This window comes from Lutra lutra, chromosome 3 (genome assembly GCF_902655055.1).
Source record: "Lutra lutra chromosome 3, mLutLut1.2, whole genome shotgun sequence".
Classification (NCBI taxonomy): domain Eukaryota; kingdom Metazoa; phylum Chordata; class Mammalia; order Carnivora; family Mustelidae; genus Lutra; species Lutra lutra.
The window spans coordinates 76,591,279-76,663,367 of record NC_062280.1 but is presented as its reverse complement, the minus strand read 5'-3'; the positions used below and the strand labels follow the sequence as shown (position 1 = coordinate 76,663,367).

The 72,089-nt window shown below is 38.0% G+C and overlaps 1 long non-coding RNA gene across 1 annotated transcript; it reads right to left on the bottom strand.

Moving 5' to 3' along the window:
* Positions 1–37,166: 37,166 nt before the first annotated feature.
* LOC125095817 (uncharacterized) lies at positions 37,167–60,929 on the bottom strand. The gene is made up of 4 exons (XR_007125956.1): positions 60,803–60,929; positions 42,599–42,605; positions 39,462–39,471; positions 37,167–37,180 (listed from the first exon to the last, which is right to left on the bottom strand). It is a non-coding gene; the product is annotated as an uncharacterized LOC125095817 (long non-coding RNA).
* Between the last annotated feature and the right edge of the window lie 11,160 nt (positions 60,930–72,089).

The window sequence follows — 72,089 nt, the reverse complement described above, 5'->3', positions numbered from 1 at the left end:
AATATAAAACTTCCTGAAGATAACAAAGAATAAATTCTATACTTCGGCTTTGTGATGAGTTTTTAGATACAATACCAAAAATATATCTGTGAAAGCTAAAAATTAATAAATTAAACTTTATTAAAGTTCAAAACTTCTGCTCCACAAATTACACTGTTAAATGAATCAAAAGATGAGCCAGATTGAGGAAAAAAAATTTTCAAAACATATATCTGATAAAAGGCTTATATCCAAAATATACAAAGTATTCTTGAAACTCAGCAGTAAGAAAAGAAACAAGCTAATTAAAAATGAGCAAAAAATCTGAACAGAAACCTCATGAGGATAAGGTGAAAAAAAAAGTGCATATGTAAGGATACTCATCATTATATGTCATTAATGAATTGCAAAGTAAAGTGAAAATGACATATACAGCTATTGTAATAGCTAAAATTCAAGTCCTGATAATAACAAATGCTGGTGAGGAAACTCTCATTCATTGTTGGTGGGAACACAAAATTCTATAGCCACTTTGGAAGACAGTTTCATTGTCTGTTATATAGCTAAACATAGTCTCATATGATCCAGCAAACGGGCTTCTAGGTATTTAACCAACTGATATGAAAACCTATGTTCACACAAAAACCTGAATGTTTTTAGCAGCTTTATTCACAATAGCCAAATTTGAAAGCAACCAAGAGGTCTTCAAATAGATGAATTAACAGACTGATACATGCATACAATGGAGTATTATTCAGAGATAAAAAGAGTTTTTTTAAATTTCTCTAAAATTTCTAGAATTACTAGAATTTCTCTAAAAGTCATGAAAACACATTGAGGAATCTTAAATGAATATTGCTATATTGAAAATGCCACATACTCTATGATTTCAATTACATCACATCCTGAAAAAGACAAAACAATAGCAATAATAAAAAGATAAGTAGTTGCCAGCGGTCAGGGCTAAATAGTTGGAGCACAGAGGATTTTTTGGCAGGTAGTGAAATTATTCTGCATGATATTGTATTTGGGATACATGACCCAATGTATTTGTGAAAACCCACTGATTTCATAGCATAAAGAGAGAACCTTAATGTATTAAATATTTCAAAAAATCATGTAGACACTTGGCAGCTCCTAAGATGGAATGCAAAGTGTAACAAAACCATCTAATTGTATGATAAATATATGAAGTTATCTCACAGAAGAGGGTAAGGGGAAAGATGCTGACCTAAGTAACTATGGAAACGAATGGAGCCTGTAATACTAAAGGCAAAAGAAACTATACAAAAGAGTTATATTCTAGTTGAGAAACATGTTCCCCATGTGAACACAGGTTAGGAATTCTGATACCACTATGTACATACACTAGAACTGATGGTTTCCAAAGTATAGCTGACAGCAGGAGCCACACTTCCTGCTGTTAGGTTATCAATGAACAAAAAGAGGCTAGAATGATCTACGTGATAATGGGTTTTGAGTTGGAGACATTCATATGACTTTAATATAGATACAGATGGCTTCATATAGAAATTTATAGATATGTGTATATACATAGGTTAGTATGCATTCATATATTTTGCTCTACCAGTTGAAAGAGCCAGAAGCAAATACACTTCAGCAGCAGCCAGCTCACCTAGTACCCAGATCTTGGTTTCTAATACCCTTCTTTAATAAAATGAACCAGCGTTACTACAAGAAATGATTGATTCTAGAAATGGGGCAGGAAATACAGAAATAGAGGCTACAGTATAAAGAAGTGTTTTTAAAAATCCACAATAATGGTAGTATGGCAAAGAAATACAGGAATCAACTGCAAGAGCTCTCAATGTTCGAGGATAGAACTGTTTGAAAAACAAAAGAAATAGAGCAGCATAGGTGATTACCTTGGGTATAAAATTAATATCTGTGTCTCTATAAAGGTATCAATAAATAAGCAGGGGGAGAACAGACAAATCTCCCATGAAGAATTCCAAATAATTTATGTACATACTCCACTTTCAAGTAGGTGGAGCATAGTTCCCCATCCTTAATGTGGGCTATGTGCAGTGGTTCCTTCTATGCAGTATAAAAATAGATGGAAAGAGTAACTTTATAGTAAAGGATCCTAAAAAACACTACCTCATCCAGGTAATCAAGGTCAACATCAACAGTGATAAGTTATGTTGACAGTATGTACCTTTGATGTGATGTGATGAAAATGGCACTTCATCTTTGTGGCCTTCTTCTCAAAATATGTAACTCCCGTCAATCATGACTAGAACATCAGGTAATTCCCAAATGAGGGATATTCTACATAAATATCTGACAAGGACTCCTCAAAACTGTCACGGTCATCAAAAACAAGGAAAATCTTGGGGCGCCTGGGTGGCTCAGTGGGTTAAAGCCTCTGCCTTCAACTCAGGTCATGATACCAGGGTCCTGGGATCGAGCCCCACATTGGGCTCTCTGGGCAGCGGAGAGCCTGCTTCCTCTTCTCTCTCTCTCTGCCTGCCTCTCTGCCTACTTGTGATCTCTGTCAAATAAATAAATAAAATCTTTAAAAAAAAAAAAAAAACAAGGAAAATCTGAAAAACTGTCATCTCCAAGTAGGAGATGACATAAGGAAATAGAGCAACAAAAACTCTGGGCTGAGCCTCCATATCATCGCTGCATAACTGGTTCAAAGGAAACTGCTCACTCAGCGGCAGTCAGGAAGCTGGGAATCAGAAAGACATTGCTCCTCACGTCTGCTTTTTGTATCAGGACGGGGCTGCTGGAAGTGCTGGCTCCTCAGTCTGGTCCTGCACCAAGAAAATGCATGACCCGTCCAGGCCCTCCCTTTCCCCACTTCACTCTGTTGTGCATTCAAATCTTTCATGAATGTGTTTGATTGAATGACCTCAAATTACATCTGGAGCTTCTTCTCCAAAGGAAGTCTGAGAAATGTATTTTTAAGCTTTTCAGTCTCTGCCATACAGAAAGCACATTAAGGAAGGTAGAATAAACACTGAGCCGGTCAATCTAGCTTATCCACCACGTATGACATTAGATGACTGTAATGTGAGAAATGCATTTGAGGGCTATTATTAACTGATCTCTTGCTGGAGGCATATTTTCCTCTAGAATTTAGGAATGATGTATCTGTACAGACCCTGTGCCCAACATAACACTCAGAAACCCAAACGAACCAAAAATATAGTCCCCTCTGAAGTTGTTATAACATCACAGTCATTTTGCATTTGTTCTCCTAAAACATACCACAGTGTCTGCATCCAAAATGCAATTTTTTTCATTCAATTTTTTCCCTGAATTTCATATAATTTCTTTTTGGATTCCTTGACATGTGTACATATTCACATACATACACATGTATCTACACTATCATAAACACACGCAATTCAGCTTTCAGCAATATAAGGAAGGTCCACGTAAATCACAAATATCTATTAATTATGAAGATGACTTTGTCTAAACTCACAACTTTAGTATTTTCCCTTCCACATAAAACATATTCCCCTTGGAACAAAATATTAGTTTAGCACTGGCTATTTATCCCATTACCAAATATCCCCATAGGCTAGCCTCTTACTTGAGCTCTCACTTCCCAGCATAGACTTCTTTATCACCAATATCTTATCTTTTCCATAGAAGAGGACAAATTATTAAATTTCTATTCCATTAAATGACAAATTAAATTTCTCCAAGAAAAATACAAAAGGAATATAAAAATTAGTCTGGCTATACTTTTACAGAGTGGTATCTTATAATCACATTGGAGGAAAAAATATCCTATTAAGATATACAAACAGAAATTATTAGAGGAAAACCAATAGGATTGGTTGCTGAGGCAGGTTAGAAGAGATGACTGCTATAGTCAGAGGAATTATTGTTGAATGAGGTATGAATGAGCTGTTAAACCAGCAACAAAAAAAGTCCTTGTGGAATCCTGTCAGCCATGTCACTTCACTCCTGCCACGTGTGTAAAGACAGATGAAATGCAAGAAACTGCCAGAGGTTTCTGAATGGCTACAGAGCATTTCAAAGAGCCTCTCAATTACAGATGATACCAATGAAAACACACAATTCTGAAATAAAATCTTACTATGTTTTTCATTCATTCTTTAAATTCCTTCTAAATAATACATTCTATAGTAGAAACTCCTCTACCAAGAATTTCTTTAAATGGATTGGAAATAACAATAAAGAAGAGATCTGAGGACAATATTAAAAAAAAAAAAAACTAAAATAACCTTCTCTTCCCAGTCTATAAAATTTCTCAGATAAATTTTTGAAATGAGGTGTTCATCATTCAGAAAGAGTGCCAAGAAATGGTAGTTTAAGAGGACCCTAAATTTAACATTCTTACACTTGAATTGCTACTATATCAAGAAAAGAATGTTCCACATTGAATTTACTAGCACACATCAATTTATTCATGAAACATCTATTCTCCTATAAAACATACTTCATTTTATCTTCACTTTTGTACACCACACTTGAACACAGGAATTCTTCATGAATGACTTCAAGGAAAAAAAAAGGAATAAACAAAAATTTGCACCATCAGATTTTCACAAACATTTAACTGTACACTAAATTTTATGAATAGAATCAGAAAAGGAGAGGATAAGAGATTTTTGTCAAAGAAAGTTACACTTAAGTCAGAAGTTACATTTATTTTCCCTTACACATTAAGTTTAAAAGAATTATCTTATAATAAGATTAACGCAATTTTTTTCCTTTTGCTTTGCCTCCAAGTAGCCAAGGTGGAGCTATATAATATGCATGTACCCTGTTCAAAGCTAGTATCAAAATAGCACAATAGTAACAAGCAAATGATAATATTCATACTTCACTGTTCTACTAAACACTTTTACAACATATTGTGCTAGCAAACTATAACCCTATCTTATTTTTCCATATTTTCATTATCAATTAACTAACAACAATTTTAAAATAGGTAAATAGCAAAAGTTTACCAAAAGTTTTGTAAGGGCCTATTTAGCCAGAGTGGCCCCACCTTGGTTGAACAGCCATTTTGTTGTTTATGCAGTAAAACTTAAACTGACCCTGCCCCCCCACACCCAGGGGAACTTACTTCAAAGCAAGTCCCGGAACAAAGGTAACAAAGTCCAGGTAACAAAGCCCAAATACAAGGGGGGTCAGGTCAGGTGGAGATAACGGCCAGAATGCAGGGTGGAGTCGAGTCAGGTGGAGACATCCAGTCAGTAAAGCGGGAATACTGTCTCCCTAGCTACCAAGCAGTGTGGGCCCCGCCTTTCGGGTGCCTTTTGGGTGCCTTTTGGGCGCCAATTCTGACTAAGGTGATAGGCTAGTTCAAATAGTTACTATGGGGTGAATTGTAATTCAATTGGCCACCCATGTGTGACCTAGCATGACTGCGCAGCTTTCTCTGTGTGTTACAGTCTCATTTGCCACCTGTGTGTGGCCAGGCCGAACCACATGGCCTTTGCTCTATAAAAGTTAGTCGGTGGGGCAGGGAAGGGTCGCTCTCTCTGTAAGGGGCAGCCCTGACCGGTCTGTTTGATGGTGGGTTTGATTCTTGATGCTTGGCACGAAATAAAGCTTTGCTTGACCTTCACTTTGTATCAGTCTCGCCCCTTTGACCATGGACCCATTACTGGGGGACCCAACACTGGGGACCCAACGGTTTAACAGAATTATTTTGGCCACATACAGGTCAAAGAACCCAGCATCAATGAAGTATTTACTGTGTACCTGGCAAAATGATTGGAGCACTCACATTCATTATTTTAATCTTCTCTGCAGCTAGCTCCCCAAAGTACCTATCAATACCTACATTTATACAAAAGGAATCGCAGACACTAGGCATTTCTTTTTGGAAGTCACTTGTTTTTGAGAAGTTTTTCATGTTATAATTTGAATTATTAATTTGGGTCACTAAAATATAGCATAAAAAGTGACATGGAGGGCGCCTGGGTGGCTCAGTGGGTTAAGCCGCTGCCTTCGGCTCAGGTCATGATCTCAGGGTCCTGGGATCGAGTCCTGCATCGGGCTCTCTGCTCAGCAGGGAGCCTGCTTCCCTCTCTCTCTCTCTCTGCCTGCCTCTCCATCTACTTGTGATCTCTCTGTCCAATAAATAAATAAAATCTTAAAAAAAAAAGTGACATGGATATTCATAAACATATAATCTCCCAAATTTCCCCCAAATTAATTCCACATCCATCATATCAAGTTAATTCACATCCACCATTCAAGAAATTTACATCCACCATCTCATCATTTTGATTAAGTATTTTCGTAAGTACTAAACAAGTACCATGGGAAATTCTGCTTAAGCTAGCTAAAAAAGACAAGGTTTAACTGGAAAATGAATCTCAAAGGAAGACTGTCAAGTTGTCCTCACTGACCTTTGTAATGCAAACAAATAAAAGGAAGATGAGGAGGAGCCTATGGATTACTGAGGAATTGAGATATCTCTCCCTTTCTTTGGGGGAGAAACAATTAATGCCAACAATAAATAATATGGACCCATTTTTTTCTGTTTCACTTTAGCCTGGGTGACCCCTTTGAACATTCATAGAAGAAAGGGCAGCTAGCTATCCCTGAAGATGTTTTTAATTATGCTCAAAGCTCTATCCCAGCAGACTCCATCATATCACAACTTATTATTACACATATTGCTACTGCTGATGCCAGTCAGCTTCTCACAAACTGTCAGCTATGTTGCAAGAATCAGGGATAATTCTGGGTGTTCATCCTATACTCCCCAATAATGATGTACTATAAAATATTATTCAGTAATATTCTTGTTACTCCTATTAAGAATATTCAAAGCTATAGGGAAAAAGGATCAGTGGAAGAAGTTAAATGAAAGAATCTACAAGCACTTTACATTTGAGTGGGGCAAGTATGACAATGGCATCTAATACTAGAAAAGTTGCAGTCTAAAGTATATTCCAAACTTGATGTAACATTACCTTTGATAATGGCTACTGATCCTTTTGGCAGGGCTAGTTCATGCAGCCAAATTCTCTGCTTGAAGAACAAGGATATGTATTTAAAAGCCTAGGAGGCTAGAGTACTCTAACATAGAAATCCAAAGAGATCCTAATGTAGTATCAGATATAACAATTCTTTATTTTTCCCCCTAATCCTGGATCTCACTTGGGTAAACATAGGATTAGTAGAATATATTCAGCCAGTTTAGGCTTTAGAAACCTGGAGTCCTAGGATATGAAAAAGTTCAATTTCCTTGTCCATTGAACACACATGGATACAGGAATATTTGGACTTTGAGGGGAAAATAACATATTTTAAAGATTTCTGAGAAATGGAACTGAGATAAATTCAAAACCAACAATGTATGTGGATATCAGTGTCATACAGCAAAGGCAAATGAGCAATTCTTACCAAAATTTTTTTAAATCACAGTAATGCAAATATCTCAGGAGTTGCACTGTAATCAGATAATACTGTAGCTTTAATACTCAAAATAATAGAGTAACTTATTCATGTTTTTTAAGTATCAGGTTCTTTCAGGAGGTGATAATGGCTAGTTACCTGTGTTCATTTATACAACCAAACTTCTCACAGAAATTTTCATAAAAATACTGAAAGTGATATAAAGTCATAATAGTAGAGAAGCAAAATTAGCAATAAAAAATATGGCTAAACACTGGGAGGAAATTTCCCTTATAAAAGTGCATAGTTGAACAGATTGAGAGATGATCAATGCCCAGAGCTATGCTGTGTGAAAAGCTAGCCATTCATCACAAGCAGCCAGAGAGAACTTAAATGTGACTATTCCAAATGGAAACATAAAGGAAGTGTAAAATACACATCAGATGTAAAGTCTTTGAATAAAAATAAGAATGTGAAATATCTCATGTGTAATTTTTATATTGGTTGTACGTTTAAATGATATTTTAAAATATTGGGCTGACTATAATATCTCACTTGCTTTCATTTAGGTTTTTTTTTTTTTTAATGTGGTTACTAGGAAATGTCAAATTACATTATGTGACTGCCACATTTCTAATGTGTTGGTCTACACATTTGAACCAGCAACATGGCTAGAGAGGAATTACATAAGAGAGAGTTTCCACTCTCTTCCCAGGAACCCTAATGACAGAGAAGTAGGGCCAGAATCACTGACCTATTATATAAGATATATTTTCCAGAAGAGTCAGAATTGGTTCCTCCTTATATGTCTTTGACATCTATCAGAATTTTCTTCCTACCTCCATTAATGAAGCCTCATCGTCTAGCAATGCAACATGGCCAAGAGTAAAGGGCACAGGTTGTAATAAAGGACAACCTGGAATATTGTTGATAATAGCTAAGAGCAGAAAGAGGAAAAGTGTGGGAACATTCAGTGTTCATGAAGGACAGGAATGTCCTTCCAGAATATTATTCAGAATAAAGCCACCTATTCATATTAAAAAGAATAGGTAATCAAAGAACAAGAAAACTTTCTGTATGTCAAAGCAATAGTAAATAAAAGACTTTATAAAATAGAAATTTCACTAGCGACTGTGTATCAACTTTTGCTTCAGTATATACTCTAAGAAAAAGAATCTGATATAAAAAGAGATATACAGTAAAGCCAATCAAATTAATATCTTGTCCAGAGGCATATTGGGCTTGGCTAGATCTTTTCCAATTCAAGAAGACTATGGAAAGATTTATAACATGAAGCAAGGAAATCAATCTACTTAAGATTAGAGGAAAAGCATGTCTATGAATGTAGAAGAAAATGTGATTCCATCTGGTTTCACAGACTCTATGAAACAAAAGATAAACTAACATGACAAGAAAGAACATTAGCTAAGACAAAAATAGAGTTGGCAGATATAAGAAAATAATGCAGAGAAATGAAAACAAAATATCAAAATTAAAATATATATTGAAATCAATGGACTACAGAATCAACACTAAAGTAATAGAAACAAAATGTAGAATATAAGCTGTTCACTGCTGATCAAAAAGCTAAGCTAAACCTATCAGAATCACCTGGATTGCTGCTGGTGCTGCTGGTGCTGCTGCTGCTTCTTTCTTTCTTTTTCTTCTTCCTCTTCTTCTTCTTTTTATTTATTTATTTATTTTTTTTTTTGAGAGAGTGACTGCATGGCTGGGGAGTAGGGGGGTGGAGGGGGGAGGAGGGGGGAGGAGGAGGAGTGAGAGAGGGAATCCCAAGCAGGCTCCATGTTCAGCACTGAGCCCAATGTGGGGCTTGATCTCACGACCCTGAGATCATGACTTGAGCCGAAATCAAAAGTTGGAGGTTTAACCAACTGAGCCACCCAGGCGTCCTAAGACTGTTTTTTTGAATATATAGACATGGAATCCTAACCTTCAGAGTCTGACTCAATTGATATAATAGGTCTCGAAAACACTGTATTTTAAAAAGTTCTCCAGGTGATTACAATATACACACTATCGTGGGAATGACTAATGTGGCAAACCAGAGGAGTTAAATGCCAAGGAGAGGCAAAAATAAAGATGAGAAAAATAACAAATATGGAAAACAGAGAATGGAAAGAGAAATTAGCCATTATAAGCTTCTTTAGGGAAGAAAGAAACAAGAGAGTAGAAATATTTTAAGAGCCTTAAAAATAGAAAGTTAAGTATGTATCTGTAGACTGGAATGGATTATAGAAGTCTATGAAAAATGAGTAGAAACAGAAAAACACTCCTGCATATATCTTGATGAAACTATTGATTGTCAAGGATAAAGAAACAAATTTTACAAATTTCAGAAAGAAAAAAAGTTACTTGGGGTTAATTTCAAAGAGTAAGAAATCAGGCCTTTTCAAACTTCTTATCTTTAAGATATAATAATTTTATATTGTATATAAATTAACAATATAAAATAAATTTTATATTGTATTTAAATTAATTAACATTATTTAATGTTGAGATATAAAAATTTTAATAATATTGTACCTATACTTCTGGCCAGCTTAAATTCATTTGCATTACTCGCCATGAAAAGTCTCTTGATTAATATAATAGGAGACAATAAGAAGGAGAGTAGAATGTGATGGGCAGTAATCTTAAAATGTGTATTGTTAAATCCAAATAAACAATATTAGATTCTATGGGAATGTGTAGTGTACGTGATAAAGTTTCTTAAAATAGAAGAAATATACTTTAGTGGAAATCCTAACATTCACCTGGTACTAAAATTTCTAGAATAGGATTTGGGGCTTGGAGGGGGTAGGCCAGAAGTAAAAGTTTTTTTGTTTTTTTTTTCTTTTTTTAAAGATTTTATTTATTTATTTGACACAGAGAATGAGATCACAAGTAGGCAGAGAGGCAAGCATAGAGAGAGTGGGGGATGCAGGCTCCCCACCGAGCAGAGAGCCCGATGCGGGGCTAGATCCCAGGACCCTGAGATCAGGACCTGAGCCAAAGGCAGAGGCTTAACCCACTGAGCCACCAAGGCGCCCCCAGAAGTAAAAGTTTTTAAAAAAGATTTTATCTGGAAACATGAAGTGGATGTTAGGAAAAGTGAGAAATGTATAGTAAAGTTTGTACCTTATGGAGAAAGGAAAATTAGAAGCAGGAGAATATAATATTTGGGAGATAAATAACTGGTAACTTATTTTAATATATGGATATATAATATATAGGTTTGATTATAAGGGATAAAAAAAGAGAAGATAACTATTAATGAAACTGAAAGTCATAGAAAAATTCCTAAATTTATAAAGTTGAAAAAGGAATAATAACTTGATCAATCAATACTAATAAAGAAAGGGAAGATAAAAGTTTAAATAGAACAAAAAAGTAGAACTTTAAAATACGAATGCAGAAAATCTGAAGACAATATTAGCAAATAATAACCAACAGCATATCAAAAGACGTAGCAAATAGAAGGTTCATTCAATACAAGAAAATAAACAATGAATCTTGGAACACTGAAAAAATTAAATTAAATAAAAAAAAAAGAAAATATATCACCATAATTCATTACAGCAAAAAATGTAAAACAGAAAAATCATATTATATTAGTAGATGCTCAGAAGGCATTTGACAATATTCAACAGACACTTCTTTAAAAAAAAATACTCTAAGTAGGAATAGAAACAGTCTATTTAAATATAAATAAATCTACTCATTAAAGTTCGATAGCAAATATCACATTAAAAGATAAAACACTAAAATGATTTTATTTATAGTTTGGAACTCAGCAGAGATGTTCACTGCTGTCATTATTTTTCAGTTTTATTTTGGAGGTTCTGGCATATTCAATTTTAAAAAGAAATATCTTATATAAATATTTTAGAAGAGATAAAACTGCCATTTGCTGACAATGCACTTATATGCTGGAGACACCAAAGAGATTCTAATTTAAAAATTATAAAATTTTATAGAAGAGATTTGTAATGTGGATGGAAAAGAGATAGCTATACAAAACTCAACAGCTTTACACTAGAGTATGCATCTATATCAAAAAATATAAAGGAGAAGAGAGTAAAACTAACAATAGTAATGAATTATGTAGGAAAAATCTTAACCTCCCAGGGCCCCGCAAAGACACATGAAGAACTTCATAATATTTCATTGACACTACACCCCTTTAAGAATGATTAAAAGTACCAAAACAAACAAACATAAAGAAACAAAAACAAAAACACAGTATGTCCTGATCAGGATGTGGAACAAGCAGAATGGATATACCACTGGCTGGGGCACAAAACAATACAACCACTCTGAAAAGTTTGCTGGTGTCTTAGGGAGCTAAACATATCTTATCATATCATACAACCTAGCAATTCCACTCATAGTTATTTACAAAGGGAAATGAAAACATATTTCCATACTAAAATCTGTATGCAAATATTTAAGGTAGGTTTATTCATCATCACCACAGAATGTCTATCACCTAGTAAATGGAAAACCAAACTGACTATCCAATAGAATATTCATTTCATGATTAAAGTACAAACAAACTCCTAATACACACAACAACATATATATTTCAAATGTTCATGCTAAATGAAAGAAAGTTGACACAAAAGGCAATATATTTTATAAGCTCTCATATATATGATATTCTGGAAAAGGCAAAGCTAATTCAGAGATTTGATCAATAGTTGCCAGAGATTGGGGGACTGAGAAGACAACTAAAAAGGGGCATGAGGAAATTTTTTGGAGGTGATGGAAATGTCCTATGTCTTAATTACGTTGTAGATATGTGAGCGTATACCTTCGCAGAATTCATCAAAGAGTACACCTCAGAGTAATTTTACTGAATATGAATTATACCTTAATAAACATAATTTAAAATAATTGAAGCCCTTAAAACAAGGTGTGAATAAATGGAAAACCTGCAATGTTCTTAGATAATGACTTAAAATCAAAATATATTAACTGTGTCAAAATTATCATGTAAATTAATGCAGTTCCAATTAAAATCCCAAAAGTATGGTTCTAGAATTAGATAAAGTGATCTTGAAATTCATCCAAAAGAAACAATGTTCAAGAATACCCAAGAAAATAGGAATGAAAGATAACTTAGGAGACTTGTTATACTATATCAAAATATACTACAAAACTGCTGTAATTGAATTAATACAGTATCAGTTTAGGAACAGACAGACTGGAGTACAATAGAAGATACTAAAATGGATTCTAGTATATAGCTCATTTACTCTATTAAAAGTAAAGGGTTTAATGGGGCACCTGGGTGGCTCAGTGGGTTAAGGCCTCTGCCTTCGGCTCAGGTCATGGTCCCAGGGTCCTGGGATCGAGTCCCGCATCGGGCTCTCTGCTCAGCAGGGAGTCTGCTTCCTCCTCTCTCTCTCCCTGGCTGCTTCTCTGCCTTTTTGTGATCTCTGTCTGTCAAATAAATAAGTTAAAAAAAAAAAGTGAAGGGTTTATTTATTAACTGATGAACATGAACCATTTATCTAACTAAGAGAAAATTATGTTGAACCCCAATCTCACACCGTAAACAACAGTAAATTATGGAGTGGAGGTAGAATATTAAATACTAAAAACATTATATTCATAAAAAAATTAGGAGTAGGGAGTCTTCTTAATCAAGACAGAAAAGCCCTGAAACTACAAATAAGAAAGGAGACATATTTATAATAAATAATTTAATTGATTTATAAAGGAAAATATGCCAAAAATGTTTTAATGTGTATTATATGCAATGAGATAACATACAAGAGCCCTTTAAAACTGAAAATAAAAACAACTCAATAGAAAAATGAGGAAAGGATATAAGTAGCTCACTAATGAGCAAATCTAAATGGCAAAAAAAAGCTTAAATTTACTAAAAGTTTAGAAAATATAAATTAAGGTAACAATGAAATATCACTATATTCATTAGACTGACAAAAATTAAAAGGAATGACACATCTTGCCGGTTAGGATGCTGGGGAAAGTTATGATCATACACTGCTGGCAGAAATGTAAATCACTGTAATCTTCCAGAAAGCAGTAAGACAATATCTTAGCAGTCATGCTACTGGGAATATATTCCATAACATAAAATTGCCAGTTTCTAATGTTCCTTATACTTATGTTCATAATGGCCAAAAAATGGAAATAAAATTAATAGTCATCTATAAAAAGGATGGCAAAATAATATTCACTATTTTACCATGAAATATTAACAATTAAGATGAACTGAGTTGGTTTTATTCCAGTTAATGTGGTAACATTTCCATAGGGTACTATTTGGTAGGGAAAATGATGCAGAAAAGCATTTAATATGATGACTGGGTGGATGGATGGATGGATGGATGGATGGATAAAATCCTTATATATGGTTCTATGAACATAAAGGAAAAGAAAAGATAAAGGTTGTTAGGCATTCAGTAGGGTTGAAAAAAGGTGGGAAAGTAAGGCAGATGAAAGAAAAAAGGAAAGGAGAGACCACTCAAAAAGAAAACAATTAGTTTTAGAAATGATGCATAAGAAACTGTCTTTTTGAGGAGTCAAGATGGTGGAGAAGTAGCAGGCTGAGACTACTTCGGGTAGTGGGAGATCAGCTAAATAGCTTATCTAGATTGCAAACACCTACAAATCCAACGGGAGATTGAAGAGAAGAAGAACAGCAATTCCAGAAACAGAAAATCAACCACTTTCTGCAAGGTAGGACTGGCGGAGAAGTGAATCCAAAGCGACGGGAAAATAGACCGCGGGGGGAGGGGCCGGCTCCCGGCGAGCGGCGGAGCAACGGAGCAAAATCAGGACTTTTAAAAGTGTGTTCCACTGAGGGACATCGCTCCAGAGGCTTAACTGGGGTGAAGCCCAGGCGGGGTCAGCGCGGCCTCAGGTCCCGCAGGGTCGCAGAAGGATCGGGGGTGTGTGAGTGTTGCAGAGCTTACCGGTATTAGAACGGGGAAGCCGGCTGCAGAGACAGAGCCGAGGAGTGACTCTCAGCTCGGGGTTGCCTTGAACCGGTCGCAGGCTCGGTCAGCTCGGAGCGCGGCCCGAGGCCAGGTGGCGGGAGTCATTGGGCGCTGTTCTCTGAGGGCGCACTGAGGAGTGGGGCCCGGGCTCTTGACTCCTCCAGGCTGGAGACCGGGAGGCCACCATCTTTATTCCCGTCCTCCGGAACTCTACGGAAAGCGCTCAGGGAACAAAAGCTCCCGAAAGCAAACCCGAGCGGATTACTCAGCGCGGCCCCGGGTAAGGGCGGTGCAACTCCGCCTGGGGCAAAGACGCTGGAGAATCACTACAACAGGCCCCTCCCCCAGAAGATCAACGGGAAACCCAGCCAGGACCAAGTTCACCTACCAAGGAGAGCGGCGGAATTCCAGAGGAGAAGAAAGCAAAGCACGGAACTCATGGCTTTCTCCCCATGATTTTTTAGCCTTGCAGTTAATTTAATTTTTTTTTCTTTTTCAATTGTTTTTTTCTTTTTCTTTTCTTCTGCTAAATTTTTTTTAACTTTTACCGTTTTCTTTTTTTAACGTTTTTTAAATAGTTTATCTAATATATATATTTTTTTCCTCTTTTTATATTTTTTCTTTATCGGCTTTCTTTTTTTTAATAGTTTCTTTTTTTTTTTCTTTCTTTCTGAACCCCTTTTTATCCCCTTTCTCCCCCCTCACAATTCGGGATCTCTTCTGGTTTGGCTAAAGCATATTTTCCTGGGGTTGTTGCCACCCTTTTAGTATTTTACTTGCTCCTTCATTAACTCTTATCTGGACAAAATGACAAGGTGGAAAAATTCACAACAAAAAAAAGAACAAGAGGCAGTACCAACGGCTAGGGACCTAATCAATACAGACATTAGTAATATGTCAGATATAGAGTTCAAAATGACGATTCTCAAGGTTCTAGCCGGGCTTGAAAAAGGCATGGAAGATATTAAAGCAACCCTCTCGGGAGATATAAAAGCCCTTTCTGGAGAAATAAAAGAACTAAAATCTAACCAAGTGGAAATCAAAAAAGCTATTAATGAGGTGCAATAAAAAATGGAGGCTCTCACTGCTAGGATAAATGAGGCAGAAGAAAGAATTAGCGATATAGAAGACCAAATGACAGAGAATAAAAAAGCTGAGCAAAAGAGGGACAAACAGCTACTGGACCACGAGGGGAGAATTTGAGAGATAAGTGACACCATAAGACGAAACAACATTAGAATAATTGGGATTCCAGAAGAAGAGGAAACAGAGAGGGGAGCAGAAGGTATATTGGAGAGAATTATTGGAGAGAATTTCCCCAATATGGCAAAGGGAACAAGCATCAAAATCCAGGAGGTTCAGAGAACCCCCCTCAAATCAATAAGAATAGGTCCACACCCCGTCACCTAATAGTCAAATTGACAAGTCTTAGTGACAAAGAGAAGATCCTGAAAGCAGCCCGGGAAAAGAAGTCTGTAACGTACAATGGTAAAAATATTAGATTGGCAGCAGACTGATCCACAGAGACCTGGCAGGCCAGAAAGAGCTGGCATGATATATTCAGAGTACTAAACGAGAAAAACATGCAGCCAAGAATACTATATCCAGCTAGGCTATCATTGAAAATAGAAGGAGAGATTAAAAGCTTCCAGGACAAACAAAAACTGAAAGAATTTGCAAATACCAAACCAGCTCTACAGGAAATATTGAAAGGGGTCCTCTAAGCAAAGAGAGACCCTCAAAGTAGTAGATCAGAAAGAAACAGAGACAATATACAATAACAGTCACCTTACAGGCAATACAATGGCACTAAATTCATATCTCTCAATACTTACCCTGAATGTTAATGGGCTAAATGCCCCAATCAAAAGACACAGGGTATCAGAATGGATAAAAAAACAAAACCCATCTATATGTTGCCTACAAGAAACTCATCTTAAACCCGAAGACACCTCCAGGTTTAAAGTGAGGGGGTGGAAAAGAATTTACCATGCTAATGGACATCAGAAGAAAGCAGGAGTGGCAATCCTTATATCAGATCAATTAGATTTTAAGCCAAAGATTATAATAAGAGATGAGGAAGGACACTATATCATACTCAAAGGAACTGTCCAACAAGAAGATCTAACAATTTTAAATATCTATGCCCCTAACGTGGAAGCAGCCAACTATATAAACCAATTAATAACAAAATCAAAGAAACACATCGACAAGAATACAATAATAGTAGGGGATTTTAACACTCCCCTCACTGAAATGGACAGATCATCCAAGCAAAGATCAACAAGGAAATCAAGGCCTTAAATGACACACTGGACCAGATGGACATCACAGATATATTCAGAACATTTCATCCCAAAGCAACAGAATACACATTCTTCTCTAGTGCACATGGAACATTCTCCAGAATAGATCACATTCTTGGTCCTAAATCAAGTCTCAACCGGTATCAAAAGATTGGGATCATTCCCTGCATATTTTCAGACCACAATGCTCTAAAGCTAGAACTCAATCACAAGAGGAAATTTGCAAAGAACCCAAATACATGGAGACTAAACAGCATCCTTCTAAAGAATGAATGGGTCAACCAGGAAATTAAAGAAGAATTGAAAAAATTTATGGAAACAAATGATAATGAAAACACAACGGTTCAGAATCTGTGGGACACAACAAAGGCAGTCCTGAGAGGAAAATATATAGCGGTACAAGCCTTTCTCAAGAAACAAGAAAGGTCTCAGGTACAGAACCTAACCCTACACCTAAAGGAGCTGGAGAAAGAACAAGAAAGAAACCCTAAACCCAGCAGGAGAAGAGAAATCATAAAGATCAGAGCAGAAATCAATGAAATAGAAACCAAAAAAACAATAGAACAAATCAGCGAAACTAGGAGCTGGTTCTTTGAAAGAATTAATAAGATTGATAAACCCCTGGCCAGACTTATCAAAAAGAAAAGAGAAAGGACCCAAATAAATAAAATCATGAATGAAAGAGGAGAGATCACAACGAACACCAAAGAAATACAGACAATTATAAGAACATACTATGAGCATCTCTACGCCAACATTTTGACAATCTGGAAGAAATGGATGCATTCCTAGAGACATATAAACTACCACAACTGAACCAGGAAGAAATAGAAAGCCTCAACAGACCCATAACCAGTAAGGAGATTGAAACAGTCATCAAAAATCTCCAAACAAACAAAAGCCCAGGGCCAGACGGCTTCCCGGGGGAATTCTACCAAACATTTAAAGAAGAACTAATTCCTATTCTCCTGAAACTGTTCCAAAAAATAGCAATAGAAGGAAAACTTCCAAACTCATTTTATGAGGCCAGCATCACCTTGATCCCAAAACCAGACAAGGATCCCAACAAAAAAGAGAATTACAGACCAATATCCTTGATGAACACAGATGCAAAAATTCTCGCCAAAATACTAGCCAATAGGATTCAACAGTACATTAAAAGGATTATTCACCACGACCAGTGGGATTTATTCCAGGGCTGCAAGGCTGGTTCAACATCCGCAAATCAATCAATGTGATACAACACATTAATAAAAGAAAGAACAAGAACCATATGATACTCTCCATAGATGCTGAAAAAGCATTTGACAAAGTACAGCATCCCTTCCTGATCAGAACTCTTCAAAGTGTAGGGATAGAGGGCACATACCTCAATATTATCAAAGCCATCTATGAAAAACCCACCGCAAATATCATTCTCAATGGAGAAAAACTGAAAGCTTTTCCGCTAAGGTCAGGAACACGGCAGGGATGTCCGTTATCACCACTGCTATTCAACATAGTACTAGAAGTCCTAGCCTCAGCAATCAGACAACAAAAGGAAATTAAAGGCATCCAAATCGGCAAAGAAGAAGTCAAACTATCACTCTTCGCAGATGATATGATACTCTATGTGGAAAACCCAAAAGACTCCACTCCAAAACTGCTAGAACTTGTACAGGAATTCAGTAAAGTGTCAGGATATAAAATCAATGCACAGAAATCAGTTGCATTTCTCTACACCAACAACAAGACAGAAGAAAGAGAAATTAAGGAGTCCATCCCATTTACAATTGCACCCAAAACTATAAGATACCTAGGAATAAACCTAACCAAAGAGACTAAGAATCTATACTCAGAAAACTATAAAGTACTCATGAAAGAAATTGAGGAAGACACAAAGAAATGGAAAAATGTTCCATGCTCCTGGATTGGAAGAATAAATATTGTGAAAATGTCTATGCTACCTAAAGCAATCTACACATTTAATGCAATTCCTATCAAAGTACCATCCATTTTTTTCAAAGAAATGGAACAAATAATCCTAAAATTTATATGGAACCAGAAAAGACCTCGAATAGCCAAAGGAATATTGAAAAAGAAAGCCAAAGTTGGTGGCATCACAATTCCGGACTTCAAGCTCTATTACAAAGCTGTCATCCTCAAGACAGCATGGTACTGGCACAAAAACAGACACATAGATCAATGGAACAGAATAGAGAGCCCAGAAATGGACCCTCAACTCTATGGTCAACTCATCTTCGACAAAGCAGGAAAGAATGTCCAATGGAACAAAGACAGCCTCTTCAATAAATGGTGTTGGGGAAATTGGACAGACACATGCAGAAAAATGAAATTGGATCATTTCCTTACATCACACACGAAAATAGACTCAAAATGGATGAAGGATCTCAATGTGAGAAAGGAATCTATCAAAATCCTTGAGGAGAACACAGGCAGCAACCTCTTTGACGTCAGCCGCAGCAACATCTTCCTAGGAACATCACCAAAGGCAAGGGAAGCAAGGGCAAAAATGAACTTTTGGGATTTTATCAAGATCAAAAGCTTTTGCACAGCAAAGGAAACAGTGAATAAAACCAAAAGACAACTGACAGAATGGGAGAAGATATTTGCAAATGACATATCAGATAAAGGGCTAGTGTCCAAAATCTATAAAGAACTTAGCAAACTCAACACCCAAAGAACAAATAATCCAATCAAGAAATGGGCAGAGGACATGAACAGACATTTCTGCAAAGAAGACATCCAGATGGCCAACAGACACATGAAAAAGTGCTCCACATCACTCGGCATCAGGGAAATACAAATCAAAACCACCATGAGATATCACCTCACACCAGTCAGAATGGCTAAAATTAACAAGTCAGGAAATGACAGATGCTGGCGAGGATGCGGAGAAAGGGGAACCCTCCTACACTGTTGGTGGGAATGCAAGCTGGTGCAACCACTCTGGAAAACAGCATGGAGGTTCCTCAAAATGTTGAAAATAGAACTACCCTATGACCCAGCAATTGCACTGCTGGGTATTTACCCTAAAGATACAAACGTAGTGATCCGAAGGGGCACATGCACCTGAATGTTTATAGCAGCAATGTCTACAATAGCCAAACTATGGAAAGAACCTAGATGTCCATCTACAGACGAATGGATAAAGAAGATGTGGTATATATACACAATGGAATACTATGCAGCCATCAAAAGAAATGAAATCTTGCCATTTGCGACGACGTGGATGGAACTAGAGGGTATCATGCTTAGCGAAATAAGTCAATCGGAGAAAGACAACTATCATATGATCTCCCCGATATGAGGGAGAGGAGATGCAACATGGGGGGTTGAGGGGGTAGGAGAAGAGTAAATGAAACAAGATGGGATTGGGAGGGAGACAAACCATAAGTGACTCTTAATCTCACAAAACAAACTGAGGGTTGATGGGGGGAGGGGGTTGGGAGAGGGGGTGGGGTTATGGATATTGGGGAGGGTATGTGCTATGGTGAGTGCTGTGAAGTGTGTAAACCTGGCGATTCGCAGACCTGTACCCCTGGGGATAAAAATATATGTTTATAAAGCTGTAAAAAAAAAAAGAAAAAGAAAAGAAAAAAGAAAGGATGAATACCCAAGTTTTGTAGCAACATGGACGGGACTGGAAGAGATTATGCTGAGTGAAATAAGTCAAGCAGAGAGAGTCAATTATCATATGGTTCCACTTATTTGTGGAGCATAACAAATAGCATGGAGGACAAGGGGAGATGGAAAGGAGAAGGGAGTTGAGGGAAATTGGAAGGGGAGGTGAACCATGAGAGACTATGGACTTTGAAAAACGATCTGAGAATTTTGAAGGGGTGGGGGGTGGGAGGTTGGGGGCACCAGGTGGTGGGTATTGTAGAGGGCACGGATTGCATGGAGCACTGGGTGTGGTGCAAAAATAATGAATACTGTTATGCTGAAAAAATAAAAAAATTAAAAAAAAAAGAAACTGTCTTTTTTATGTACAATGTGTGATTCTAAGGATGTATGAATTAATAAAGCAATTTGTAAAAGCAAAATTAACTCTGCTTACTGATATATGAGAATGTCAAGATAATTTTATGTGGAAAAAAGCAAGTTCTTGAGTGTATGGTGATTTATTTTTGCATATGTTTGAATGAGCAAAGAGAAGGGACAGAATGATAATACCAGTTTGTTAATTTTGACTCCATAGCTTGAGAATGGGTGACATGGGTGTGCACAGAATAAGCAGAGTGTGCCACTGGTTTGTAATAATAAATGTTTCCTCTACACAGCTTTTTAAGTACTGTTAGAGGAAGTATGCATTACTATTGTAATATAAACAACATAAAAGGAAATACACATTGCTATCAAGGAAGAAAATAAAATTACTACTTAAGGTTAATGCTTTCAAAGTAGTTGAGGGAATAAGACAGATGAAGGGAAATGATTTATGGAGTCCCTGGGGGAACGTTTCATTTATAAACATACATTTAAATCCAAAGCAAACATATTAAGCATTTACTTTGGTACAGCCTGAGGACTAACATTGCTGAAAGTGTGGATTTCAAACCACCTCTTATAGAATCACTGTGCAGACCTATAAAAGGGTATTTTCCCCAAACTCACCCCAGATTTTCTGAACTAGAGTCTCAGGGATGAGACCTGAATCTACACTTTTAACAAGTGAATCTTGGAATGAATCTAAGGTGTGAGACAGAGCTTTAGACCAGTGGTGAAGAGCTGACAAATCATAAGAATCACCCATTTAAAAAAATACAATCCTGAAAGTTTGGGAAACACAGCCTCAGGCAGTTTCAGTAGAGTCCTCCTATAAAACAATTTGTAGAGCGGAGAAATAGGACTGCTGCTGCAATGTAGTTATAATTTCACAGCAATATTAACAGTGTTTATGCAACAGAAAAGGGAAAGTGAGATCACAGGTTGTTTTGGTGAGATATTTATGCTAATATTTTCTCACACTTATATGCTCTCTTTCCACACAGGCCACCTTATAATAACTATGATCTTCATCCTAGCACATGGCTGATTCCCTAGCCTATCACTTTGGGGAATTTTTTTTGGTCATTCAGAGACCATCAAATGGCAAACCCAGAAATATAGTTCCTTTAGCAGAAAGTCCTAAGAGAGAACCCCTTAGCATTTGTTAGCAACACAATAAAAATTCCCCAGCTACTATAGGAGTAATTTGAGCAGAATTTGTATCAGGGAGGACTTAATATATTTTTCCTTGTTCAGCTCACAGCCTTGTGAGTGGTTAAGTCCAAAAGCTCAGTTACCAATCTCCAATAGGTAGACAATAGGCTGCAAATCCAGTCTAAATTTCAACTCAAATAAACCATTTGATTGTGGAGAAGTCACTTCACTGTGCCTCAGCGTCTCTGTCATTATATGAAGAGACTGGGCTTAAAGAACTTTACAGATGTATTTAACATCCCTCTGTAACTTTTAAGATATTTAGTGGAAAATAGTTTGTAGCAAATGCAATGCTCTGTAGAAATTTAGGGGACTCCAACAATGTAGAGATAAGCAGATCTTAAATTTGCAAATAGTCTGGTATTCTATGGCTTTTGTGCTGTATTTTATGGGGTTTGCCTTTTTGCAATGCTTTTCAGCTTCTGGGTTCCCTCAAATCCCATGTATTGTCATCAAGCTTTGCTTTTTAGACATAATGAATATGGCCAGCCTGGAAAACCATGTATATCAAGAAGTGTTTTAGCTGGTGTAAGAATTCTTAGAAAGAGAATAACTCTTACTGTTAAGAAAATACAACAATAACCTTGTATGGAATAGAAGGTGAGATATAATGGGACTTGAGTATGGGTAAAACTGTTCTGCCAGAGACAAGACAATGGACTCCTGGCTTCAAAAAAGGAAATTAAAAAAAGAGAGAGAGAAAAGAAAGGAAAGGAAAGGAAATGGAAAGGATAAATTAAAATAAAAGAGAAAGTGGAGGTAAAGTAAGAAGAAAGGCTGTGTAGTGTGACTGGATTTCTGTAGAGAGCTTTCAGGTCTGCATTAAAACCTACCCAATCCACAAATGTGGGTTGATAGATTTAAAAAAAAAGAAAAAAAGAAAAAAAACATAGGAAGCTTGGAACTTTGTACATAAGTAACAAGGGGAGAAATTATGGAAAGCATCCTGGCAATACATTTGAGGCTTAAACAGGGTTTACAGATATCCTCAAGGGGCAGAGGAGCTCATAAAAACACCTAACCAACTGACTTCTGTGTACTTTAAAGATCAAACATTAGTACGTTATTAAGGATCTGAGACTTTACATGTGGATCCAGAACCCAGTACAAATAATAGCATGTCTGGGTCAAATGAAGTCTTCCATACAAATAATGAAATCTGACTATGGAGAATAACATCACTATACTTTAACAATGTGAACAAAATTGGTTCTCTGATTCCTGTACACACACTAGCTCAAATAGATAGCAATATGCTAAGCCTGTAACTAATGTAAAGTGTTTTTGTAATGCAGAGAACATCAACTGGCAGAACCATTTGCACTGTTTAGACAAACACAATTTAAGTGGGAGTAATAAATATAAAAGCTATTTCATAATTGACTTTCAACATGTACATATTTATTTGTTTACCAGGTATTAATTGAGCACGTCCTATATGCATTCCACTGCAGAGTCCCTAAGGGAATTTAAAGATATGTAAAAATTCATTCTTGAAGAAGCTCTGTAACTAAGGAGACAGACTTTTAAGCACAGAAAGTTAAAAAGGAAAGAGTAAATGAAAATTGATTTTTTTAATTGGCTAGGAGAAAATTTCAGAAGCTGAAATGTCCTTGGTTATATTTTAGGAGCTACGTTAATACCTAGTAAGTCACACGGATAACAAAAGCTATAGTATTTTAGGTAACAGGAAGATCACTGAAGCCACCACATAATGGAAAAGTTAGACATAGTTAACATTCCATTCCAGCATAAACAGTGTGGAGGCTAAAATGTTAGGACATGATCAGGTCTGCTCAGCTGAAAGAGCATTTGAAAGGCAAAGAGAGATTTTGTGGAAGAGGAAAGGAGAAAACACCAGGATTTACCGCTCTCTAATTAAGAGACCTGGGACAGGTTGCTTACCATTTTCAAATATCTGCTCTCAGATTATAAAATAAAAATTAATATTTATATTACCTTCTTTATGCTATAAAAAATCAAATTAGTTCACATATGTGGAAGAAATACAAACACTTCTAAGTTTCATACAAATGTAATTTTCTTTTTCTTACTACCAGAGATTCACCTACATTTTTAAGATGGATAACCTATTGGGTTCTCAAAAAAGGGGCTTACTGGCATTCACCTTGGCCATCCTGAAACCTAACACTCATGATGTCTTTAACTCCTATCTGTTCTCTCAATTTCAGTTTAACTTTGCCCCTCCATCTTGGGTTTTTGATATACTTAGGTTTTTGATACTTGGAAGTCCACTTTCAAGGTTCCCTGCCACCTGACCATGATACAGCCTTCAGAAAACAAAACTGTTGCCTACTCATGCTCAGCTGATACTGACTTGATCCATGCTTGGACAAAAACTTGCATATATCAATCACATCTGACATGGAAATTAATACACATGAACCTGGAGTAACACACATCCTTAACACTAGAATGGTTTCTGGATTTATTCAGAGAGTTAAAGGAGCCAAAATGGTCTTAAGTACATGTTGGGAGGATGGCAAATAGATCTATGACTTTATAGGAATATTAATGTAACTGGATTAAGAGTGAATTGAACAGAAAGAGGACTGTGTGTCAGTGTATTCTATTATCGAGTTTACAAATATTATCTCACAAATTTTCAAAACACTCTTAGTAGATATTAATTTATGGCATACCTCATTCCAGAAGGGAATTGAGGCAGTTTATAAAAATGCACACAAAGTGATAAATTTAGGGGTGTTTTTTTTTTTGAAGAGAAAATCATGTGAAATGTAAAATGAAGGTAGGAAAGATGATGATAAACCCAAGAGTGATGTTAATATATAAAACCATGCTTCAAAGTTATTTATCTTCATAGAGAGAAGCCAAAAATTCATCTGTGCATATTTTATAGCATCCTACAGAAAGAATGAAATGCAATCTGTTTCACATATTATAATTATAATTTTTAAAATAACACTTTCTCAATTATTCAACAAATATTTATTGAGTACTATGTGAGAGGCAAAAGTACAGCTCAAGAACTACCAGTACCAGAACAAGATGGACAAAATTTTTCTCAGAGTTTACACACTTGTGAGGGTGACAGATAATACACAAACAAATATGTACTGTAACATTCAGGTAGCAATAAGTGATAGGGGGAAACAAGATACAGAATGCAGAGTGATTAAAGAAGAGGTATAGTTATTTTCAATCAGGTAGCCAGGGAAGACATCTTTGAGGAGAAGACATTTGAGCAGAGACATGATCGAAGTTGATTTCATTCTGAGTTTGATAGGAAGACACTGAAGATTTTAAGCAAGGAATTATATGATCTAATTTATATACTAAAAGGATCCCTCTAGGTTTTGTATGGCGAACAGACTGGGAAGACAAGAGACAGCAAGGCAATGAACAAGGAAGTTCTTCCCATAAGAAAATATAATGGCTTAGATGGGAGGAGCACCAGCAGAGGTGATGAGCAGTTGCAGATGGAATGTATTATGAAGGAGGCTTGCACATGAATTGGACATGGGATGGGAAGAAAACAGCAGCATCTAGGAAGACCCATAAGTTTTTATCTCTAGCAAATGAGTGGTGGGTCTATTTACTGAGAGGAAGATGCCTGGGAAACGTGCCAGCTTAGGAAGCAAAATCAAGAAGGTGCCTGAAAAACACACATTTAAAGAAGGAAGTCAGGACTGAAGACATAAATATGTGTCATAAATGTTTATATAACATTTAGATATTAATATAAATTTTAGGTAGGACTAAACAAGATTCCTAGGGAGAGCACAGATAGAGAAGAGACCATGCCCAAGTGCTGAGTCCTAAAGGCATTTCAACATTCGGGGTGGTAAGTTAATTTCTCTTTGCACACCACCGCCCTAAGGAGGTCAATCATGGCAATTTTCTCAGGACTGAAGGCTTTCCAGGGTTGCAGGATTCTGAGTACAAAAAACAGAGTCCCAGGCACACTTGGATGAGCAGATCACCCTAAATCCCCTGTCTGTCCATTTTCCATTCTTTCTTCCCTGCCCTATACCCAGGAGACTTACCTCAACAGACCACTATCAATCCCAGGCTCCCTTCCTTCTGTCTTCCTAGGGCTCAGCAAACGGGAGTCATCGGCAAATCAGAAGGTGGGAAGAAACAAAGGCATGAATATATCTTTCAGTCTCCCTACCTTTCTGCAAAAATAGCAGTTACCACTTCTGTGCAACTGCCCTTTTTCATGGATCCAAGAAGCTTCTTCCTCCAAGCTCCAATTACAACACTCCCTCCCCTGCATACTCAGGCCAAAAAAGGATGGTTAACAGCTTTCTGCTGATGCTAATCCCCAGGTGCTTCCCAGTCCTTTCTGTTCCCTGTATGAACTGAAACCTGCATGCACTTCTTTTAATAGCCCCTAAGTTAAAGTTGCCATGGTCAAACCTGATAGGGCCAACTAATTCATAGCTTGGGGAGAGCAGGACAATTCAACAAAGGAGAGGTCTGTGAAGTAGAAGAATGGGGTTCAAGAACTAAGAGGCCAGGGGAACTCTGAGTTGTCAACGTCAGTGATTTTCAATTCAGTAATATCGTCTCCTGAGAGGTGTTTTAAAAACCTCTGGAGGTGATTTTTGCTCTCATAATAACTGGGAGGGTACCACTGGCATTTACTGGAGAGGCACTAGGGATGCTAGAAGCACTCCTTTATTCCAGAATTGCCCCATGTCCTGGTAAATTTTGAAATGCCTGTTTGGACATTCACATAAATGGGGACAAAAAGAACACCCCAAAAAGTCTGGTTTAAGCATAGACTCTAACATAATGTATTTTTTTGCACAGTTTTAATATACACTTTATGTTTTCAACAAATGCAAACACCATATAAATCAAAGGAAGGTTGTATGAATATATCTGGAAATTTACCAAAGTAATTTAACATTTCAAAAAAATTTTGTTATGACAGCATGGTATTTAATTCTCCCTCATAACATAGCCATATCAGTCTGTAATTGTCTATTTATTGCAAGCAAATTACCATGTGTTTATGTCTTCTAGTACACTTCTAGTACACTGCTCCTGTTGAGCAATCACATGTTAAAGTACATATTATTATATTGTATACTATTTCCTTCATATCATGGTTAAGTAATTATACTGACTTTTTAATAATTGCGTTCATTGGTAGAAATTCACTTCAAAATAGGAAAGGGAACAAAGAAATGTTATAAAACATATAAATAATTGTTATGGGTGAAATATTGGGTCTGATACAGTTGACAATAACTGATAAACATGGACACAGAAATCAGTGAGAATGATGATAATTTAATGATAGGCAGGTGCTAAAAATCTTCAGTGAGTGACAAGGACAATGGCTTTGCAATGTTGCTTCACCTTTAATCACCTGGGGAGCTTCCTTCAGTCCTAATACGCAGGCTGGCCATGTTAGAATCTCTGAGCCTGGGGCCTGAGCATCAGCATTTTTAAGAACTCTTCAATGAAGCCAAGTTGGAAAAGTCTGAATGAAGAAATCAGAAGAAAATTACAAGGAGGAACTGAAGATGGTCAACTCTGACTTCATGCCATTTAAAGAATCAGTGGTTTTTCAGAAGTGAGGGAAGAAAGACATGGACCAACTGGGAGCTCCAATGGGGAGCACCTCTGGGTCTGAAGAAAAAATAGCCACCATTGAAAAGACTTCCAGGAAACTGGAACCCTCAGGAATGACAGGTTATAATTATAAATTAGAGGAATGCAGGAAAGGGGACATTTAAGAATGAGTTTGGAGGTATAGGTTAAGGTTAACTTGTGCTAAGTTCCAGAGGCACAGTAGAAGGGCATAGAGTAGCTGGGGAAGGAGACAAATTTGAATCATATTAGGAGAGGTACGGAGAATATGCTGATAAGAGTTCCAGGACTGGGGGCGCCTGGGTGGCTCAGTGGTTTAAGCCTCTGCCTCCAGCTCAGGTCATGATCTCGGGGTCCTGGGATCGAGCCCTGCATCGGGCTCTCTGCTCAGCGGGGAGCCTGCTTCTCCCTCTCTCTCTGCCTACTTGTGATCTGTCTCTCTCTGTGTCAAAGAAATAAATAAAATCTTTAAAAAAAAAAAAAAAGAGTTCCAGGACTGACCTGGGAGAGAGAGATGACACACACGATGGAACCATCCTAACGTTTTTAGAGGAAGATGGGCAACCACTCTAATCACAGACCCTGGAGCAGACACCTTCAGTGTTCGGCCTCGGGCCACTGGGATCCCTTCCACCACTTCTGCTGCCCTGCCCCTAGCTTCTTTGCATTTTTGCTTGCAATGGCTGCTGGCTGCAACTCTCTTCAGAGGATTGCCCTTGAGCTAATGGAGCCCTCTGGCCAAGTGGGAAATACCTGGGCACTGGTGCTCCCACCAGGGAAGCCTTAGACAAACTGTGACTGGGAGAGCAACATGAAACCTGGCTTCCTTGCCTTGTCAGAAGAATTCTAGGGTCTAATTTATATTTCAGAGTTTTCCTGTAGGATCAAGCTGAAATGATCTTTCCTAATTTGTCTGACATTGTCCCTTTGCTTTGGCTTCCTTACCTTCCCTGTCCTGCTTTTTCCACTTCCTTACCAGTTTCTCCTGGCAAACACTTCAAATAAATCACTTGCTTTTGAATTCTTGTCTTGGGGTCAGCTTCTGGGAAACTTGGCCAAGACAACGTTCTTCTTACGGTGGACAAGAAGCAGTACATGTTAGCAGGAGCAGGAAGCACATTAGGGTCTCCCAAAACACCGGCTGAAGATAATATCACTGTGTGAAGGGGTGGGGGACAGTTTTAACACTTCCAAGTGGAATTACTGAGATGACTAATTTTGATAGACCATAGAGTAGGTTTTTCAATGAGTCCTTGTAAAGAAAATAAAATCTTTAATAACACCTTCCAGGATCTCTGACACCAATTTACAGAAGCATGTTGTTTTGTTTTGTTTTTTTATTTATTTTTTTAAGATTTTATTTATTTGACAAAGAGAGAGACACCCAGAGAGGGCATAGGAGCAGGGGAATGGGAGAGGGAGAAGCAGGTTTCCCACTGAGCAGGGAGCCCAGTGGACCCTAGGATCCCAGGACCCTGGATCATGACCTGAGCCCAAGGCAGATGCTTAATGACTGAGCCACCCAGGTGCCCCCAGAAGGATGTTTCCTACATCACTATTTATCACTCAATATAATCAAATGTTATTGTTTAGAAACAAGCACCTATGTAGGTTGCCAAAACAACATGATAATATGTGAACCCAGCTGCCTGTAGCCCCTATGTTTACCTAGACATAGACTTCAGATTACCTAGAAAAACAGAGGGACCAATGTCCATCAGGAAATCCCTGATTTAGGAAATCCCTTTGTTTTGAAACAAAACATTGTTTTAAAGTACAGATTTTCCTTAACCTATGATGGGATTATGTCACCAAATATAGGTCGCAAAATAACATAAGTCAAAAATGCATGTAGTACACCTAATCTACTGAACATCATAGATTAACCTAGCCTACATTAAACATGCTCAGAACTCTTTTCCATTAGCCTATAGCTGAGCAAAATCACCTAACACAAGGTCTATTTTATAATACAGTTTTAATACCTTATGCTATTTGTTGGATACTGTATGGAAAGTGAAAAACAGAATTGTTGTGTGGGTACAGATTGGTTGTAAATTTATTTACCCTTGTGATTGCGTGGCTGACTGGGAGCTGTGGCTGCCACTGCCTAGCATCATGAGAACATCATACTGCACGTTGATAGCGCAAGAAAAGATAAAAATTCAAAATTCAAAGTATAGCTTCTACTAAGTGTGTATCACTTTCGCACAAACATTAAAGTCAAAAAAGTTGTAAAGTGAACCACCATAAGTTGGGGACCATCTGTAGTTAAGCTTTTGATAAATATTGAGCATCAGTAAGTTCAAATCCTTATTTTTTAATCTGATTCGCATCCAAAACTAAACTTAAGTTGCTGGATAAATGAAGAGCAACGTATTTTAAGTGTCAGTCAAGGTGATACTATAACTCCCAGACATTATAAGATGGGCAAAAATGATGACACGTAAGTAATAAGAATTAATGCATCTACCTAAGATTTCTGCTTCTTGTCCTTTTCAATATTCAGTATTTTGGATTTAGAATTCAAGTAGTATGTAAAAAAATGGCTCTTTCTACTGAAGCTCAAAGTTTCAAAACTATCACAATAAGAACAGAGACTTTCACAATCACTGCTTCATATTAGGAAATGTATAGGCTTTGCTTTCTCTTTTCAGAAGTCTCCTTTAAGTTCCAAAGGGGAGAACAAAGGAGAAATATTTCCAAACCAAGATTAAGAAATGGGTGAATTCAAGAGATAATGGATACAAACGATTACATAAACACTCTCCTTTTAGGGAATACCTTGAGAAATTGAGTGATGGTTATAATGTGGAATTATTCCTCAATAGATCCGTACAGGCTTAATACCAACATAATACTAACTTTTTATTACCAGCACAGTAATATTAGGCTGTGCTTATGACAATAACAGGTCATTAAATTTTTTTCCTCCCTATTCTAGTAGGAAGGCATATCCAACACACAAAACAGCAAAACTGTGTACCACGTAAGGTTGCCAAACCTTAAGCTCTCTTAAGCTCTTTCTTCAAGAGGCAGCCCACTGAAATGAGAGGACCCCAACAGCAGGGCAATGAAAGATGGATTACTCTCTGTAGATTGAGGGTAGGGAGGAAAACTCCCCATGGGGGAGGGAGAAGGAGGGATGTCTCGTAAGACTACTAACCCAAGGAACTGCACCGTGGGAAGTCCCCTATGAAGCATCCAGAAACTAAAGTTGTTCAAAGAGAAAATCAGTATTTGGCAGCCAGCTGCAGAGCCAGAGTTAGATGAAGGAGCAACAATCTTCAGATGACGAGGACAACAAATTCTCTACCACTTTCCAACAGTAATCAATAGAACTTCTTCCTTGCTCCTCTCCACCTACCTCAACACACACACACACACACACACACACACACACACACGCGCGCGCGCGCGCATGCACGATAAACAGGCAAAGGTGCATGGAATATGGAGGAGAAAAGAGGAAAAAGAGGAATCAGTCTACCTTCCTTTCCACTGCAAATAATTTGTAGCAATCTTGGAACTGAATGCTGAGGTTTTGGAGAATTTTCACTAACAAAATAAATAACGGAATTTGTTCCCCAAAGTGAACAGAAGTGATTAAAAATGCCACGTGCTGCCAGTTTTATATTATCTTCTCAATCCACTGTAATTTCCAGCTATTATCTGTGACAACAGAAAAAAATGCTGTTTTTACTGAGTTGCTGAGTTGTATTTCTGTAAGGGTGTGACCTCCATCATTAACCTGGACTTCATCAGATTGACCTTTAATCCATTCAGGCATGTGTTAAAGAGAAAAAAAAGCTGTGTAGTAGAAAGAACTCTACTGGTCTAAGTGTCAGTCTGGCTCTATCATGTACCAACTTCAGGATTTTAAGAAAGCTTCCCTTGTAACATGCCTAAGCCCTATTTTTCTAAAATTTAAAAGGGGGTCCATAATACTTATCTATATAGCAAGCACTCTGAGAAACAAACTGAGGGTTTTGGAGGGGAGGGGGGTGGAGTGTTGGGTGAGCCTGGTGGCGTATTGGGGAGGGCACGTATTGCATGGAGCACTGTGTGTGGTGCATAAACAATGAATTTTGGAACACTGGAAAAAAAATAATAAAAAAAGAATGTTTGTTTTTATTCCACTCATAGCCTCAACTTCATAGACCACTTTTAAAGACTATATTTTTCAAACAACAGACATTAATTAATTGCATTAATTTCTGTGTTGTTATATTTTAAATCAATGAGCTATTTCCTTCTTAATTATGCTAAAGAAGTGAACAGATAGTTTCCCTCTAGAATTTTTTGTTCTTTTTGTCTTGCATCTTTAAACGATACTTAACACTTGGGCAGCTATTGTCTATAAATCTAGAGTTTGTGTGAATTTAGAGCCCCAATTCACCTTAGCTTGTTAAATCTGTGCCTTAACGGCTTTTGCAGAGCAGGAATACCAACATGACTGAGTTGTGTGCCTTCCCTGTGTGCATATTTGTCTTCCTTCATTGTTGTTTGAGTTAGTCCTTTTAATTTTTTTAAGACAACAGTATGTTTGCATTTGGCCTAGCTCAGCTGTAATAAATTCTTGCTCTATCCCATGACAGGTTTTCTCAGGCTGCCACATAAGTGTCCTGTATCCTATCAAATTTGCTATTTAAATATTTGGATTTTTCTTCTTACTTTTTTACGGCTTATCTTCCTCCTAGTTTTTGGTGATGATTGTACTCTGACCCTCAAAGGCTCTAATTTGCATGCCCCTAGTAACCACTTTATAGTTAGCTGCTGTAATAGTCCATAACAGAGCCTGGAGTCTTTAAAATAGTTCCCTGTAGCAAATCATATCTATAAACATTTTACAGGAAGGGTAAGTCAACATGTTTAAACAGGCTGCCTCAGAAAGGACTTGTATAATTTATGGAGTAGAATGGAAATATTGCTACTCAAAGCATTTTCTCATCCCCCTAAAACTATAGTTTGGCTTCAGTGTTCAGTGACTAACTGTTAAGGGAAGATACAGAGGAGGAGGAAATAAATCTTCAGGTTTTCTTCTGGAATCTATAATCTATTTCTTTTTCCATCTTTACAAGAGCATAAATAGCTCTGGATCACTTCTCTTGAAATTCCCCTTCAATTTCCCTTGGCCCTGAGCAAATTATATCATTAAGTTACTTCTATGCTTCAGTTTCCTCATGTGTAAAATGAGGATGATAACAGCAATCTCTTTCCTAAGGTTGTTGAGAGAAGTACATGAGGCTATATATAAAAGGTGCTTAGAATAACCCTGGCCTTCAGTAGGTACTCAGCAAGTGTTAGTTATAAGTTTTGTTCTCTCCATCACGTGTTCAGTGCCTTCTTCATCTCCTCCAGACTCTACCCACCTAATGAGGCAAAGGAAGATGGAGGACCAAAACCAACAAAAAAATTAAGTCCTGTTCTTGGATTCACACATCTCAGGTTGACTATCACTTCAAGGAAGACTTTGAATCTTTTGTTCCAGTCCAATGTTTTCCATGTAGCTCTTCTTTACTCGTGACCTCTGCTTCCTATAGACTTCCCCATATATCTCTTGAACCTTATTTCAGTGAACAAGACCACAAATGAAATTCATGTTTTACTTTCAATTCAATATCCCTGACACAAGGCACAAGCAACAAATTAGGGGGAATCAGAACTAGAAGAGAGCAAGCTGTGAACATGTAAAGATAGTAACAGTTGGGAAAGTGACTTCTGGTAGTAGACTTTCCTCAGGTTTTCAAGTATCACCGCCCTATATCCTTCCTTCAGTAATAACACTGGGCACAGCTCAGGGATGTATAAGGAAGACAAAAAGATGTTCTAGCTCCACGAGATTATGTTCTGGTCAGTGAGAGAGCAGCATACCATCTCCTGCTGTGATCAACATAAACTGAAAAAATATTTCTCTAGATCTAACCTATTCAATAATATTTATCTGTGGGTGTGCACACTGAGGTATGAAATGATAAAATACAGCTGTTTGTCTTCAAGCAGCTCATGATCTAGTAGGACAAAAAAAGTAACTATACAAATAATAATATAAAGCAGTGAATATTAAGTGTCAAAGGCAAAAAATAAATAAGGATCTCTGAGGAAAAACTGGAAAATAGAGTCATTTCCCACGAATTTACCATGAAATTCATTTTTTGCATCAGAATCTCTACTAAAATAGCTACTTGACATTCAAAAAAATCTACCTGAGTGCCTGGTCTAATCAAGGCTCTGTCCTGGATTCTACGTTAGGTGCAATGGTTATCAGGTAACCTATAATCTTGTTGGGGATGTAAGACATAAAGAAACACAATGACAAAAAAAAAGACTGAAGGTTAAAAGGCACTTGAAAGCACAGAGCAGAAAGCACGGCTCAGCAGACCCACACAGCATCATGGACAGAAACAGCTACCTCCCTAATTCAAGCCTACTCTCAGGTCTCCAGTGGACTTTGGCAATCACTCTGCAGTGATCTTTCTTCTGTGCTTTCCCTTGAAAACCTCCCCTTTCCTCTCACTTTGACCACGATGATTTTAAAATGTAAAAATCAAATCTTGGTTCTTCCTGGTCTACAGCCCTTCAAAGGTCTCTTAACTGCCTTTGGAGTCAAACCCAGACACTCTGTCACAGCCTAATGTCCAAGTCTGGCGGGGAGGGTCTGGGCCTTGCCTACATCTGTATACTCAGCTCACACCACTTGACCACTCCACTGTTATCACTGCTGGCTCCTTGCCAGTCCTTGTCCTTATCAAGCCATGTTCCCTTCTCAGCTTCTTTGTACTTATAGTCCTCTCTTCCTAGGACTCTCTTCCTCTCCACACTTTCATTGCTGGTCATACCTAGGTTCTAGCCTTGCCTCTTGAAAATCCCTGCTCCTGCCCTCCAACTTGGTAGTCAGTAGCTGCCAGTGTTACTTCTTGTGCCCCAGTCATTCCCTTGATACTCTGTCTGCTTTCTAGGTGCAGTGGAACTGAGATTTCCCTTTACTATCCTTAGAATAGATTTCAGACAGGCTTCTTAAGTCGCTTCCTGGGGCAAAGCAGCCCCATGTGCCATTGCTGGGGCAGTGAGTTTGATAATGTCTTGGCCAAAGTGTGGTGACATGAGTGCTGGGAATGAAAATGATGCTATACTTCTAATGCTTTTGCTCATTTCCTTTGTTACCTCAATGAAGTTACTTAACCTTTCTGTCTTTCTATCTCCATTTGGAAGGTTCCCTATGTTCCTTCTAGGTTGAAACTTCTTTTCTCTATTCCTCCATTTCTTCATCCCACATATACTTCTTGAGGGCCTAATTTATGCATGGTACTGTGCTAGCCCTAAGGGCTAAACTGTGAATAAGACACCTAGCACTTATGCATTTTAGGAGTTTAAATGTGAGCACAGGTGATGGACACTAAGCTGTTTTATTCCATGTACTGATGGAATAACACTCTCTCTCCCAACCCCCTGACTGGGTCTCCAGATATAGGAGAAGAGAAATACTTGGATTTTTCCAGATCCTATTACAGAAACCAGTGGAAAAGAGTACCTTTCTCAGAAATTTAAATTGGCACAAGGTACAAGAAAAACTGATATTTCAAAACTTCCCATGCTTGGGTATTTTGCTTGTTGGTTTTTTCTAAAGAGTAGATGGTTTTGTTGTTTGAAAAGGTGCAATAATGGGTTCTGCTTTTTATGTACTTCCATGTGCTGATAAGCTTCTGAGCAGTCCCTAAAAGCAGGAGAGTAAACAAGGGAAACATGTCATTTATCTGTACAAATTGTCCACTGAGAGGGTAAGCTATACAGATTAAGTCAGATTTAGGGAAAAGATTTTATTCCTTAATACAGATCTAAGCTAAGTCTAGGAGAATTATTGTTTTCCCTGGAGTATGTGTGTATGTATATGGAAAGTGTTCCAACAGTTTCTTTCAAGAGATTTTAAAAAAGAAAAAGGAAACATGCCTGCATTTCATAGAACTGGAAAGTCTGCCAAAGTTAGCTACCTTGACACGAAAAACCCTCTTTAAGTGGTCTTATAGAATGCCTCTATGATTTTATTTCAGACAGAAATCAGATTTTAAGAAACATCCCAGTATGGTTAGTTGCATACTTTCACTAAACCTTGTAGAAAGAAAGGCAAGAACTACAAAGCAAGATCAGCATTTCTGAGTAAAGAGTTGAACAAATAAATTGAAATTCGCCCCAGGATAGTCTGAAAAGCTCTTACTCTCCAAGGTATAGAGGGCATACCTCAAGCCTGGGAGAGGGATTAGAAGGTAAGGCTGCCCTTTAGGAGGACCTATGTGAAATTCTTTCCCTTGAACTTCTGGAATAGTAACATTTCACAAATAGTTTCAAGATGTCTTCTCCTATACTATAACCTCCTCTGGTAATCCCTTATTCTTGAATAAAGTGAACTAAACATGGACAGCCTTTCATTAGTAGGATTGTGAGTAATTTGGTTAGAGATTAGTGAAGAGAACAGTGGCCTTTCTCACATCACTTCCTGCTGATCCAGCGGCAAACACCGAAGGAGACCATGGTTCCAGTGTCACACAAAGGGAGGCAAAGCAAGTAACAATCAAGATATTCACTGCTGAGAGGGAAAGGGAGGAGATCTTGATGTGGTGAAGCTGACACCAAGTTAGTAGACTCAAAATGGTCAGGAGCCAAACACTCCTTTTTTACCAAATATACCAGAGGAAAGAAATTCTCCAAAAGGTGTGGCTGATGTTTAGGAAACAAGCACATACGCAAAATTACAACTGTGGTGGGTATTCCCTGGGAAAGCCTGAGCACTGAGAAATTAAAAAATGGAGAAACTAACTAAGTGTCAAGGTCTGAAGACTGAGTAGAATTCATCAAGTTGAAGGGGAGCATGCCAGAAAGAGCCCCCTGGCAAGGAGAAGAGCAAGGTGAAAGCTGAGAGGTGTTCAAATGGCCAGATCTCTCGCTCTGAGACAGAACGAAGCTGGAGAAGCTTGTGGGGACTGTGACCTGCAAGGACTTAGGCGATTTAAAAATGTTGAATTTTCATCTTAATACCAGAAGGTTAGGCATTTCCTCCAGGTCCTTAAGTCTGAGTGCCATTAGAGACAAGAAGAAGTGAATTCATGTTCTGGCTTGCAGTAAGAAGACAGCACAGTCCCTTTAGGGATGAGAAAGAGTTTACTGGAACACATATACTCCAAAGATGATCATGGTTGATACAATTGATATAGGCTGAGAGAAGAGAAAGGAGTTTCTAAACAAGAAAAAAGGGAACACTTGTAGTTCAGGGGAGGAGAATTATCATCGTTTTCATTTCAGGGAGTAGCTAAGTCCACCTGCAAAAACAAGTCATTATCTCCCCCCCTCCATATGATATAATTATTTCTACTTCCAAAATATCTCCATTCTGATTGTTTTCTTGCCAATGACATGTGTAATTAAATATTTAAGACAAGATGAGCTTTGGTTTTCTTTGACAACCAGACCGTAGGATAATTTTTAGTGTTATCATTGTTGTGTTATCATTGAAATGCTTTCATGTTACAGGTTTACTCATTTATCTAAAATAATCTTTTCAAGGAACTAGGTTTAGATATTTTTCCTCTTAACCATGTCTACACCATAGGAGTATATACACAATTAAGAACGAACTATAAGGGGTGCCTGGGTGGCTCAGTGGGTTAAAGCCTCTGCCTTCGGCTCAGGTCATGATCTCAGGATCCTGGGATCGAGCCCCACATCAGGCTCTCTGCTCAGCAGGGAGCCTGCTTCCCTCTCTCTCTCTCTCTGCCTGCCTCTCTGCCTACTTGTGATCTCTCTCTGTCAAATAAATAAAATCTTTAAAAAAAAAAAAAAGAACGAACTGTAATTCCTGATTTCCTGCCCACTTCTTCTAAGTTAATGGACCACCCACAGTTTTTAAGAGTAGTTTGAAGTGGTATTTGTCAAGTTAAACATTTTTTCCAGATGACTTTTATTCAGAAAAATAAATCTCTTAGTTGGGATGTTTTGAGCTGCAAATGACATTCATAATTGTAAGTCATTTAATCAATAATGGTGTGCAACTGTACTAAACAGGGCAGGTGGTTTCAGGGCTGAAAGTCACAGGCAAAATGGCCTGAACGAGGGCCTGGGTGCCCTCCACCTTTCTGCTGTCATATACAGTATGTTGGAAGGTCTTCCTCATGGCTGAAGATGGGGGTAGCAGCTCCCAATGCCACATAAAGACACATTGGTATCTATCCTAATGAGGGTGACTTGCCTTTTATAAAGTCTCCTTTTATTGGAAAGAAAACAGTGTCCCCAAAACTCTCTAATGGAAGTCTTCTCCTCAGGCTTCAGTGGTCACATCTAGATCACAAGTACATGTGTAATGCAATCCCTGAAAAGAAGAATGAGATTAAAATGGTTTGTGAGACCAACAGTGATTTATGCCTCAAGGCATTATGAGTTTTGTCTTTATGGAGCAGAGGGAAAGGTGAATGCTAGAGTAAAAGTAGAAATCTCCCAGAAGAGCTCAAAGAGAGGAAGATGAGAGAGAGCAGGAAAGGAGGGGAGAGAATAAATAATTCTGAAATTAGAGGGCCTGTTTAAAGAAGTGAGAGCATACTGCAAGAAAACCAACAGCAGGGTGCTCTATATTCTTGGTCTTAAGGGGCAAGAGAAAGGGTGGTTACCAAGACCCAAGGAGGAGGTTATGTTGACACCCACCCTTCTGAAGCCTTTATAAGGCTAGTCTGAGGCAACCCCACAATGAAGGAGCCCAGGAGACCACCTGGATTTTGCTTCTCCCTTGTGGATTTCCATTGGCCAATCATGCCTCGAAGCCAGAAGGCAAGTAGTTCATCTAGCACTGATCCTCTGGCAGGATGAGGGGAATGGAGGAGAGTTGATTTGCAGGTGCAAATATAGCACAATCAACATAGCCGTTGATTAAATCCATTCTGGCTGTCACTGCAAATAGAAACCATACTGCACATTCCTTTAAAAAAAGAATTAAGTAGGGGTGCCTGGGTGGCTCAGTGGGTTAAAGCCTCTGCCTTCAGCTCGGGTCATGATCCCAGGGTTCTGGGATCAAGCCCCACATCGGGCTCTCTGCTCAGCAGGGAGCCTGCTTCCTCCTCTCTCTCTGCCTGCCTCTCTGCCTACTTGCAATCTCTGTCTGTCAAATGAATAAGTAAAATCTTTAAAAAAAATTAAGTATTTTTAATTACGTAACATAAAGAGTTGTTCTCTTTCCCTTTCTTATCCTAGTCCTCTCAAAGTATATCTACAGCATTGATTGTTTCCTTTAGTAACAGATTTTTTTTGTTTTGTTTTGTTTTGTTTAGCTTGATCATTTAGCAACATGTTAACAACCATTCAAAATGGTTATACACACAGGCACAGGCTAAGAAAGGGGAACTCAGTACCCCCACTGTACATGTTGGACAGAAGACCCCCCAAGGAGTCCAGTCCAGGCAAGGAGTCATTTAAGTTGTCTTAGAATTTACATTTTCAAAAATTTTCAAAACCCTTTTGAAAAACTGCATAATCCTAACCTACACAAAACAATGTTACCTTATTTCACCTCCCTGGATTTCTTCCCAAAATTCTTTACAAGATCCTCTAACATTTTTCAGATTGGTTCAAATTTTTTCTATCCTCTAATTCCTGCAGCATCAAGAGAAAGAAAAAGACAGAAGTGTATATGGAAACCACAGGAAGAACAAACAAAACTTGCAGGTGTTAACCCTCAGATTTTCAGTCCCTTAATTTAATCTATATCCATCCAATACTTACCCCTGCCCTTTGCTGCTCTGATAATAGAACAATAAACTCCAAATGCCAGATAACACGCCACCTCCATCTGTGGACTATCAACTGCTGCACTTGGCTTTCAAGAGCCTCATTTTTGTCTTGCTCCTGGCTGAACTACTAGAGTACTTTCCAGTGTGCTGCGAATATTACACCATGCTTAATCAATTGACTCCATATTTTAAAACATGATGGTTTCAGGTGAAAGATCCAGAGAATGAATAAAATAGTTATGAAGTCCCCATTATATGGTACTAATTGATTTTAGTACCTCTTCTAAGCTGAAGAAATTTAAATGGGTTAATTTGGGATAGCTGTTAGCAACACTTAATCTTTTCATGCCTGAAATTTATACTTTATCTATGGCTAAAATTATGAAATCTCTTTGAAATACTTGATATCAAATAGAATAGAAAAGATAAGCTGGACTTTGTTTTAAATAGCTAATGCTCTAATAGTTACTTGAGTCTTGTGGCTAACAGAAAGGCAAGATAATTAGTCCACAAATGTAAGATCTACAAGAATAGATACTTTCATCTGCTGTGTTCACTGGTGTATTCTCAGTGGCAAAAACAGTGTCTGGCCCATTGTAGATACTCAATTAATATGTTGAATAATGAATGAATAGCTAAAGCTCAGAGCAAGACTATCAAATATTTTCAGTATCAAAAACATAGTTAGCTTATTTTAGATGCTAAGGACTAAAAGCTATCAATATGAAAACCATTTTTACCATTTCTGAATATTTACTCTTTGCCAGCTCAAATTAAGTGTTTCATTTATAATACCTTATTGATTCCTTATGAAAGATTCAATTTTACCATAAAATAAGTAGGTGGAATTCCATTCTCTAGATAAAAAACCTGAGACTTAAAGAGGCTATTGTCTATAGAGCCCAGGATTGACATCCTTATCTATATCTGTCTCCAAAGTTTAATCTCTAAAACACAAAGCCATACCTACAGTGTGTATCACCAAAGTGTAACATCTCAGACTTGGAATCCAAGATTTAGTTCTTGAATTAGAAAATCTTTGACTTAGGTGCAGGCAGCTCTATATTTAAATTTCTGTGAGGCCACTGTCCTCTGAGTGACAGGCCACAAGTTACTTAATTTCCCTGTGCCTCAGTTACTTTATCTGTAGGATGCATTTGATTACCCTACCTCAAGATGATTTTTCTAGAATAAGGTGGGACTTTTTCATGAAGCTTTCCTAGTATATAATCAATGCTTCTTTTTGTGCTTTTTTGACTCTAGCTACAAAAAAGCACAATGAATTAATGGGTTAAATTATACTGGGAAGCAAAAGGTATAGAAATGTTATCTAAGTAACTTCAACAATGAAAATACCTATTGTCACTTCATTTTTTTCCCTCTCTTTTTGTTAGGTTAGGCATGGAAAAGATACTTACTCCCAGTATCCTCGGGCAAACTCTCTGTTTCACTTTGGCAATGAGAAAGCTTTATCTATTAAATCTTTTAGACCCATTCTCAGGAAATACCAGCCCCTAATAATGACTGAGGAAGGAAACAGGAGAGGTCAGACAGACATTAAAGTCATTCTTGTTTGGGGGCACATGGGCAGCTCAGTTGGTTTTAAGCCTCCAACTCTTGATTTTGCCTCAGGTCATGATCTCAGGATCTTGACCTGGAGCTGGCCTTTGGCTCTGTGGTCAGCTGGGGGTCTACTTAATTTTCTCTCCCTCTCCTTTTGCCCCTCGCCCCCACATGCACAGGCATGCACACGTGCTCTCCCTCTATCTTCAAATAAAATAAATCTTTTTTAAAAAAGTCATTCTTGTTTCGTATAGTTATAGCTTTGTTTTTAGAGCCTAAGGAGAGCACAGAAAAGCTGAGAACATTGCCTGATAATTACTTTTTACTAATTCCTAATTGCTAGCTGTTTTTGTTTATTAAACTTTCTGTTTTCTTCATAAGATCACAGACGTTCTCCTTTATTGCTTAATTTTTCCGAATTACAGGTAAGCACAGGGCATCCTCTGGGACCTATCATCCCTGCTCTACCTGTACTAAAGGGCATTTTTAATTACTTAAGCTTTTCAATTTTTTTTTTGAGAATTATTACATACCAAAGTAGAACATCATCTTAAAAAGGAGATAATGTCTAAGCCACTATTTGTTTGAGTTCCTCATTTTGTTAAGAGCTTCCTTCTAAACGAGGGCAAGACATGATGGGCAGGAAAAAAAAAAAAAGAAAGAAAAGAAAAAGAATCTCAAGAGAATGGAAAAATAAAATAAGCATACCCTCTTATTTTGTTGATTTTAGGGATTATTAACTTATTACAAATCTCTGGCAGACTGTAGACACAAAAGAAGCAATGTCTTGATATTATGGGAAGAAACAGGTGTAAAGCAAGAGTTCAGGTGAGACAAAGGAGGATGTCCTGGATTTGACTGAGAAATCAAAAGGGTGGTTCTGAGAACAATTTCAGAGAACAAGTTAGGCTAATGCACTTTCTCAACTTGGGCTGCTCATGACCATCATGATGGCTTTAATATCCTGATGCCTAAGCTGCCACCAGCCATTGAAACAATCTCTGAGAGTGGGATCTAGGCACCATATGGTTTTAAGCTCCTGGTGATTCCCATGAGCAGCCAAGGCTGAGAGCCACTGTGCTAAGCACAAAGATATCAGTGCGTGATTCCTCCCATCACTTTGAATCACCCAGACATCCAAGTGGGCAAAATCATTATTTTTGAAAGGACAGAAATAGTCGAAACACATTTTCCTGTGTGCATTCACTGCCTGAATTTCCTGACACCTTCTGTCCATCATTGGTAGAACTGGAGACAATGTTCTGAGTAAGAACTGAATTGTAGCTCAGACCAAGTTTTCAGAGTGACAGAATTATAGACAAGGGGATGTGGGATCTCTGTACTCCCCTACAGCTGGTGAAAATCTAGATCTCTGGAGCAGCTGTAGGTAAAGCCTATCTTCTTTCCAGCTGTCCAAGGAAACACTTGCCACCCCAAGCAGCTGCCCCAAAGCATAAATGAATTGCCTCTGCCAGGAGTCACAAATAGCTGCTGAAATCAGCTGCTGGTAGGAGATAAAGAGGAGGGCGGGCGGGGGCTGTTGGCGGGAGAGGACGTCTGGAGCCAATGTCAGTTCCTTGGGGAACCCCAGATCACTCCTAGTATTAGTGTGGGTGGATAAAACACAAAAGGGTGGAAGCTTGTGAAGCAACTGCAAATAAATATCTGCAAATGAAGTTACTAATTATGGAGGACACACTTTGACAAGAAGCTATTAATAACTTCCTATTTACTTGGAAACTTCAATATCCAGCATTTAAAAAAAATACATCTTGAAATGCTAAAATATTTTTCAAATTCATGGCATATTGTTTCTCATCCATTGTTCCTTTTTTAAAATCTGGGCATTAACAAATTTTCTTCTTTGTACTTGTCAGGTTTTATAAACATGAGCTAAGGCTTTTTTTAAAAAGCTACTTTAAATGAATGAATTTTTCCTTCATTTCAAACAGCGGCATTTTACATATTTTTAAAATGCATTTTTAGTGAGCTAGAGAGTACATTTAAAGGTGTTAACAAATTCTGGAGCTTCAGACATATATTTCCATTTTTCTGGCACCTGGTGAATGTTGCTAAGCAGTGGCAGGAAGCGTCACCATTTGGAAGGCACCATGGTCCTATGCCATTTTGACACTTAATTTTTATCTGGTACCCCCATGATAATATTCTTACTTTACTCTCTTGCTGTTATATTTTATACCTTTAATGTCTTATTGCCTGAGTTTATCACATTTTTAGCTTATTATCTTTTTAGTTCAAGATATGGTAGGTTAACCAACAGAGCTGTAGTAAAAACTATTTTTAAAAGGATAGTTTTGAAGTAATCCCATAATGATTTCATGTACTTTTATGGTTCAAGGTCTATAGATTTAAAATGACACCGATTGAATCTTTTCTATCTTAAAGCCTCAAATGTATCAGTAAGTTTGCAAATATAGTGTTTTAACTCCACCACCAATGTCTTTTTGAGATCATTTTTTTTCCTCAGGGTAAACCATATTTTTAATATACTTTTTATAAGATTGCCCAAGAGAGAATATATACATACAAATATACCTTTTGAAGCAGAGAAAGGCAGACTTAGGAAAAATCTAGAGAATTAGAAAAAGTTCAAAAAAGCATTATGGAGAGAGCCAAAAGGTAGAAATTGGAATACACAAGGAACAAGGGACGAATAGGGAATATGTCAGTCAGAACAATTTCTGTGAAAATTACAGAACTCAGGACGCCTGGGTGGCTCAGTCGTTAAGCATCTGCCTTTGGCTCAGGTCATGATCCCAGAGTCCTGGGACTGAGTGCCGCATGGCACTCCTTGCTCAATGGCAGCCTGCTTCTCCCTCTCCCTCTGCTTGCAGCTTCCCCTGCTTGTGCTCTCTCTCTCTCTGCCTGACAAATAAGTAAATCTTAAAAGAACAAAAAGCAAATTGCAGAACTCAACTGGAAATGGTCTAAGCAAATAAATATTTAAACTTAGAAATAGCAACTTCCAGTTAAGTCTATGGGTTTTTTAAATTTTTTTTTTAATTTCTTTTCAGCATAACAGTATTCATTGTTTTTGCACCACACCCAGTGCTCCATGCAATTGGTGCCCTCCCCAATACCCACCACCTGGTTCCCCCAACCTCCCACCCCCTGCCCCTTCAAAACCCTAAGGTTGTTTTTCAGAGTCCATAGTCTCTCATGGTTCACCTCCCCTTCCAATTTCCCTCAACTCCCTTCTCCTCTCCATCTCCCCATGTCCTCCATGTTATTTGTTATGCTCCACAAATAAGTGAAACCATATGATAATTGACTCTCTCTGCTTGACTTATTTCACTCAGCATAATCTCTTCCAGTCCCGTCCATGTTGCCACGAAAGTTGGGTATTCATCCTTTCTGATGGAGGCATAATACTCCATAGTGTATATGGATCACATCTTCCTTATCCATTTGTCCATTGAAGGGCATCTTGGTTCTTTCCACAGTTTGGCAACCGTGGCCATTGCTGCTATAAACATTGGAGTACAGATGGCCCTTCTTTTCACTCCATCTGTATCTTTGGGGTAAGTACCCAGTAGTGCAATTGCAGGGTCATAGGGAAGCTCTATTTTTAATTTCTTGAGGAATCTCCACACTGTTCTCCAAAGTGGCTGCACCAACTTGCATTCCCACCAACAGTGTAAGAGGGTTCCCCTTTCTCCACATCCTCTCCAACACTTGTTGCTTACTGTCTTGTTGATTTTGGCCACTCTAACTGGTGTAAGGTGGTACCTCATTGTGGTTTTAATTTGAATCTCCCTGATGGCTAGTGATGATGAACATTTTTTCATGACATGACTCTTTATATGGAAAACCCAAAACACTCCACCCCCAAACTACTAGAACTCATACAGCAATTCAGTAACGTGGCAGGATACAAAGTCAATGTACAGAAATCAGTGGCTTTCTTATACACTAACAATGAAAATACAGAAAGAGAAATTAGAGAATCGATTCAATTTACTATAGCACCAAGAACCATAAGATACCTGGGAATAAACCTGACCAAAGAGGTAAAGGATCTGTACTTGAGGAACCACAGAACACTCATGAAAGAAACTGAAGAAGACAAAAAAAGATGGAAGACCATTCCATGCTCTTGGATCAGAAGAATAAACATTGTTAAAATGTCTATACTACCTAGAGCAATCTATACTTTTAATGCCATTCTGATCAAACTTCCACTGGTATTTTTCAAAGAGCTGGAGCAAATAATCCTAAAATCTGTATGGAATCAGAAGAGACCCCGAATTGCTAAGGAAATGTTGAAAAACAAAAATAAAACTGGCGACATCACGTTACCTGATTTCAAGCTTTACTACAGAGCTGTGATCACCAAGACAGCACGGTACTGGCATAAAAACAGACACATAGACCAGTGGAACAGAGTAGAGAGCCCAGATATAGACCCTCAACTCTATGGTCAAATAATCTTCGACAAAACAGGAAAAAAATATACAGTGGAAAAAATACAGTCTCTTCAATAAATGGTGCTGGGAAAACTGGACAGCTATATGTAGAAGAATGAAACTCGACCATTCTCTTACACCGTACACACACTTATCGAAATGGATAAAAGACCTCAACGTGAGACAGGAATCCATCAGAATCCTAGAGGAGAACATAGGGAGTAGCCTCTTTGATAACAGCCAGAGCAACTTCTTTCACAATATGTCTCCAAAGGCAAAGGAAACAAAAGCGAAAATGAACTTTTGGGACTTCATCAAGATCAAAAGCTTCTGCACAGCAAAGGAAACAGTCAACAAAACAAAGGGGCAACCCACGGAACGGGAGAAGATATTTGCAAATGACAGTACAGACAAAAGGTTGATATCCAGGATCTATAAAGAACTCCTCAAACTCAACACACACAAAACAGATAATCATATCAAAAAATGGGCAGAAGATATGAACAGACACTTCTCCAATGAAGACATACAACTGGCTATCAGACACATGAAAAAATGTTCATCATCACTAGCCATCAGGGAGATTCAAATTAAAACCACATTGAGATACCACCCTACACCAGTTAGAATGGCCAAAATAAGTCTATGTTTTTGAAAGATATCATTAGGAATCTGTTTCTCTTCCTTTTATTACTCCATTGTCATCTGTAGGCCTTCATTCCTACTCAGTTTCTCTTCAAGTAATGATAAAGATCACAGGAGACCCATGCTTACATAATACTACCTTAGCCATCACATGTATATCAAATATATCTAGTCTAGGGGCTGGATTGTACTGAACCAAATTAGAGCAAGTGCCCTTCCCTGGGCTGAACGGTGGCCAGAGAACATACCAACATACCCAGGCAACTTGCCAACTCTGAGATCTGGAGATGCGTCATTCCTACCTCACTTACATAGACTGAAAGTGGAGGAAAGGTTGTGACCTGAATGAAAGTCTATGAGATATGAACAGAAAGACACATATACACATGCATGAAAGCGCACACACACACACACACGCACCTCTATATATCTCAGCATTCCAGATGATATACTCAAAATAAGAGAATTCAAGGAAGTTTTGCTAAAGGACTACTTACAATAAAGATATGGGTAGGGTAAAATAGAATGGGAATAAGATGAGACAACAGTTAAAAGAATCTGAAAGAAGGGAATCTATTAGAGATTTCTCCCACTTTGGGAGAAGTAGTAGCTTTTTGTCAAGAGCCAGCACAAGACAACCTGGCAGGGAAACAAGGGGAATGACTACCATGCTCCTTCCCTCTGATCTCTGATAGAGATCCCCATTGGCTAAACCTAGCAGGAAGCTAGACGGCAAGGGATTTCCTGGGCATGGTAAAAAAAAAAAAAAATAGAGAGTTGACTTGCCAGAGCAAACTGAAGATATCTCGCACATACCACCACTACAAGAAAAAAAAATAGTTCACAACGGTGTTTGGTTGTAAATGTATGACAGAACTAATTCAATTACAATACAGGGTGTGGAAATAACATATGTGCATAACTTAAAGGAAATCCATCTAACCTCTAGTTCCAGCATTTATTTGTTTTTCTTCATAGCCAAGTTCATTGAAAGAATAGTTCATGTACCTTACTTCTACCTTCTCATTGGACATTCATTCCACAATTACAATTTGGCTTTAGTCCTCCAACACTCTACAGTGGTGATTTTCCAAATGTGGTTCCCTAATTAGCAGCATCAGTATCACCTGGGAACTTGCTGGAGATGCAAATTCATCTCACCTCATCCAAGATCTCGTAACTGAAAGCTCCTGAGAAGCTGGGGCTCAGCAATCTGTGATTTCGTAAGCCCCCCAGGTGACCCTGAAGCACGTTAAAGTATGAGAATTACTACACTACAGAAATGCATATTTCTAAGATGAACAATAAACTCTACCATGCTAGAATCTATGAATGCTTTTCTGTCCTCATCTTTTTTTACCTCGATTTTGATCTTTTTGTGCAATATTTGATATTGTGATCTCTTCTGCAGGCAGAATCATCTTGTCATCGCATACCTGTCTCAGGTCATAAAGCAAGAATATCCATTCTCTTAGAATAGTAGGAAGTGGGGTACCTGGGTGGTGGCTCAGTCAGTTAAGCGTCTGCCTTTGGCTGAGATCATGATCACAGAGTCCTGGGATGGAGGCCCAAGTCATGCTCCCTGCTCAGTGGGGAGTCTAATTCTCCCTCCCTCTCTACCCCCCCTCTCCCCCTCTGCTCCTACCTCTCTGCTCCTCCCTCTCCTCCTCTGCACCTCCACTTCTGCCCCTCCCCTTCCCCCTGCTCCTGCTCTCTTTCTCTCAAACAGATAAATAAAATCTTTAAGAAAAATAAGGTACAAATATCGGGAAGAAAACCACTGCTCATATCTTCACCCATCATATCCCAAATCCCCCTAATACTGGTAAGCACCCTTGATAATAAACAGAGTTAATGAAGTAAAAATAACTATTCTCATGGAAACTGACCTGTTTGTTTTTTAAGTTGCCTCTTGCAGGCTTTATTGTTAATTCTTTTATCCCGCTTCTTCCATGTACAAAACTCAGCAGAGCAGTGTGGAAGGTAAAACCTATAGTCTTCCAGCCATTGTTCTTGCTAGTGGAAAGTGTAGTATCATTCAAGGAGGAAATAGGAAGGCAACCCAGTCTGGCCTAAGGCAAATTTTCCAATCCAACAAATAATTGCTGGATATCAACAACTGTTTGTCAACAAATAATGCTGATATCTTTATCTAGCTCTTATGTGTATTTTTCAATTCAGAATACATTAAACTAGTGAAGAAATGTGGTTAATTGTTACTCTAATCCCCCAACATAAGATGCATTGTCTGGAAAACTATGAGAGTAGATTTAGGACTTCACCGATTTAAATCAAAATAGGACATGGCCAGATTGAACATTCTAATGTGTCTGAAATGACTACCTTTAACAAGTAGTGGCTACTGAGTTCTTTGACCTTCGAAATCAGCAGAGGCTTATATTGTGGCTAGAGTCTGCCTGAGTCTACAGAGTGTTAACAGGTTTAGGCTATGTAGCTCAACTTTATAAAGTACAAGTGAGCAAGTGGCCAGTTGGAGCATTAGGAACACTTCTCACTGGTGGGCTTGCGCTCAGAAACACAGTTTTAAGCAGGAAAGGGATTCATATTAGCATTCATGATGAACATTTTAGAGCATTCAAATGGAAGAAGCAGAAATCTGATCTAAAGTGAGAAAATGTGTCCTTTCCTAAGGTCAAAAAAACTCCCTTTGGGAATTTAAATTAGGGAGACACTACCACTTTTTCTGGGACTTGGTCCCACATAAAATAAGATATTTGCTAAAACCAAGAAAGGGACCTATTACAATCTTTTACGCATATGCTGTTGGGAGGCATCTAAGCCTGGAATATGAAGTATAGGGCTGAAGTAAGTATCACCTGATCTATAGAGGTTGAGATTTTTGCAGTTCTGAGCATCCCTAGAAGAAATCTAACAGATTGTTCCACACCCTATCCTATTTCTTAGCTACTGCTAGATGACCCATAATGAGGGGAGGGGAGTTAAGTCCTCCTTAAAGAGGAATATAAGTGATAGAGAATGTGCCACAGGAATCACAAAGATGAACCAATAACAAAGGAATTAAAAATGAAAGTAATAAAAGTTATTTTAAAGAAGCACATGGCATAGGTTAGTGTTTTTCACTGGACTTCTGTTCTTGCAACTATGAAAATACTGGTTTTGCTGAAATGGGAACTAATCATAGCCAACGTATCAATTTCATGGAGAAGCTAAAACCAAAGTATTTCTACCATTTCTACCATTTTTTAATCTATCTATCCTCCAGATACCTCTAAATACATGCTCCTTGGCTGACATCTGTAGTGATTTTAGATAATATTATGTTCTAAACCCTGATTATATTATTTTGCTAAAATAATGCTAAGGGACCTACAGATTTCTGTGCTTTCTCAGTCATATGGGTAAATAAGTAGGATTGCTATGATCCAGTGTGTCCTACTGATTCCCAGGCTCCTTTAAAAGACCCAGTGGAAGACACTGTCTTAAAAGACACTGTCGATTATAGCTGCTGAAGGAAAACTCATTGACTTAAAACCCCAACTCAACTGAAAATCAGCAAAATAAAACATGATGGAGAGCTAAACTTTATATTTTAATTCTTTGGAAATTTAATTTAGAAACAAATTTATTCTGGGCACTTACTTCTCCTCAGCAATTTAATAATTAGAGGTTGTTCTGATTGTGAAAATTTGGGTCATGTTTCTACTGCTGCTGGCATTGCGTTATCTGGAACACTTTCTATTATAATTTGACTGAACATATAACTCACTGAATTATATAAATGAATACAAACTGAGATGGTGAATAGAACAGAGAATACATTTATAATACATCATAGTAGACAGATTATTGAATGTAGTCTTCTTTTCACCTATTACAGATCATTCTGAGGCAAAATATGAATTGCCAACCATGGTTCAAAGAGAATAACAAGGAGTGGTGGATGGTAACAGGGTATGATATCACAAAGATAGTAACAAGACTGGCCTTACAAACTACAGTTCTTTTCTGCACACTAAGTTTTCCATAAGCTTGACTGACAAGCCAAAGTGTCAAGAAATGGAAAGCAGTGGAGTACAAGAGAATCATTTTCTGACACTGATTACATTTCAGCTTCAAACCCTAACATGGGAACTCTCACCCTTTTCAATTTCCTCACTACTCCCAAAGGAAGATGGAATGACAGATATTGGTGACAGCCTGCGCCTTCTTGAGGACAGTTAATGGAATAAAAAAATCTTTTTGTGACCTTCCTTCTTTATAAAACTCCATCTTCCTTTGGCTAATGTGACTTCACTCTCCCCAAATATATCTATCTCTGGGCAATTCTTCACAGTATCTTTCACCAGCTCTACTCCCTTCACACATTCCTTTACTATGCTCTCCAGGGTACCATCTTTGGTGCTTTCAGAGCAACCTTTCTAAAATGCAAATAGAGACATGTCACTCTTCCACTTAACTTAATCTTTCAATGGATTCCTTTAGATTTCAGAGTAAAATCTAAAACTTTTTAGCTTAATCTATGAAGCTCTTTATGATACGATTCCTGATGGCCTCTTTTAAATAAATGAGTAGAGATCATCAAATTTATCAAATCATCAAATTTACAGATTTGAAATGCCACTTTGATAGCAATGTAGATGAATATATATATACATGTATCACCAGTAAATATTTGTGAAAGAAGGAAGGAAGGAATGAGGATATGAGATCCTGACTGAGGATGTAACAGAGAAGGTGAGAGGGAAGAGTGACTCAGAGATAATTAGTTGGTAAATCTGCAGCAAGGGTAAAATAATTAATTAGAGGTAGGAGATTAGGGGGGAGGTAATATATACATTTTTTTGTTTAGTTGATGGTGTCATTTTTAAAAAGAGAATCACAAGGAAGAACAATTTGAAGGAAAAATTTGTAAGTTCAAATTTAGAAATAATGGTCTCAAACTTCCAACCAGAACCCAATATTAATTCTTTGCTCCATCCATTTGAAATAATTTACCTCAATGCAATATTTTAATATTTTCTCTGTATTTCATTCCTACTCTGATATCCTTGAGTATATACATCCCTCTTTTGCTCCTGACATCTTTTTAGTCTTTAAAATTCATTTTGAGCCTCCTATCCTTTCTGAAGCTTGTTATGCTCCTTCTCTCCATCCACTAATTATAAATTATATCCACAAATTTAAGCATCTACCATCCATTAACTTATTTGCTATTTATTTAAACATCTAATTAATAATGTATTAAATATTTAGTAAGTACCTATTACATGTTATGCGCTGACCCTGCTTTTCCACTCTATTTCTAAAATAATATTTGACATATTACACTGTAGTACTTGATTTAAAATATATCTGTTCCATACAGTTTATGCTCTTTGAATGTAGATATACTCGCTCATTTGATTTAATCTTCCTAGCACCAGCCTATTATTAGGCACATGGAGATTGCTTAGCAAATGATTGTGATAGAATAAATCCAAGAAATCTACTGATAGTTAGATGTTAAACTCTGGACAATGGTGCCTTTGTAAATCTGATCTCTATAGATTCTACTCTGAGAAAGACAAGAAAACAGAACACCAAATGCCAAGAATCAAATTTTGCACCAAGTTGAATGAAGTAGACATTAGTGGGACCGATAAGCTAGCAAGCCTTAAAAGAATCCGAAGAGAAGCAGTTGCAACAGGGCACCTCTCAAGTCAAATTCATAAATGTTAAATGATTACCTAGAGGGTCTTTTAGGTATCATTAAGAATGAAGTTCTCTGAACAAGGGCTGGATTCATAAAAGAGTAGAACTCAATGAAATACTGTTAGTATTATCATTAGTAAGTCTTTATTGAATTGTGAATGAATCTTCCATTATCTCAAAACATATTGCAACTTTATTATAACTGCAATTCCATAACTTTCTCTGGCTGTTAAATATTACTGTGTCTTAAAAATTCTTACAGGACTATTATTTCAAAATCAAGTTATTATTTTCCCCATATTTTCCAGATAACATAATAAATAACATAAAAACTTCTATTTGACTTGATTGCTACACTTAATAAGTTGTCCAAGTTTTTTCAACAAAGATCAAGATCTTTTTGTTATTACTTATTCCTAAATTTGTTTAAACTGACTTTAAATTTTATATTTTCATAGATCAATGTGTACTTTTTTGTTAACACTTCAAACAAATATTCTTAAAGTCTGGTTTGTTTTTACATATGTTTACTGGAGAACAGATTAAACATTCTGTATTTGAGGTCAGAATGCCAAACACATTGTATTATAACATAAAGTAGTGAAATTTACCTTTAGATGGAAGTTTAAATTATATGTGTAAGTCAATAAAAATGTACAAACATGTTCAAATGCCATAGGATTTTCACTAACCTCGTTCTCACTTATTGATCACTTAAGGAATTTAAGGGCTAGAGATAAATGAGGAAAATTTATAGACTATGACTGACTGGTTATGAGAGGTCAAGAAAGGTTTCTAACCTAGTTAACTAGACAAGTACAGTAACTATGAACAAATAGGAAAATCAAAATGAGGAAGAAACAAATTTATTTAAAGTGAAAGAATTTAGCTTTAAAGATATTGAATTAGATATTATAGTGGGATATCAAAATGACAAAAAACATTTATACATTACTTGGAGATGTGAGGGAAGAATTCAAGAAGGATATAATGACTAATAAAGAACATTTGAGGGGCGCCTTGGTGGCTCAGTGGGTTAAGCCGCTGCCTTCGGCTCAGGTCATGATCTCAGGGTCCTGGGATTGAGTCCCGCGTCGGGCTCTCTGCTCGGCAGGGAGCCTGCTTCCCTCTCTCTCTCTCTCTCTCTGCCTGCCTCTCCGTCTACTTGTGATCTCTCTCTGTCAAATAAATAAATAAAATCTTTAAAAAAAAAAAAAGAACATGTGAGAGTCCTCTATATAAGACAAAGATATAAGGCATGATAAAGAACTCAGAGAGTAGAAATTTAGAATAAGAAAACAGAAGCAATCAATGGAGCAAGTAAAGAAGCAGCAGCAATAAGAAACAGTGAAGAAATGGAATGTGGATAAAACAACACTGGGATAAAGTGGAGTTCAGTTAGCTGGATCCAGAGTTAGATGCCATCCAGCACTTGAACAACACTGGAAGTTTTCAGCATAGTCTGGGGCATGGTTGTTCTGGAACATACCACCTTCATCTCTAGAGTCAAAATCACAATATAGAGCCAACCCCTTTTGCTTGATGGCAAAAGGGACACCAAAGTACTACTCACTCCAAAACACTACATCCACATACACTGGGATAAAGTGGAGTTCAGTTAGCTGGATCCAGAGTTAGATGCCATCCAGCACTTGAACAACACTGGAAGTTTTCAGCATAGTCTGGGGCATGGTTGTTCTGGAATATACCACCTTCATCTCTAGAGTCAAAATCACAATATAGAGGCAACCCCTTTTGCTTGATGGCAAAAGGGACACCAAAGTACTACTCACTCCAAAACACTACATCCACACTCATTGTAAAGAGTTTTTCTCCCACAGAGGCCTTCTAGTAACTGTCTTCTTCAAAAAGCATGAATTCTTCCGATTGCCAAAATACACCTTCCATCAAACTCCAAATAGGAACCATCTTGCTTAAATTTCTCTCCCTTTAAAGTAGGAGAAGGAGGGGTGTATTAATCAGAATAGGCTGTCTGCTTTAACAACCCCCAGATCTACCTGGATTAAGAAAATAGATGTTTGTTTATTTTTCTCTCACAAAGTCTTTTATAGTTTGGGTGACTCTCCAGGACAGGTGTCTTTTCTGCAGTCCCTCAGCATTCCAAGAAACTTTGATCTTATGATATTACTATATCAACATGTGGTCTACACACTCAGCACTGGAAAAATAAGAAGCTGGGAGTCTTCACAAAGAGTGTGGCAGTTTTATCTTGAATCAACATGACCAATCTGAAACTGTGTTTCTCAGAATCCTTTTCCCCTTTAAGTTTCCCAGCGAGAGGTGGCCAATATAAGAATACCCCAAGACTAGGAAGGTAAAAATGAAATGGTATTGGGTATACTCTAAAAGTCAGCATGACTGGAGATAGAGACAGATGCAGAGCTATCAGCAGATTCCACCTTGTCTTCGCTTTCCCCACACTAAAATAAATGCAGAGGTGCAGAAGATCTTAGCTTCTTACTCACCCTCACTCCATGGTTTTACTACCAGCATTTCTAATCAGCAGTAATACCCAGCCCACTACCAGTCACAGAGGCAAAAACCTTCCATAGACTTCTTTCTGCAGCTGTCTTTCTTTCACCGTTTGACACTGGCAGGTGGACATACCTGGCTTTATGTATTCCCTGACAAGCACTAATTTATCCATCTGTGCTGGTGCTTCAAAACTACTGGTTTGTGATTTGTTTTCATTGATCTCCAAATTACCCTTTATACTCTTATTTCTCCATCTACTACATCTGTGTAAATTCTTATCCAATAATTAATCCCTTGTTCCATAATACTTACAGTGGTTCTACTTTCTTGACTGACACTAATTGTCAACATTATTGGGACCAAGAGTGGCTCCAGGGGAACAGAAGTTTAAGAATGGGAACAAAGAGTGAGTTTTTTGACTAAATAGTAATGAAGGCATTAATGAAACTATTGACAGTGATAAAGAAAACTCTGGTATTCTGCAACATGCAGTGGCAAAAATATCACTTAAATTAATATCTGTACTGAAAGGCCTATAGCAGGAAAAGTTTTGGGTGATCAAGTATTTGCTCTTTTAGAAAAATTTAATACAAATAAAAGTAAAATGAACTCGTTGTTTGTTCTAAGTGCACTAGAAAACTTGATGAAAAAAATGAGGGGCTTAGGATATCAATTTATGTCACAAAAACAGGTAAAAACAAACAGTTTCTATCTGCCCCCCCAAAGTCACCCTTATTTCTTTAATTGCATATTAAGATTTTTGAAAACAAAACCCAAAATCTAATCCACTAGGTGTCTGAATTATAGCCTCAATTAATCCCCAACCTTACAGTAAAGGCATTAATTGAGAAAGAGTAAGATGCTTAAAAAATATGATGGGCAGATTCTGAAGTCCAGAACGCTGACTCCCTAGATTGTGCCGATCTTCCTATGTATCTTCTATTCTCACCTTGTCCAAATATGGAAATGGCATCCCTTGAGGTAGTGATTGTGCAGGGATTTACTCAATCAAGACCAACTCTCCCTGCTCCCAGTCCTACAACCAGACTTAAGTCCTGCCAGGCCCCAAGTGCTCAGGTTCAAAATAAGTAGCATATGCACACAAAGATTTGCAATATTTTTGTCATTTTTTAAAAATCAACAGAAACCTGAGTAAATATGGTTTATTAGAGTGTTGAGCTGTGGTAGAGGGAATGTTTTGTTTGACTGGCTTGAATTTGTTGATATGGCAAGTGACAAATGAAGCTCTCTTAACTTAAAAAGGGAAGATAAGCAAGACTATTGTAACAGGCAGCAGAGCCAAAGCAATAATTGAAATGGTTTCAGTAGGGATCTCTGGCATTTGACAATTTAGTATGATATACTAAAATGGAAAAACTACTGAAGTCTTATTTAATTTATAGAAGCAGAAATTACCTAGGAATGGAGAAAATGTGTCTGACTTGAATCATAATAATAGTCACAGCTGGACTTCTGTTTGCTGAGGTGTTTTTGATTACTGATATAATGTCCTTGCTAATAATCAGTCTATTTTATTTCTTTATGATTCATTCTTAAAAAATTGTATGTTTCTATACATAGGTATAGGTATACCAGCTTTCTTTTCATTTCCATTTGCATAGAACATATTTTTCTATCCCTTCACTTTACGCCTGCATGTGTCCTTAGATGTGAAGTGTCTTGTAGGCAGCACATAGATAAGTTTTCTGTTTTTAATCCATATGGTCACCTTATGTCTTTTGATCAGAAAATTTAGTCCATTTACATTTAAAGGAATTACTGATCAGTTTGTAATTAATATCACTTTGTTTATTGTTTTCTAGCTATTTTTGTAGTTCTTCTCTGTTCTTTTCTCTCTTGATCTTTTCCCTGTGCTTCGGTGATTTTATTTAGTGTTATGTTTAGGTTCCTTTTTCACTGTGTTCTGTGTATCTACTATTGATATTTGCTTTGTGGTTACCATGAGACTCACATATAACATCCTCTATATCTAACAATTTCTTTTAAGTTAATAGAATCTTAAGTTTAAACATTCTAAAAAGTTCTAGGTCTTTATTTCCCACATATGTTCTTGTTTTTATATCATATTTCATATCTTTATATTTTCCAAATCCCTTAACTAATTATAGTTAACTTTATTACTTTTGTCTTCTAACCTTCATATTAGCTTTATAAATGGTTAATCCCTTACCTTCATTATCATTTGCATTAACCAGTGAGGTTTTTACTTTCCTGTATTTTCTTGTTACTATTTGTACCTTTTTTTTTTTCCAGTTTAAATAAATCTCTTTTAACATTTCTTATAGGGCTAGTTTAGTGGTGACAAATTCCTTTAACTTTTGCTTCTCTAGAAAATTATTTATCTCTCCTTGAATTCTGAATGATAACCTTGCCAGGTAGAGTACTCCTGGTTGGAAATTTTTCCTTTCAGCACATTGAATCTATCAAGCCAATTTCTTCAGCCCTGCAAAATTTCTGCTGAAAAATTGTCTTATAGTCTTATGGGGCTCCCTTGTATTTATTAAGTTGTTTTTCTCTTGCTGCTTTTAAGATTCTTTTTTTGTCTTTAACTTATGACATTTTAATTATAATATGTCATGGTGTGGGTCTCTTTGGGTTCATCTTATTTGGAACTCTCTGGGCTTCTGGAACCTAGATATCTGTTTCCTTCCCCAGGTTAGGAAAGTCTTCAGTCATTATTTCTTAAATAATTTTTCTGCCACTTTCTTTCTCTTTTCCTTCTGGGACCCATATAATGTGGGTCTTATTCTGCTTGATGGCCCACATGTTCCTCAAGCTGTTTTCACTTTTAAAATTCTTTTTTCTTTTTGTTGCTCTGTTTGAGTGCATCCCACTGCCCGGTCTTTCAGGTTGCTGATTCATGCTACTTCATCTAGTCTGCTGTTGATCCCCTCCAGTGTTCAGTTTGTGACTTCTGTTTGGTATGTTTTTTATATTTTCTATCTCTTTGTTGAAGTTCTCACTGTGTTCATCCATTCTTCTCCTGAGGTCAGTGTGCATCTTTATGACCACCACTTTGAATTCTTTATTGGGTAAATTATTTATCTTCATTTATTAAGGTCCTTTATTGAGGTTTTGTCTTCTTTCATCTGGAACATATTTCTCTGTCTCCTCATTTTCCTTAATTCTCTGTGTTTGCTTCCATGTATTAGGTGAAACAGTTACCTTTCCCAATCTTGAAGAGGTGTCCTTGTGTAAAAAATGAACCTTATCTTTCAACTTTGAGCTAGGTTTTAGTTGTTTTTCAGACCGTTGTTATTATCTGAATAGTCTGATTTGTTCTTGACAGGTCCCAGTTGTTTGGGATTTGCCAAGTCTTGTCAGTGCTCCAAAGGGAGAGATTCCAGATAGTGTCGAGTTTCAGGTTAACTGTAAGACAGATCTTCAGGCAACACTTTTAAGGTATGTAGTACCTACACTCTTATAGGTCCACAATTATAAACTCTGCTGAATTCCAGATTTAATGGAGATTTAGTGGTATCCACTGGGTTAGAGTTGTCAAAATTGTGGCTTAAAATGTGTGTATAAGTTCCTTTAAAGAAGGTATAAGGGTGAGGGGTGGGAGGCTAAGGGAGGGCACTAATATGGTATCCCCCTGCCCATATTCCCTAGGGGGTTCTGTAGCCTCTGTATACATGGCAACCTTGAAGGCTGCTCCACAGGCTGAAGCTCTAGAACAAGAAAACAGGGGTTTGTTTTTGCTTGAAGACTGGAGGTTTGTTTCAGTCTATAGTTTGTGGAGTGCTCTGGGTGTGGTAGCCTGCCCAGGACTGTCTCTCAGATTGTTTCAGACCTGTGAGGCCCAGAATACAATCCCCACTGGCACTAGAGTTAGGCACTCAAAGGACATCCACTGTGTAGGCTATGTTGTGGCAGAGTAGGCTGTACCTGTAGCAGAGGTGGATGGGGTGCTTGGTTGGCCCAGCTGAAGTGAAGCAAGCTGCAGCTGCAGTATAGAGGGATGGGGTACTTGACCAGCCTGGTTGTGGTGGGGTGAATGACACAATTATTGAGCAATCCAAAAGACTGCAAGCTTTGAGTAGGGTTCAAACAAGAAAAGATATGTACAAAAAAAAAAAATCCAAGATTCCTTGTAAGTTATTCTGCTAGTTAGACCACATAATATACCAGATCCAATGGTTGTTGAAGTGTTTGTGGCAGTAGGAATGCTGAATGAAACCACTATAAAGCCAATAAAGATAAAAAAAAAAAAAGTACCCAACTTTAAGATTTTGGAGCTATGTTGTGTCATACTTTGCAGATGCTACTCTCTTTTTGAAAAATAGCTTCTGAGTTTTTTTTTTGGTTCCTAATAGAGAATATATACTTAACAACAGGCCACCAGATTATCTTGAAAATGAAATGACCATCTATCAAGAACTGATTGTTGACTTACCACCAAGTTATGGGAGTGGCCCTGAGGGCAGTCATTAAGGAAAAGCCCTAGCAGGGGTTTCAGAATTTTACAATTCTGAGCAAGGAATCTGATGTTTTCTTTATCTCTTTTGCTTAGAATGAGAGATGTCGATGGGTATGGATCTATGCTAATTCTTAGACAAGGACTGATTGTTTGCTAAGGTTTGGTGGAAACATGATTGGATTTGGTAAAAAGAAGTTCTGGGGAAGAAGCATGTAAATGGACCTCTGAAAATAAGCCAGAGTATGAAGATATTTGTGTATCATGTCAGTGCCAACTAAAGAGGGACTCTAGCAGAAGAAATTTTAATAATCAGATGTATAAGAGTACTCATTCTATATATGTCAGCCAGCCTCTTTCCTTAGCCATTCCTGGCTTTGCTCCACTGGTTCATGAATAAAATGGTCACGGGGTAAAGACTAAAGTTTACTTATGAACTTAGCAACATGAACCTCTACTTACAAAGGCCACTCTATCAAAAGCCATTGATGAGTACTGAACCTGAAAATAGCAGAGATTAACAATGAGATCCAACAGGGTATACTATTCTCCAGGAGAACAAGCCACCTCATGGTAGGTTGATTATTTTGAACCATTTCCTTCATGGAAGAGGCAGGAATCTTCTCTCACCTTAGAAGACAATTATTCTAGATACAAATTTGCCATCCTCGACCAGAAGGATTCAGCCAAAACCACCATCTGTGAACTTATAGAATGACTTATCTATCAGCATGGTATTCCACACAGCATTGCTTCCATCCAAGAAACATATTTTACACTAACTAAAAAGCAACAACGGGTTTTTGCTCATTGAATTCCCTGATCTTGTTTCCTGAAATCAGTGGGAAGACTTGGACACAGTGTCAACTGGATGGTAACACTTTGTAGGGTTGGAGTAATGTCTTTCAGCATACAGTATATGCTCTGAATCAGTGACCAATTTGTGATGCTGGGTTTTTTCCCTCCATAGCCAAGTTCATTGGTTGCAGATGCAAGGAATGGAAGATGGAATAGCTCCTCTCCCTATTACTCCTCGTGATCCATTAGCAAAATTTTTGTTTCTTTCACCTACAGATTTGAGAACTACTAGTTTAGAGATCTCCATTCCAAAGAAAGGAATGCTTCTAACGGAGGATGCAGCAACAGTTCAAAAAAACTGAAGGTAAAACTGCCACCTGGCCACTCCTCATGACAATGAATCAGCAAAAAAGGAAGTAACTCTAGTTAGTAGTGGGTATAACGTTTTATTCTGACTACCAAGAGAAAATTGTGTCGTTAGCAGAATTCTAATATAGCTCCTAAATTCCCACTCACTACTGCACATGCTATTATAACTCCCTCCCCTTGAATGTGGGCAAAACCTACAAATATGATTAGATAGGCACTCCCTTGATTAGGTTACATTATATAAAACTCAGCTGCAGCAGACTGGAGTAAGATTCTCTTGATGGAGCTGAAGAAAAACCTGTCACATTGTTATATAACAGCCTCATGCCTAGGACCTAAGAGCAGTTGTAGACTGACAGTGATCCTCTCCCCTCCTCAGTCAATAAATGGGACATTGGTCCTAAAACCATAGGAACTGAATTCGGCCAATAGTCTGAATGAACTAAGAAGAGAACCCTGAATTCAGATAAGATCACAGTCTCAGTGACAATTTGGTTTCACCTGGTGAGACTATGGGCAGACTACCAGCTAACTGGTACCTAAAGTACTAACCCACAGAAACTGAGAGATAATGAATGGATATTGTTCTAAATTGCTCATTTATGGTTCAGTTGGTATGCAGCAATAAGAATACTAATACAATTGTGTTGGTTCTACACAACAAGGTAGGGAGGCAAGTGTTTATAACACAAGAGATCCTCTAGGATACCGCTCAGGACTCACATATTCTTAATAAAAAATTTATGGAACGGGGGAGAGTCAAGATGGTGGAGAAGTAGCAGGCTGAGACTACTTCAGGTAGCAGGAGATCAGCTAGATAGCTTATCTAAAGATTGCAAACACCTACAAATCCAACAGGAGATTGAAGAGAAGAAGAACAGCAATTCTAGAAACAGAAAATCAACCACTTTCTGAAAGGTAGGACTGGAGGAGAAGTGAATCCAAAGCAATGGGAAGATAGACTGCGGGGGGAGGGGCCGGCTCCCGGCAAGCAGCGGAGCAACGGAGTACAAAATCAGGACTTTTAAAAGTCTGTTCCGCTGAGGGACATCACTCCAGAGGATAAACCGGGGTGAAGCCCACGCTGGGTCAGCGTGGCCTCAGGTCCCACAGGGTCACAGAAGGATCAGGGGTGGCTGAGTGTCGCAGAGTATACAGATATTAGAGCGGGGAAGCCGGCTACAGAGACAGAGCCGAGGAGTGAGCGGACCTTGAACCTGTTGCAGGCTCGGTGAGCTCGGTGCGCGGCCAGAGAGGTCAGGCAGACGGGAGTAAATGGGTGCTGTTCTCTGAGGGCACACTGAGGAGTGGGGTCCCGAACTCTCGGCTCCTCCAGGCTGGAGGTTGGAAGGCTGCTATCTTCATGCCCGTCCTCCGGAACTCTACGGAAAGCGCTCAGGGAACAAAAGCTCCTGAAAGCAAACCTGATCAGATTACTCAGCCCAGCCCCTGGTAAGGGTGGTGCAATTCCGCCTGGGGCAAAGAAACTTGAGAATCACCACAACAGGCCCCTCCCCCAGAAGATCAACAAAAAATCCAGCCAGGACCAAGTTCACCTAGCAAGGAGTGCAGTTTCAATACCAACGAGAGCAGCGGAATTCCAGAGGAGGACAAAGCAAAGCACGGAACTCATGGCTTTCTCCCCATGATTCTTTAGTCTTGCAGTTAATTTAATTTTTTTTTCTTTTCCAATTTTTTTTTCCTCTCTTCTTCTGCTAAATTTTTTTAACTTTTACCCTTTTCTTTTTTAACATTTTAACTAGTTTAATATATATATATATATATATATATATATATATATTCTTTTCTTATTTATATCTTTTCTTTATTCGTTTTCTTTTTTTAATTGTTTCTTTTTTTTTTTCTTTCTGAACCTCTTTTTATCCCCTTTCTCCCCCCTCACGATTTAAGATCTCTTCTGATTTGCTTAAAGCATATTTTCCTGGGGTCTTTGCCACCCTTTTAGTATTTTACTTGCTTTTTCATATACTCTTATCTGGACAAAATGACAAGGCGGAAAAATTCACCACAAAAAAAAAAGAACAAGAGGCAGTACCGAAGGCTAGGGACCTAATCAATATGGACATTGGTAATATGTCAGATCTAGAGTTCAGAATGATGATTCTCAAGGTTCTAGCCGGGCTTGAAAAAGGCATGGAAGATATTAAAGCAACCCTCTCGGGAGATATAAAAGCCCTTTCTGGAGAAATAAAAGAACTAAAATCTAACCAAGTTGAAATCAAAAAAGCTATTAATGAGGTGCAATCAAAAATGGAGGCTCTCACTGCTAGGATAAATGAGGCAGAAGAAAGAATTAGCGATATAGGAGACCAAATGACAGAGAATAAAGAAGCTGAGCAAAAGAGGGACAAACAGCTACTAGACCACGAGGGGAGAATTCGAAAAATAAGTAACACCATAAGACAAAACAACATTAGAATAATAGGGATTCCAGAAGAAGAAGAAAGAGAGAGGGGGAGCAGAAGGTATATTGGAGAGAATTATTGGAGAGAATTTCCCCAATATGGCAAAGGGAACAAGCATCAAAATCCAGGAGGTTCAGAGAACCCCCATTAAAAATCAATAAGAATAGGACCACACCCCATCACCTAATAGTAAAATTTACAAGCCTTAGTGACAAAGAGAAAATCCTGAAAGCAGCCCGGGAAAAGAAGTCTGTAACTTACAATGGTAAAAATATTAGATTGGCAGCAGACTTATCCACAGAGACCTGGCAGGCCAGAAAGACCTGGCATGATATATTCAGAGCACTAAACAAGAAAAACATGTAGCCAAGAATACTATATCCAGCTAGGCTATCATTGAAAATAGAAGGAGAGATTAAAAGCTTCCAGGATAAACAAAAACTGAAAGAATTTGCAAACACCAAACCAGATCTACAGGAAATATTGAAAGGGGTCCTCTAAGCAAAGAGAGAGCCTAAAAGTAGTAGATCAGAAAAGAACAAAGAAAATATACAGTAACAGACACTTACAAGAAATACAATGGCACTGGAGGAGGAGTCAAGATGGCAGAGAAGTAGCAGGCTGAGACTACTTCAGGTAGTGGGAGATCTGCTAGATAGCTTATCTAAAGATTACAAACACCTACAAATCCAACGGGAGATCGAAGAGAAGAAGAACAGCAACTCTAGAAACAGAAAATCAACAACTTTCTGAAAGGTAGGACTGGCGGAGAAGTGAATCCAAAGCGACGGGAATATAGACCGCAGGGGGAGGGGCCGGCTCCGGGCAAGCGGTGGAGCAACAGAGCACAAAATCGGGACTTTTAAAAGTCTGCTCCGCTGAGGGAAATCGCTCCAGAGGCTTAACCGGGGTGAAGCCCGCGCGGGGTCAGCGTAGCCTCAGGTCCCGCAGGGTCACAGAAGGATTGGGGTGTCTGAGTGTCGCAGAGCTCACAGGTATTAGAACGAGGAAGCCGGCTACAGAGACAGAGCCGAGGAGCGACTCTCAGCTCGAGGTTACCTTGAACCGGTCGCAGGCTCGGTCAGTACGGAGCGCGGCCGGAGGCCAGGGTGGCAGGAGTAATTGGGCGCTGTTCTCTGGGGGCGCACTGAGGAGTGGGGCCCCGGGCTCTCGGTTCCTCCAGGCCGGACACCGGGAGGCCGCCATCTTCATTCCCGCCCTCCAGAACTCTACGGAAAGCACTCAGGGAACAAAAGCTCCCAAAAGCAAACCCGAGCCGGATTACTCAGCCCGGCCCCGGGTAAGGGTGGTGCAACTCCGCCTGGGGCAAAGACACTTGAGAATCACTACAACAGGCCCCTCCCCTAGAAGATCAGCAAGAAACCCAGCCAGGACCAAGTTCACCTACCAAGGAGTGCAGTTTCAATACCAAGGAGAGCAGCGGAATTCCAGAGGAGGAGAAAGCAAAGCACGGAACTCATGGCTTTCTCCCCATGATTCTTTAGCATTGCAGTTAATTTAACTTTTTTTTCTTTTTCAATTTTTTTTCTCTTCTTCTGCTAAATTTTTTTAAATTTTACCCTTTTCTTTTTTAACATTTTTTAACTAGTTTATCTAATATATATATATATTTTTTTTTCCTTTCTATACTTTTTCTTTATTGGTTTTCTTTTTTTAATTTTTTTTTCTTTCTTCCTGAACCTCTTTTTATCCCCTTTCTCCCCCCTCATGATATGGGATCTCTTCTGATTTGGCTAAAGCATATTTTCCTGGGGTTGTTGCCACCCTTTTAGTATTTTACTTGCAACTTCATATACTCTTATCTGGACAAAATGACAAGGCGGAAAAATTCACCACAAAAAAAAGAAGAAGAGGCAGTACCAAAGGCTAGGGACTTAATCAATACAGACATTGGTAATATGTCAGATCCAGAGTTCAGAATGACGATTCTCAAGGTTCTAGCCGGGCTCGAAAAAGGCATGGAAGATATTAGAGAAACCCTCTCGGGAGATATAAAAGCCCTTTCTGGAGAAATAAAAGAACTAAAATCTAACCAAGTTGAAATCAAAAAAGCTATTAATGAGGTGCAATCAAAAATGGAGGCTCTCACTGCTAGGATAAATGAGGCAGAAGAAAGAATTAGCGTTATAGAAGACCAAATGACAGAGAATAAAGAAGCTGAGCAAAAGAGGGACAAACAGCTACAGGATCATGAGGGGAGAATTCAAGAGATAAGTGACACCATAAGACGAAACAACATTAGAATAATTGGGATTCCAGAAGAAGAGGAAACAAAGAGGGGAGCAGAAGGTATATTGGAGAGAATTATTGGAAAGAATTTCCCCAATATGGCAAATGGAACAAGCATCAAAATCCCGGAGGTTCAGGGAACCCCCCTCAAGATCAATAAGAATAGGTCCACACCCCGTCACCTAATAGTAAAATTGACAAGTCTTAGTGACAAAGAGAAGATCCTGAAAGCAGCTCGGGAAAAGAAGTCTGTAACGTACAATGGTAAAAATATTCGAGTGGCACAGACTTATCCACAGAGACCTGGCAGGCCAGAACGAGCTGGCATGATATATTCAGAGTACTAAAATGAGAAAAACATGCAGCCAAGAATACTATATCCAGCTAGGCTAACATTGAAAATAGAAGGAGGGATTAATAGCTTCCAGGACAAACAAAAACTGAAAGAATTTGCAAACACCAAGCCAGCTCTACAGGATATATTGAAAGGGGTCCTCTAAGCAAAGAGAGACCCTAAAAGAAGTAGATCAGAAAGAAACAGAGACAATATACAATAACAGACACCTTACAGGCAATATAATGGCACTAAATTCATATCTCTCAATACTTACCCTGAATGTTAATGGGCTAAATGCCCCAATCAAAAGACACAGGGTATCAGAATGGATAAAAAAACAAAACCCATCTATATGTTGCCTACAAGAAACTCATCTTAAACCCGAAGACACCTCCAGATTTAAAGTGAGGGGATGGAAAAAAATTTACCATTCTAATGGACATCAGAAGAAAGCAGGAGTGGCAATCCTTATATCAGATCAATTAGATTTTAAGCCAAAGACTATAATAAGAGATGAGGAAGGACACTATATCATACACAAAGGAACTATCCAACAAGAAGATCTAACAATTTTATATATCTATGCCCCTAACGTGGGAGCAGCCAACTATATAAATCAATTAATAACAAAATCAAAGAAACATATCGACAATAATACAATAATAGTAGGGGACTTTAACACTCCCCTCACTGAAATGGACAGATCATCCAAGCAAAAGATCAACAAGGAAATAAAGGCCTTAAATGACACACTGGACCAAATGGACATCACAGATATATTCAGAACTTTTCATCCCAAAGCAAGAGAATACACATTCTTCTCTAGTGCACATGGAACATTCTCCAGAATAGGTCACATTCTTGGTCCTAAATCAGGTCTCAACCATTATCAAAAGACTGGAATCATTCCCTGCATATTTTCAGACCACAATGCCCTGAAGCTAGAACTCAATCACAAGAGGAAATTTGGAAAGAACCCAAAATCATGGAGACTAAACAGCATCCTTCTAAAGAATGAATGGGTCAACCAGGAAATTAAAGAAGAATTGAAAAAATTCATGGAAACAAATGATAATGAAAACACAACGGTTCAGAATCTGTGGGACACAACAAAGGCAGTCCTGAGAGGAAAATATATAGCGGTACAAGCCTTTCTCAAGAAACAAGAAAGGTCTCAGGTACACAACCTAACCCTACACCTAAAGGAGCTGGAGAAAGAACAAGAAAGAAACCCTAAACCCAGCAGGAGAAGAGAAATCATAAAGATCAGAACAGAAATCAATGAAATAGAAACCAAAAAAACAATAGAACAAATCAACGAAACTAGGAGCTGGTTCTTTGAAAGAATTAATAAGATCGATAAACCCCTGGCCAGACTTATCAAAAAGAAAAGAGAGAGGACCCAAATAAATAAAATCATGAATGAAAGAGGAGAGATCACAACTAACACCAATGAAATACAGACAATCATAAGAACATACTATGAGCAACTCTACACCAACAAATTTGACAATCTGGAAGAAATGGATGCATTCCTAGAGACATATAAACTACCACAACTGAACCAGGAAGAAATAGAAAGCCTGAACAGACCCATAAGCAGTAAGGAGATTGAAACAGTCATCAAAAATCTCCAAACAAATAAAAGCCCAGGGCCAGATGGCTTCCCGGGGGAATTCTACCATACACTTAAAGAAGAACTAATTCCTATTCTCCTGAAACTGTTCCAAAAAATAGAAATAGAAGGAAAACTTCCAAACTCATTTTATGAGGCCAGCATCACCTTGATCCCAAAACCAGACAAGGATCCCAACAAAAAAGAGAACTACAGACCAATATCCTTGATGAACACAGATGCAAAAATTCTCGCCAAAATACTAGCCAATAGGATTCAACAGTACATTAAAAGGATTATTCACCACGACCCAGTGGGATTTATTCCAGGGCTGCAAGGCTGGTTCAACATCCGCAAATCATTCAATGTGATACAACACATTAATAAAAGAAAGAACAAGAACCATATGATACTCTCCATAGATGCTGAAAAAGCATTTGACAAAGTGCAGCATCCCTTCCTGGTCAAAACTCTTCAAAGTGTAGGGATAGAGGGCACATACCTCAATATTATCAAAGCCATCTATGAAAAACCCACCGCAAATATCATTCTCAATGGAGAAAAACTGAAAGCTTTTCCGCTAAGGTCAGGAACACGGCAGGGATGTCCGTTATCACCACTGCTATTCAACATAGTACTAGAAGTCCTAGCCTCAGCAATCAGACAACAAAAGGAAATTAAAGGCATCCAAATCGGCAAAGAAGAAGTCAAACTATCACTCTTTGCAGATGATAGGATACTATATGTGGAAAACCCAAAAGACTCCACTCCAAAACTGCTAGAACTTGTACAGGAATTCAGTAAAGCGTCAGGATATAAAATCAATGCACAGAAATCAGTTGCATTTCTCTACACCAACAACAAGACAGAAGAAAGAGAAATTAAGGAGTCCATCCCATTTACAATTGCACCCAAAACTATAAGATACCTAGGAATAAACCTAACCAAAGAGACTAAGAATCTATACTCAGAAAACTATAAAGTACTCATGAAAGAAATTGAGGAAGACACAAAGAAATGGAAAAATGTTCCATGCTCCTGGATTGGAAGAATAAATATTGTGAAAATGTCTATGCTACCTAAAGCAATCTACACATTTAATGCAATTCCTATCAAAGTACCATCCATTTTTTTCAAAGAACTGGAACAAATAATCCTAAAATTTATATGGAACCAGAAAAGACCTCGAATAGCCAAAAGAATATTGAAAAAGAAAGCCAAAGTTGGTAGCATCACAATTCCGGACTTCAAGCTCTATTATAAAGCTGTCATCATCAAAACAGCATGGTACTGGCACAAAAACAGACACATAGATCAATGGAACAGAATAGAGAGCCCAGAAATAGACCCTCAACTCTATGGTCAACTCATCTTCGACAAAGCAGGAAAGAATGTCCAATGGAAAAAAGACAGCCTCTTCAATAAATGGTGTTGGGAAAATTGGACAGCCACATGCAGAAAAATGAAATTGGATAATTTCCTTAAACCACACACGAAAATAGACTCAAAGTGGATGAAGGACCTCAATGTGAGAAAAGAATCCATCAAAATCCTTGAGGAGAACACAGGCAGCAACCTCTTCGACCTCAGCCGCAGCAACATCTTCCTAGGAACATCGCCAGAAGCAAGGGAAGCGAGGGCAAAAATGAACTATTGGGATTTTATCAAGATCAAAAGCTTTTGCACAGCAAAGAAAACAGTTAACAAAACCAAAAGACAACTGACAGAATGGGAGAAGACATAAGGCAAATGACATATCAGATAAAGGGCTAGTGTCCAAAATCTATAAAGAACTTAGCAAACTCAACACCCAAAGAACAAATAATCCAATCAAGAAATCGGCAAAGGACATGAACAGACATTTCTGCAAAGAAGACATCCAGATGGCCAACAGACACATGAAAAAGTGCTCCATATCACTCGGCATCAGGGAAATACAAATCAAAACCACAATGAGATATCACCTCACAGCAGTCAGAATGGCTAAAATTAACAAGTCAGGAAATGACAGATGCTGGCAAGGATGTGGAGAAAGGGGAACCCTCCTACACTGTTGGAGGGAATGCAAGCTGGTGCAACCACTCTGGAAAACAGCATGGAGGTTCCTCAAAATGTTGAAAATAGAACTACCCTATGACCCAGCAATTGCACTGCTGGGTATTTACCCTAAAGATACAAACGTAGTGATCCGAAGGGGCACGTGCACCCGAATGTTTATAGCAGCAATGTCTACAATAGCCAAACTATGGAAAGAACCTAGATGTCCATCAACAGACGAATGGATAAAGAAGATGTGGTATATATACACAATGGAATACTATGCAGCCATCAAAAGAAATGAAATCTTGCCATTTGTGACGACATGGATGGAACTAGAGGGTATCATGCTTAGCGAAATAAGTCAATCGGAGAAAGACAACTATCATATGATCTCCCTGATATGAGGAAGTGGAGATGCAACATGAGGGGTTAAGTGGGTAGGAGAAGTAAGTGAAACAAGATGGGATTGGGAGGGAGACAAACCATAAGTGACTCTTAATCTCACAAAACAAACTGAGGGTTGCTGGGGGGAAGGGTGTTGGGAGAAGGGGGGTGGGGTATGGACATTGGGGAGGGTATGTGCTATGGTGAGTGCTGTGAAGTGTGTAAACCTGGCGATTCACAGACCTGTACCCCTGGGGATAAAAATATATGTTTATAAAAAATTAAAAAAAAATTATGGAACTCAACAAGAATTAAAAATAACAGTATTGCACAGAGCACTGGGTGTGGTGCATAAACAATGAAGTCTCGGACACTGAAAAGAAATTTAAAAAATAAATATTTAAAAAATATTTTAAAAAAATAAACAAAATAACAGAACTACTAATGACACAGACTCCTTAGCAATTCAGTTTTGGGACACCTCAGCAGTCAAGAAATCATGATCAGCTACACACTTGCTGAGGGCAAGAGGAATATGGAATGAGTATGAGAAAAACAAGTTCTAAATACCAGCTATAAGCACATGACTATTCACATAAATGAAAACTATAGCATTTATGAGTATTTCCTCATTTTTTCATGTATTTGTGTGCATATATGTATGTGTATATATCCATATATATAACAGGTGGATGGATGGATGGATGCATATGCATGCATACATGCACGGATAGTAATCATTTTCTTTATCACTTTCCTCTCTCCTGTTCTACTATTTAACACAATATGTGTTACAGTGATTAGCTAATATGCCATTATTTAAGTTAGGAGATTTAAAAAAGGAATGTAACTCAGCTAGAAAAGGGAAGTATAACACCCAAAGACAAATGAAATGTCTGTAGAATTTTCTGTCTTCTTTTTTGGGGAAGATACAATGTTAGCATGTTTTCAGTTTCATGTAGATGCATCACGGTAAGTGGAATCATGATTTGATTATTAGACATAAATACGGTTCATAGCTGTATGAATAGATACCACACTGACAAGGAGCCACTCTGCAGTTGTTTTCTAATTTATCAAGCTGGCTACTTGGAGCTATGTTTCCACAATCCTCTTCCCTGGTATGGTTTTCATTTTGAGGTAATCCAAAGAAAAAATCAATGTGATTTGGAAATCAGAAGTGAAGCAGCCACCAATACTTTCTGAAGGTCATCCAAACTGAAGGCGATGAGAAACACAAAGATTTCCCAAAAGATTTTAGCTTATCTTGAATCTTCTTGATGTTGAGAGACAGACACAATCATACTCCTATATTCAGCTTGTTCTCACTCTTCCCCACTCTATATTCAGTTCCCCCTCCGAACTGCTAACTCTGCTAATGGACAGGAACGCCTAATTGTCACCAAACAGAGAAACAGCAAACTTCCACAGATCATTCTACCAACTCTCCTTTATGGTCTTACTACTCTAGCAGCTGCACATGTGTACTTAAATCATTAATACAAAATCAAATTTTAAAAAGGAGCCTAGTGGTGGGTTTTAAGGAGGACACATATTGCATGGAGCACTGGGTGTGGTGCATAAACAATGAATTTTGGGGCACTGAAAAAAAATTAATTTAATTTAAAAAAAAAACAAAAAAATAAAAAAATAAAAAGGAATGTCTCACTTATATAGAGGAATGTCCTGGCTGAATCTAAATAACTTCACAAATCCCGTCAAGCTCACTTGTCGATCCACACCAGTGCATCAGAGGGGTAGGGTTAGTGCCTCTTCTCCAGCTTCCCCTACAATTTTGCAAGATCTTATTCCTATCATAAATCCCTACTGCACTGTATTCAGAGTGTTCTGCTTCCCTAATGGAAGCCTAATACAGGAGCTTCTTACATCCGCAGCCATAAAGGGATAGTTCATGGGCCAATGTCCATAGTGCACTTATCTGCAAAGAGGCTGAAAAGGACTAGAGAGCTGACAAGTGAGCAATAGGAATGTCAACTACTTCTTTAAAAAAATTTTTAAATGCTGATTTTGTATTTTAAAGAAAGAAAAATAATAACCATAAGCCAACTTTAAAAAATGCCTGGAATATAAAAGTTGTATCTTCAAATGTCAAGATGCTCCCTTTATCACCCTCCCAATAATCCCACTCTAAGGGAACTCTTTCTTTTGTTCATAAAGTATAGGACAAAAGTTTGGATTGAAGTTACAATATATTCCTCTACAGAGTTCACTTGCTTTTTTTTTTTTTCCTATTCCTCTAACTGGTCAGAGGAGAACACATACTGAAAAGGTGAGTGAGAGGCCATAAAATGCCTTTTAAAAGAACAGGCTCAGCATTCTTGTTAACAATAAAAGAACAAAAGTAAAAACCAGGGCTAGATGGTAAGAAAACAACAAAAAGCATTTTGCTAAGAAGGTAAACAGTGGATAGAGGAGGAGATGGGACAACAACCCGAGACGCCAATAAAATCCTTAGAAGATAATCCTGAGACAGGGAAGATCTGAAAACACTCATAGAAATGATGTCAGTGAACACAAACTAACAAAGGGGAGAAATCCCAAGGTTTCAATGACCAGAAAATATAGAAGACTATAATAAAAAGCATAAGAAGAGAGGGTACTTAAAAAATGACAGACCCCACTTCCCTTCTCAATAGAGAGAGGGATAAGAGCAAGAGCAGAGATGCCAAAAAATTCTAATAGAGAAAGGAATACAACTCTTCTATCTCTTCTCCTTTCTTTTTCTCCCCACCCCACTCACTTACAATGAAAAGATTTTTCTGTGATCATGGTGATTAAATTATTAATGTGAAATCAAATTTTAAAAAGGGACATTTTGCTTAGAGGCATCTCCTGACTGAATCTAAATTAAGATTATAAGTGTGAAACCAACAAAGATTTGCCTGCTCCCACCATTCTTCCCTGACTCACAAACACAAAGAGAGAGACAGAGACAGAGAGATTGAGAAAGAGAGAGAGTGTGTGTGGGTGAGAAAAAGATAGAGAGAGGATACTTGAGTCATATGTATGAAACAGAAAGTGACCTATACAGAGGAATTTGGGAGATGGAGAAAAAAAGGGTATAAATAGCATGGCATCTCAGTACATTAGTTGGGAAATTATTATATAAACCCATCATTAATTTGATTTACTTTAACTATAACCATCAAACTGTGATTTCCAAAACAAAACAAAAACACATAATTAGGAAAAACATTAAAATAGAATCTAGTCTTCCGTGGTCACTCTAGAATCTCATAGATGAATTGATAAGCTTCGAAGAAAATCATGAAACAACTGATATCTGAAGCTGTGTTACAAAAAACTGAAGAACAGTTGTGGCAAGAAATATGATGTAGTACAGTATATCAATTTAACTTTTGGTCCTTAAAATCTCCATAAGATCAGTCACACTATTTCCTGGTAGTAGTAGTAGTAGTAATAG